Here is a 71535-nt window from a genome sequence, read left to right on the forward strand (position 1 = left end):
AAACTCCGGTCACAACATGAATTCAAAGACACAGACTGTTTCTGGTCCCTTGATATAAATGCTTCAGTAGTCTGGTGTCTGACTTTTATTGGATCACCAGTCACTGTGTCCCTGTGGTTATGTGAAACCAGCTCCTGCTCCCAATTACCAAATCCTGCTCCAGAGGCGTGTGCGGCCCATTATTTTCTTGTGGGTGTAGTAACAAAAAGCTGGGTATGCCAGAGAAGACTGATTTTTTTAAAAATCAGAAATTGTCCAATTATGCCAATTAGATCGTAAAAAACACAGACGCTAACCATCTCACCATTGTTGAGTGTCTGCAAGCACGCTGAAAACAGGGAATTAAAAATTTGAGGCTTTTAAAAAAAACGACTTAGAAAGGGTATAATCATTATGTCCTAGACATATTAAGTATTTTATTGCTAATGTTCAAATCCTTATTTACAACAACATATTTATTTTTAATGAAAACAAGGAAGCTAATCGAGGCTGAGACAAAATTACTTTAAACTGCTTTTCCCATTCCACAGACAGCAATCCACATCCCACCAAGCAAAATGCACAAGTTCAAATCTGAAAAAGGAAAACCCTCCCTTATCCGCCACTTTATTGGGTACACTTTGCTAGTACTGGTTTGGACCCATCTTTACCTTCAGAGCTTAATTATTCATTCGCCTCTGTCAGCCTCTGTCAGTGCGCCCAGGGTGGCTGTGGCTACAATGTAGCTTGCCATCACCAGTGTGTGAATGTGTGTGTGAATGGGTGGATGAAGCGCTTTGGGGTACCAAGAAAATAAGGAAAACAATATACAAATACAGGCCATTTACCGTTTTTACCATTCAGCGAGGAACTGGAAACATTTGCGGCGTCACACAGTTGTTGCAGATTTAAATCTTCAGTTCTAACACAACCCAAAGGTGCTCTATTGGATTGAGATCTGCTGACTCTGAGGACATTTGAGTCCAGTGGACTTATTTTCATGTTCAAGAAACCCCTTTGAGATTATCTAGGCTACAAAGGCATGGTGCATTATCCAAATGGAATGGATGTAGTATAAAGATTGTGGGTATGGACATGGTCAGCAGCGATACTCTGGTAGACTGCAGCATTTAAAGATGTTCAGTTGGTACTATAAGAGCAAAAAGTGTGCCAAGAAAATATTCCCCATATCATTACTCTACCACCAGCAGCCCAAACTGCTAATACAAGGCTGATTGTATTGCTGATTCATGTCCATGTACGCAAAATTAATGCTTCACACTCTTAAAAGGCAAAAAAAAAGGCAACATTTTGAGGTTGGATGGATTGTTGGTGCTGCTCACACCAGAGACCCAAGTCAGCACATGAAAGATCTTCACACATAGTTCTTTTATTTTCAAATACATTATTGATTACTGCTTTGGTTGGGTTTAAGCATTAAAAGCAATTTGGTTGGGATTAGAAAAAGATGATGGTTTGGGTTCAATTCAAACTATAGGAAACATGCTTCCTATTGAGATACTTTGCCTGATGACTGGGTCATGACCACGGAGGAATACATGGCTTTTCACTGACTACTTATCATTTTCTCAGGGGACTGGGCTGGAGATACAGCACAAGATGATTTCCAATCTTCTGATGAGTTTCCTAATCTTCATTTGATACTTTTCGTTTGAAAGGGGAACCCTCCGCCATGATTCAGATCTAAACTTTTTCAAATACTAGCAGCAGCATGGAGGCAAATATTAGTTGAAACAGCAAAAACCTGTTTCCTTGGAGTCTTTTTTCATCTGTCATCAGTCACACTTGTAACCATGGCTGTAAAGGCCCTGTGTGCTCAGGAAAACACCAAAACACCTGGGTCTGCTTATCAACGAGTGCATACATGCATGCGTGTGATGCCACGGAAGAACACACACGCAGACATTCAGAGGGAATCAAAAGCTGATTCAAAAGTCTGATTGTGTTGCCTTGTGGGAAAGCTTGTGCCCACCTTCACTTTGAAGACAGTGAAAACAAATGTGTAACTCTCAGTTGTGAACGTAATCCGCAGCCTTTGCTGAATAAGCCCGTGTTTACACTACACGGTTCGCAGGTCCAGATGTTTTTCTGTTATTTTAAAGTAGGAAGAAGGCGATTACTGCGAGCTAAGCTTCTGAACTCTACAGTCATCAGGTTTGATTGTTTTGATTAAATCTTATCTTACATGGAACTTTTTCAGTTTGACCCTGGTTACCATGGGAGTTTTCAACGTATGTGAGGCTCTTTTACACTGACTTTGTCTTGCCAGTTAGGGAAAACATGAGATCAATTTTGTTACACTAAGCGCAGCAAAAAATAACAAATTATCAAGTTCCACAAAGGCAACAAGTGTTACACAACATAGAGGAACAAAACCCCGACTACAGCTGCAGCTTTTAGTGAGAGACTGAGACATCCTGGACCGATCTGCTGCCAAACACGCCTCACAAGTAACACACAGCCTTGAAATTCCACCACTTTTGAAACACAGAAGTTAAGAGTGTTGATCGATGCTACAAAATCAGGATTCCTGACATATTTTCAGTCAGCCAATATGTGCTTAATCTAGAGGCTTTCAAATGTGTCTGATGATTTACTGATTACTTATTTTCAAAAGTAATTAATTACTTAGTTACTTAGTTACTTTTTAAAAACACGATTTACAACCTGAATAGGTGATAAAGCGATAGATCTTTCAGCCCAATTCTACTTTTTCTACATAATCCATCATACAAAATGTAATCAAATGGAAAAGTCTCTTTTTAAAACTTGTTTTATTAGTTTTAATCTTTTAACTTTATGCATCAAGCAAAAATTTAATTATATGCAACATTCTCTGACTGGAAGAAATTTGTTTAACATTTAAACCTATTTTCTGCACATTCCAGCACATAAAATAAAATATTTTTTTGTGTTTACACTCAGTCTTTCAAATAGATGCAAGTAAAACACAGCAGAAAATAAATAAAGTCAAAGACTAGCGGTCCTGTTGCTCTATTTTCACCTGTAAAGCAGGAGTGGGGTAGGCGGAGGTTTACCCTGGTGCAGGTGTGCCGCAGCGGTCAGTGGAAGAATCCGCGAGTTTCTCTGTGAATTTCCCATTACGTCGTAGCGCACTCGGTGCTTGCTTGGAAGTTTAGGGGTTTTTTTGCTGTAAAAAGAAGTTTTCTTCCCACGCACAACGGACACTAATGTTTTTGTCACTTTTTATGGAATCAAACTCAAAGTAAGGTCAGTACTTCCACGCTTTAAACGCTGCACGCTCATACTCTCTCCCGCACTCGATATATGATCCACTGTTGATCTGCACACAGCTGTTGTCACAAACGTCGCACTCGCTTACGTCACTGTCATGAGACATTCTCGCAAAAAATCACGGTTTTAGTAACGCAGTAACGCAGCGTTCCTACAGGAAAGTAACGGTAATCTAATTACCGTTTTTGCAATAGTAATCCCTTACTTTACTCGTTACCTGAAAAAAGTAATCAGATTACAAGTAACGCGTTACTGCCCATCTCTGGGCATAGGCATTCAAAAGGGTTTGTGGTTACGACCTACCTGTGGTGTACATTTTAATCCTAGAAAATTTAAGTACACATTACTGTCGACGAAGGCCCACACTCTTATAAATGCTAGCAACAGCATTGGTGACTTGCATAAGCTCTGTTGTAGGATCTACATTGACTCACTGGACACGTATAATTTGAGCATGAAGGCCCAGTCATGCAGACATAGAGACCAATGAGTGAAGCCCTGGTAACCACTAAAATGAATCACTAGGAGGAGTACAACGCTGCGCTGAAAGTCTGCTTGTGATTGATTTGATCGTTAGCAGGTTGCTTTGATCACCTGCTGTTTGTATGCAAGACGCCGACTTATCAGCTTGCTAGCCGTAGCAAAACAGCAAAGAATACAATGCAAACAGTTGGGGCTTTTTAAGCAAAAGTTGCCCCTTTTAAAATATTATTATATTTAAGCAGCAAGACACAAATTTTACTTTGGAGATGAAAGTTATCCAGTTCTGGTTTTTACTCCATGTTTGCAGACAAGTCAGCATCTTCCATGCAAACTACAGGCAAACATGGTAATCTGTTACTAACCAATCGAGTCATGAGGTGGTTTTTGGTGCAACCACTTTCATTTTGCAACACCCAGAACTGCTGTCCAACCACTCACCAACCAGTCAGGAAATACAAATTTTTCCCCAACAACTGGAAGTTGCCACAGGGTCACTGTTCGGTCTCTAGCCCTGAGTGACTGAAGCTCTAAAGGTTTTTCTTTCAGTGTGGTTTGTAGAGGTCCACAGATCAATGGCAATAAAACTAATCATAATGTCAAAAAATTAACCAAGCATTGACACAATCGAGACAAATTCAGCTTTCTTATCTTTACTTTAGTGTCTGCATAAACTGCAAATTAACAACACACTATTTTACCCCAAATCTCAACTATGAGCTGAAAATCCCAACTCAGCCTGCTGCACATGCTGGAGAGTGTAACCATGCCGGATAACCACCAAAATGTGGACCCTTAATGATGCTGACCTTTATCTATTTGCATCATTTCTAAGCCACAATAAATAAATAAAAACAATTAAAACAGCAGTTAGCATTATGTGGAGTCATTTTTGATTGTGTTTCAGACTAACATTAAACTGGAATATAAGATTAGGAGTAGCAAAAGTATTTGGTTGCTGTCTTATCTTGTCCCCCTTTACAGAAGCCAAATTAAACATGTTGACACGCAGGGGTGTGTCGAGTGTCTTGGGACATTTGATAACATAACCAACTATACTTCCATTTTAACGGCTCATGTTGAAGGTCATGAAGATATGCAAAATATGCCAAGTAAAATAGCAGAGCAGAGATATTTGACTTTTTAAATATCAGAGAAGATAACGGTATTATCTGTGGTGCATTTCCATACATCAGATTGTCACACTGTAAAAGGTAAACACAGGACTCCAAGTAGACAAAGCAGACAAAACAGACACACGTGCGAGTCTTTTATTGGACTGAGAACAAAATCCAAGAACAAGACCTGACACAAGAAACACAAACAAACAAGCAAAACAAAAAACAGGATTATATATGTAAACATAGGGCTGACTGAAGGATGAAAACCAGGATAAGAATGAGACAAAGGTTAAAGTAATTAACACAGGAAAGAAGACTGAGACAGGAAACAAAAAGTAATGCAGAAAAAAGCTGACCTTCAAAGTAAAACAGGAACTAGCCAAAATGTAAATATTAAACACAGAGAGAAGACTCACATTAGACGTGGTTAAAAAACAAAAACATCTTTAAGGATTAAATACTGAAACTCATTAAAAGGGCAAAGTAAAGACAGGATTCAAAGAATCGATAATGTTATAACAAAAAAATAGTAAACCTAAGTAGACAAAAAAAGGATTTCTAAAAACAAGTCTAAGTTTTTAACTTTTCTTAGAATGCTATAAACTTTCTGTTGTGTTTGACAGGGGAAGCGCCAGTTTCACACAAAAGGTGTTAAGGTGCCTCTGTCGATACCTTTCTCAGTACTTTCCCACTCTGACAGATTCCTTGCCAGATTAAATAAGTGTGTGTGTGTGTGTGTGTGTGTGTGTGTGTGTGTGTGTGTGTGTGTGTGTGTGTGTGTGGTGTGTGTGTGTGTGTGTTGATACAACTTGAAACAACTTCTAGGGTTTCACAGCTAAATGTACCGTTACTGTGCATGATGACTGTGATTCTGTGTGTTTTACTAATATGTAAATACAGAATAATAATGTTCACTGCAAATAAAAAGGAAGTCACTTATTAAAGGCAAAAATGGGTGAAGCTTTTGCATGTTCGTGTGGTGGTTGATGCTGGGAAAAGTATTTGGTACGAGACCTTCTGTGCTATCTGCTCCTGTGAAATGCTTATCAGGCTTTGAATGAGTCACACCCGTCTGGCTGACGGTGCCAGGGCTTTTTATTTAGTTCACTATATTATAAGACACTGCGCACTCACCAGTCATTTTATTGGGGAGGTTTGTTAACGCAAATATCTGATCAACCACATGGCAGCAATTCTGTGGCAGAAACACAAAGCATGTAGACATGGTCAAGACAACCTGCTAAAGTTCAAGCCAAGAATCAGAATGGAGAGGAAAGGTGATTTAAGTGTCTTTGTATGGTGCCAGATGGGCTGGTCTGAGTATTTCACAAAGTGCTGATCCGCTGAGATTTTTCCTCACAACCATCTCTCACAAAATATCAGGAAGTGTCACGTCTCCAAGCAAAAAGAGCTATTGTACTTAATGGTTATACTGCTTCAAGGTGATAGCAGGGCAACAGTAATTCAAATAACCATTTGTTACAGCCACGGTATGCAAAAGAGCACTTCTGATCTCTGAAGACCACACCAGGTGCCACTCCTGTCAGGTAAGAACAGGAAACTGAGGCTGGAATTTACACAGACTTGCTAAAACAGGACAACAGAAGATTATCTGGTCAGATGAATCTCAATTTCTGCTGCAAAATTCAGATCAGATCAGAATTTGGTGTAAATGAAATGAAAGCATGGATACATCCTGCCTCGCATGAGCAGTTGAGGGCTGTTGGTGGTGATCTAACAGTGCTGAGGAATATTCAACCTCCAAAACTAAGCATTGTTTAAACACCACAGCCAACCTGAGTGTTGTCGCTAGCAGTGTCGATCCATTTATGACCACAGTGTACACAACTGTGGTCAAATGTGCTATGTCACGAAGCTCAAGCTAGTTTCTTGAATATCACAATGAGTTCACTGTATTCAAATGGCCTCCACAGTCAACAGATATCAGTTGAACATACTTTTATATTAAAGTGCTTAAAAGCCACATGAAGATGAACTGCCTTGAGTGTTGTTGCTTGAGTCAGCGTTGGCCTGATGAGCAGACCTATCACTGCTCATTTTAGCTGTAAGCTAGCATCTCAAGGCTTCACTAGCTCTGACTGAGTTGCACTGTGGGTAAAGCTCGATTTTTAAGAAGAAAATGTGAAATAAAGATATTTCTACTTTTAATTAGCATTAACCTACACATGCTGGATCTGACCTGGGGATGCTGAGCAGGGCTGAAAGACAATTCAAGTTTTTTTCTGTCGACATCAGATTGTAGTAGCTCTTTCCTTTTCACCACACTAATCCAGTGGAAAAAGAACCTTATATCTTTATTATTATTTGCTTTAGTTGTGCTTCTTTTTTATGTACTTCAGCCATGCTGGATCCATAGTGTAGTCATTATATGTTGTGTCTTGAGTTACGTTAAGAACAAAAATATTATTTTCAAGTTGTGCTGGTGATATTAGCTGTTAGCTTTTTAAACGCAGACTGCTGTGAATAAAGCAAACACACTCAGCTGCAGGTGTCCTGGGAGTCACCGACCTCAGGTGTCGAGTCACTCCCAGGGGGTCAAGGCCTGCATTAGCAGTTGCAGCAGATGGCAAACCGCAGACAATGAGTGGATGAGACAGACAAGCCAGGTACAGAAGAGGGAGGAGGTTGGATGGGTTAATCTTCAACTGCTCATCTGTCAGAGGAGTGACTTGAAACCTACTCATACCTGTGTCTGTGAATGAACGGGAAGGACTCCTGTGTTTGTCATACAGGGGCTGGATTTACACATACACAATCCTTTTGTTCAAGTTCAAGATTTAATGGATGGGGATCAGAATAAAGCTTCCCAAACCTCTCCAGCATTGACCTGCAGTAAACCCTCCTCTTACGTACTTTCATTGACACAGCAGAGCTTAGCAATTTACCTAAATAGGCTTACTTATCAAACTCTTCTTCCTTCCAAGCTCCACCCTTACTCGTGCTCTTTCTCACCTTTTTGCAAACACTTACCGGTAGGTTGCTTTGATTTGCTGTCATTCAGCTGGGTCATGCTTGCTGGGCTGTGAGACATCTAAATCACTATGCAAAAATCCTTAACAGAGAGCCGTTCCTGTTTACTTTGCATTGTGCTTCAATCACTAACACAACAGACAGTTGACAGACCGTCAAAAATGAAGATAACTTAAGCATATTAGCTAATTAACTCCCCGGGATAAGCATCATTCAAGTCAGGGAACGATGCTTATCCTGCAGACTGACCAACAATGTGATTGTCACTGGATCCATTTCTCTTTCTTTCTTCCTGACAGACATTCACCTTGTAATAACGTATCTATAATATGTATGTAAATAATGATATGTATATAAACAGTAACTGTGTCTGCATGTATTTTATTTCTGTGTCAAAATTTACGTTAAATACATTAAATAAATTATTTTAGGGGTCTAAAACCTATGGCTCCTGAGACATATTTGGCTCTTTTGGTGATCTCAAGCAGCTCTCTGTGACTTTGACATAAAACTAGATGAATAAAAAGAATTAGTTATAGGGGGGGGGGGAAAGTTTTGATATGTGACAGACATAGGTGCATACACATAATGATTTGTCCCGAGTTCTCCAGGCTGGATAAGGATGAAGATAAAACTTGATAATTTCATAAATGGAACAAAAACATGGGTATTCATCTACTTAACATGGCTGTTTTGTTACTGTGGGCTTAGAGTAGTTATTACCTGTGGGTTACTGGGAATTTCTCTACCATTCAGGACAAGTGTGGCTCTTTAAGCAAGGAAGAAGAAAACAAGCATGACACCATCATTTTGGTGATTTTATGTAAATATAACCAGTGCAACTGAAAATTTACTATATGTTTTAAATAATAACTTTCCTGGAACAGCTGTGGCACTCCAACCACCGCAGTATTTATCCTACTGCTTTGTGTCCTTAGCTCAAACAGCACTCACATTTATCATTGTTATTATTATTATTAATCTCAATGAAAGGGTATATTCTAACATAAAACAAACTGGCCTTTTCTTGACTTATTCTTGTTTAATAAGTCAACAGTGTTGCTAATCAGGCACTTATGTATCATCTAACGTGCCAGACATAATACTACACATTTACAGTGTCATGGTCGGCACGTTTGCCATGCTATTTAATGAGAAATGTGTCATGATTACACAAAGGTTCTGTTTTTATCTACTGGCACTCACCAGGCCAGGCATGACATGACAAGTAGAACAGCATTTCTTAGCATTCTTATTAGCATAGTAAGAATTAGATTTTAGCCTCCAGGTTTTGCAGAAACTTCGAATGCATGAAAGATTTCTGCACAGCTCCACACAAAGACTCAGACTTTCTGTTGCAGATGAAGGTGAGATGGGAAAAGATTCCAGCTTTACGCCGACTTTGTTGCTAAACTTAGACACATGTGAGATGCTACATAATTTATTTCGGCTTATGCTGCAAGCTCAAGAAAACTTCCAAACTTAACTGTGTATGTAACATTTACATGTTTTTCTGCACTTATATTATCAAAGGTTTAAGTCCTTATTATATTCCCTAGCTGTTTTTTGTTTTGTTTTTTTAATCCTGCACTATTCATGTTTTCATTAGTTGTGACAGTGCAATATGTCATTAAAACTTTAAAAACGTCCCTCTTCTTTCGGCCTTGTTTTGGTCTCTGAGTTCGTTAGTTGCTGATGGTGGTGTGTTCTTTAAAGAATGACACCGGAGGTCCATTGTGAAACCTGTTAGAATGACAAACCAACCTCTAATGGCCATGTAAATAAGGGCATGTAAGATGTGTGTTGGTGTCACCTTTAGATGTGAAGAGATCCACGCACATATTAGGAAATCTCATCTTTCTTCATGCTTAATGTGTTTTTGTTTTTTATGTAAACCATAATCGTTTTCCAATCTCCCAAACAAGTAAATTCGCAGCCTCAGCTTTCACTTTGACTGCATATTTGGTGAAAAAGCGAAAGACCAAGTGAAAGTAAGTGGATTGCAGTTGTTTAGTAGAAAAGTGGGTGTGTTTCTACCACCACTCTCCCCCAAACTACTCCAACCCCACTCCCTATGACTCCCTGATGCAGACTTTCTGTTGTTTGAAAGTGGAAACACTCCTGCAGAATAGGGACAAATGACCTTTAATGCTGTTCCAGTTGGATGACTTGTGTTTCATCACAAGGATGTGTTCATGTCACACAGTGATGCTCCAGGAATGTGTTTCCATGTGGGGATTCAGCCAAAGCAGGCCCTTACTGGTCGACGCTGCATTGCACTGATGACCCTCTGTGGCTCCTGTGTTGCTCCTTCAACTGGCATCCCTGCTGTGATGACAGTGGCTCCATTCAAATAAATGGGATGTCTGCCTTTTTTCTGTAGGGCTGGAAAAGGTGTGAAAAATTCTCAACTTTCTTTTATTGGAGCAGGTCTATTTGTTTCTAGATAAAGTATTTACACTAAAAATGTCTTCCTGCTGCTGCTGTTGAGATAATAGTAAAGTTGTCTCACTTAAAACCAGAATAATAAGCAATCTGCACCCAACTTCATTAACTTAAAAAAACTACCATTCAATTTTTAATCAGTCACTAACAACAGAAAAAGTATTCAAGCTGAATTTCACTAAAATAAAAATAAGCATTATAGAGTCATTAAACTCTTGTTTTTTCCTTTCCATTTAGATAAATCATATTTAATTCAGCTTCCCTTACTGATTTGCTCGGCTCCTCATAGTTTAAAGATCAAAGCTCTATAAGCAAGATGTCCAGTTCTGCCACCATCTTGAAAGGACTGCAGCACTTTTTTGGAGGTTTTCTGAGGCATGAACTAATTTAACTTTGATTTCAGTGGTTACTGAAACATGAAACATACATTTATAAAGACTGTAGTTGACAAAAACACTGGAAAGGTTGGGTCACTTTTTCCATAAATACGATTTTTAAAAGTGTAAACGTTTAACCACCGTCTTTACTTTTGTGAGATTCCTCTTAGAGCTCATTCAGGATAACTGCCACGTTCCTCTCTCATAATGTCTTAGACAGGGTGACCAGGTCTCCCGCTTTATATTGGACTGCACAGTATTTTTATCCCTACCCTCCCCCCCCCGTCCCACATATTGAGACAATGTCCCACATTTTTACTGGCTGAAGTTTAGCAAAGTCAACACTGCGAGTCTCACGGGAAACGTGTGGCTCAAAAGGAGATATATTGAAGATGCATCCTCACTGAAACCCAGTGATGATTACCAGACAGAGTAGCAGCTGAAATAACAGTTTTAGCAGTTACTGTGATAGAAAAAGGGAACGCAAGTGTGCAAAGACCAGAAAAACAAGGCAGTTTCCATTTGTGTTTAAACGAAGTCACAAAATACATTTTTCCTTTTGTATGACTGATGCCAAACTTCCATCTTGCATAGCTAATGTGTCCCACAGAACCATACTCACATTTATGTTGTGGACTCAGATTTGACCCACAGTTCATTCTAAAGCATTAGTGCTTCTAACAAAAACTTTTCAGTTCTGCTGCTTTAAAGACAGATATGTAGTGACCACCTGTCATTCCACAATCCGTGGATTTATTTGTTAGATTTTTGTATTATATTGAGAATTTTATTCAGCTGTGGTGATGAGCAGTATGGATGAAGTTAGGTAGGAATATCCATGGATTATGACGTTCATAGACAACGCTATGATCCACAGTGGGAGGGAGGGATCGAGGACATGTGGAGGTAAGCTCTGGAGAGAAGAGGAATGGAAATCAGCAGATACCAGAATGCATGAGAATGAGAGGACGACAGGTGTAACAGTGAAGATGCAAGGAGCTGAGGTAGTGAACCTGAGGTCCACATTTCAAAGCAAGACAGTGCACAAGGGGTGAAGAAGAGAGCAGGAAGCAAGCAAGAAGAGGAAGGGTGGAGTGGGTGGAAATAAGTGTCAGGAGTTATTTGTGACGGAAGGATAGCAGAAAAACTGAAAGGGAAGAATTGAAAGATGGTAGTGAGACCTGCTATGTGTGGATTGGAGACACTGACAAAAAGACAGGAGGCCGAGCTGGAGGTGACTCGATTGAAGATGTTAGAGAGTTTTCACTGGGGATGACCAGGATGGACAAGATTAGAAATGAGTGCATTAGAGGTACAGCTCAGGCTGAATGCGTTGGAGACTAAGTTAGACAGCGTTTGCAGAGGAGTGTTGGTGGATATATTGGACAATGAATTTTGAGGCCGTCCAGAGGGTTGAAGCGAGAGATGAGGATGCTGGGGATAGGGTGAGAAGGAGGCAGATGATCTCCTGCTCCTAAAGAAAGCAGCCAAAAGAAGCTCTCCAGCTCTGTTATTTATTTTTATTTCACTTCTTTTGTTACATTTCAGATAATTGAGTTACTTTGTCTTGTTATTTTTGTTACTATTTTATTTAATCGATCTGTCTTAAATACATCTTATCTCAGAACGCTTTAAAAATGGCATTGATAGTTTTACGAACCAGAATAAAACAACAAAAAAGTCTGACAACACTGCTTACATGTATGCATTTTTTCCTTCATATGTAAAATGGGTAATTATGGTTTTCCCCTTAGCTTTTATTTAATTATTAAGCGTTTAGTTTTGCACATTCAGCCTGTGTATCGCCACCGCTCGGAGCCATCAGTTCACGGCGCTATTGTCACCGAGCGAGGCCCCGCCCTCGGCGTGACGCGGCGGGGAGAGCGCTGAGCCGAGAGAGGAAAGCAGCTTTAATTGCACAGCAGCGAGAAAAGCCAGCGATGGCTTCTCTCAGGCAGGAGCACCAGTACGGGCTCTCCTGTGGAAAAAACAACAAAAACAGCCCCAACAGGACGCTGTACCATGTCAAGCTCACGGACACGGCTATCAGAGCGCTGGAGGCGTACCAGAACCTCAAGGTACCTTTGTGGTTTGTTTGTTTTCTTTTTGTGTGTTTGGATGTGAATTCATGCGTCAAAGTTTCTCTTTTATCTTCTTTCTAAAAATTTCCACTACCTAATTATTGTTAAATTGTTTTTCTGCGTTTATTTAGCTCACGCTTTTAATTTAGTGTGTGTTGAGGTTGTGGCTCCGGCCAGTACAGTTACTTCTGACTGAATCAGTTGGCTTCGTGGCTGGGTAACATACCAGAACTAAACCCAGTGATTGTCAGGAAAGACGAGCCCCTCAGCTGTTTGCTGGGAAACCTTCCTGGTGCTGCTTCAAAGTAAAGCAGAGAGGCAGCACTCTGCATAGTTATCTAATTGACAAGTAGCCTAGTTTGTGTCATAATTGGCTCCAGTGGAGATCATTAACAGCACACAGGCTTTATTGATTGTGTAACTTGTGCTTTAATCTGTTTAAATGTAAGATAAATTATATTTACTGCACTAATTCAGATTGCATAATTCTCCAAAGACGACTACAATAGCCTCATTTTCTTTTTTCTCATTAGGGGTCTTTATCAAGTGAGCCATCAATATGTTTCAAAGGGAGCCAAGGGGTAAGTGTGATCATATTTATTTGTTTGTTTTCACATGTGCACATAACTGTATTTTTATGCTTCTGGGATTTCAACCCCATTTATTTGTTAACTAAATTGAAAAAGCCTGCATTGTTGTTCTTTAAATGAATAAAATAGCAACATTTCTAAAAACAGGAGCAAATTGCTCCTTAAATTCTGCTGCCGAGCTGTTGTCTCCTTCTGACTCACACTCTCCACCATGCTGCCACCCTCGGAGCGCTCAGATGGGAGCTTATAGCTGGTCTCCTCCAGCAGATAGGAGGCATGCAGGTTACTGGGTCAGGCTGTGGAGAGGCTTTGTTGGGTCAGTGCTGGGGGAAGAAGGAGGGGAGGGAGAAGTGCGCACTACACTGACAGAGCCAGAGTCAACAGTGGGGAAAGGAGTTATTATGAGTCAAATGAGGAGCTTTAATAGATACAAATTAGCCTTGTGCACCTTGTTTCTACTTTGTAAAAATGCAAGTTAATGTTGCATGTGTGTCGCTGCGCAGAAACATCAGGACAGCAGTGCATTAGCAGCTTTCTTTGGCTCGTGAAATTCAGCCATAATCTGCAGTAAGCAGCCTGAAGTATGCATGTTTTGACTCAAGTCGGGAGCAGCTGTGTCCTTGGGGAATAGTTTCTTTTCAGGCAATGCTAATTGCACAGGCTGGTTGGAAAGAGTTGGGACCCCCCCCCCTTTCCTGTCATGACAAGATGAGCTGAGTGGTCCTGAGCTTTATGAGGGAGTGGGGGGGGGAAGGTATGGATAACCTGTAAAACCTGTAAATGTGAATAGTGGTGGAACGTTTGCTGCTTCTAATTTGTGTATGTGTGTGGGGGGTTTTTTGGTTTTTTTTTTTTAAGTTTAAGAGTAGTGAAAACAATCTTTTACTTTTCTGACAGTAAGGTGTGGTGCCTGTCGTTTTTGTAACTAGTCCAGGATTTTTCTAACCTGCGTCTGACCTGACTCGAGCTGTCACAGAGGATTGATTCACATGTCGGTACCTCTTTGCAAGAGTTGGAGGTAAAGAAGCGGTCAGTCGGTTCCTGTTTTTGTTTGTGTTGTGCTCTGTACTGACTGCAACTCCCATTAGACAAGGCAATGATACTAGTACGTATGGCAGTAATTTAGAAAACGAATGCTGCAAATCCCAAGCTGATGGCGTGCTGAGAAATGCCTGCAGTTAGAATACAACCAAAGATGATAGTTGGATTCCCTGTTTTATTTATTTTTATTATTTATTTTTTTTAATAGAGAAGCTGTTGTGCGTGAAAAGTGAGTTTCATTAATTTGGGTTTGTCCTGTGCTCCATGGGGGAAATGGCAACTGACTTTATATGGAAGTTTTGCTCAACAAGGTGGCGTGTTGGTAGTGATAGAGTACTGTGCAAAAGGCTTAAGCCACCCATAACTTCTGTTTATTTTGTGAGGAAAATTGGAAATAGGTGCTTTCATCTATTTAAACATGTGGAAACATACATGGAAATATAAACGCAAAATACAGAGTTTGAGAGTCAGTATTTGGTATGACCACCTTTATTCTACAACGCAGTCTTTTCTCGCTACTTGTGCAGTTACCTCAGATTTTTCAAGGACACACTGCACATCATGACGAGAGATGCCAAGGTTTCTACTAACTCTTAACAATGGCTATTAACACTGCCTAAAGATAAAGTTTAGGATTGGTTCTTAAGTTGTCTGTTGTGTGCAGACACTTTTCATCCCTTAAGTGCATAAGTTATGTGATTCACAGGGCAGTGTTAAGTGGATTACCAAACCAAAAATAATACAATGAAAAATATTCTTCTGAAAAGATACAAGGACTGGACTTAAAATGAGTGAAAAATCTGACAGTTTCACAAAGAAAAGCTGGAGAACTATTGCTCAAGAGCAAAAAATTGTGAGAAAGTCTGGCTCCTTAGAAGCAAAATATACAGAATTGAGGGGTGGCTCAAGACTTTTACACACTGGTGATTACTATTAGTAATACTACTTGTAGTCTTCGCTATTGTCATTAATATTAATATTGTTGTTATTGTACTGTTATTATTTTTAATATACATTTATAGCAGCTTAAGAACATACTTTACAAAGTGCTTAGACAAGCAAATTCACATGTGTTACTCATTAAAAAAAAGTCCAAATCACAAATATCCATAACTTTGCTAATTATCCTGCATCCAGCACTGGTAGCTTTGTTTTGTTCAAATCAGCTTTGCTCTGATTATACTAATGCTTGGGTATGCACTGGTCTCTGGTCGCTGCATTAGTTACAACAAAGCAGTTTAGGAGAGACTTATGTGTGTCTCATTGCTGTTGACATAAACTCAGACATGATGTGCAACAAAATGCTGACTATAGTTGACTTAACAGCCATGACTGTCATTAACAGTGATTTTCTGAAAGTTAAACTGACCTCCTTTTAATGTAAGGAATGTGTTGAATACTCTGTCATATCGGGAGATCTGAGTGAGACATTATTTTTTTCCCCTGACAGTTCATCTGCGCCTCGGTCACTGTGATGGCTCAGGGATCGGAGAGAATCTGGCACTCCTCCCAAATATACGGCACAGATTTATAAGCGAAACGAATGTTTAGAGGTAATTACAGGAGCTGTAACGCTCTTGATTACAGCGTGAGGCATCATGACTTCAGTATGCATTAGCTCTCCCTGTCTGCCTGGCTCAGACGTTGATAAATGTGGGGATATACGCGTATGTGTCAGTGGCACACTTTTGCTGAAGTAATAGCTAGGTTAATGACATGAACTCTGACCTGCTAATTTTCCCGTCCCATTACAAGTTGGGAGTCCTACTTTTTCTGTGTGTGCCAGTAATTGAGCAGAGAGATCACACCTTCTGTGTTAAAGCGTGTTTTAGTGATGCAGTGAATGGCACATGTATGCACGCGTTAGTATGTGTGATATAATTTCTTCTGCTTGCTTTGGCCTGGGTGTTGGCAGGATGTTTTTTATTTGGGTTGGTGTGATTGTTTATCCCTTGTGTGGTCTACAGACATGATTTATTCATATCTGACCTCCTCTTTCCTGTCCTGCCCCCCTGTGCCCGGTGTGCTGCAGTCGTTAGCCTGGCAGGACCAGCGTCAATCCCTTAAGGTCCATCTGCATGTGTGCCATGTGTTTGTTTGTTTCTTATGCCGGAGTGAATGAAAGGAGAGGATTTTGGCACTTATTTTTCCACAAGTGTGTGTCTGTGCGTGTGTTTAGCCTGCCTATGCTGAGTTCCCGAGAGTCCCCTCTGATTGTGTGCCGTCTCCTCTGATTTGAATAACAATGAGCGGGGGAATGCAGGCGGTGTGTTGTCACCCTGCCTGGATCACCCAAAATGAATCAGGTTTTTCAGACTAATGTGTTACAGTCGGTCCAGATGTGTTGTGGCCTGCCCCGAGGGTTTGTTTGTGCCCAGCGTGATAAAAACTTCCCTGCAGTGGATCTAATGGAGTGGGGAGTAACACAGCAAACAGCTTTCATCTTAACCGTTTAGTTATTTAACCATGACCAAAATATAAAAAACATTGATGGTACTTCTGTCACATCATTACTGTGTACTGTATGTGGATTATCTAAACAGTTGCCACAAAGGCACTGAAAAGTATGTGTTCTGCCCAAAAAAGTCATCTTGAGATATGATGAAGTTGCAAACCACTGCAACTAAGCTGGGAAAATCTGTCAGGCATTTTATAAATTATGCATATAAATTTATACATTATACAATACTCTATTGTATGTGGCACTGATTATATATTTTTTCCCTACAGTAGAAACAAGCATCATATTTATTGATATGCCTTTATTTAAACAGGAAATGTGGTTGAGGGGTATTTTACAAGGGAGATTAGAGGGGTTGTACTACAAAACAAAATTAATGTGTTAGCGAGCTTCGATTTATGAAGGTGTCTTTCTTTTTACGTGGGTCAATATCTGTGTTAACTTGTGCTGAACACACAACGTGGTCTGGAGCAGAGTTTTGGTCTAAAATCTAACATCGGAACTAGAGCAGGGCGATATGGCCAAAAATATTTATCTCGATATATATTTGAAAATTTGCGATAACGATATAACTGACTATATAATTGATGCGAGACAAAATACAACTCCACAACTTTACTAATGCAAAAAACCCATCTATTTATTTTCACTTAAACAAGCAGCTGTTTTTTATGTGCATTAAAGCTATATAAAAATTTAACAGTGCAAATGCAAATTCCTTGCTGAAACTTTAACCAAAAGACATTTCCAGTTGAAATGGGCTGACATATCCTGAGCATAACCATGTATAATATCCACTAAAGTTAAAAAGAGGTGCCTTGCAACATTAAACTGCAGTGTGCCAAATAAAAAAAAAAAAAGTCAAATACGTATTTTTCGGACCATAAGGTGCACAGGATTATAAGGCACATTAAGCGAAACAAAGCAGTCAGATAAATCAAACTTTATTCAACTCTTGCTTCTTCCACTTCTGTACCATTGATTCATTAATGCTGTATTCTATCACAGAGCTCTATTCCCATGTTGTTGCAGTATATTAATGACTAACCTCATATTGTGGATGGATTATCTCAGTTGTTCTCCTGACTGAAGTTTGGTCCGTTTACAGCATCCTGCCATGCTATTGCATTTGTCCCTAACCATCAGGAACCTTCACGTTAACTTTTATCGAGTGGAAAAAAGTTAGCATTCATCCTCCAGCTTCACTGTTTATGTTATGCTAACATAGCTGTGTCGCTAGCGATCACGTAGCACATCATTATATACCACCTAGTCCAACTTCAGTAACCCTACAAATGTCACTGCTATTTAGTTTTCAGTCTTCATTGATGTTGGAAGTGATAGCATAGCTGTACGTTTGAATTATTTCAGAAATCTCTCAGTCAGAACATGCTATATCATGTTTAGGTAACTAGCGAAACTAGCGAAACTAGCGAGCTAACTTCCGCTAACTTCCCGCTAACTTCTAACTCCGTTAAATGTAAGAAATTTTGTTTTCATGGATGCCTGGATGTTAAACTTAATCGTTACACCTGGTAAAGCAGCAATGCTGATCAATTTATTAAAGATGAAAGAATTTAGACAGTTTTTAACTATTAGTGATGCTGCAGTGTTCGTTTGACTTTGGGACCTGAAGTGGACAGAGTTTTGGACCCAGATTACTCCCAGATTTACGAGCACCTTAGTCCGTCAAATACAGTAATAACGACGGCCCGCTAGCATGCTCTAGCAACAATAGTGCTTTGTTGTGTATCTGACAGACAAAAGCTAAACCAGTTCCACACCACTGAAGTTGCACCATTTTTACAAACCAATTCTGGTTCATCTGTTTCACTCAACAATCCGCTTTGCCTCTTCTCATTCTCCGTTGCTGCCATGCTTTTCGGTCATGTGCGCATGAAAACAAAAGCACTGCGCATGCGCATTTTACCCATATTCTATTGCGATATTTTATTTTCTTATCGTTGCCCAACATTCTACCATACCGTGAGCGGTATAATATCGTCCAGCCCTAATCTGAACTTTTCATAATTATTTTATTTACAGTGTGTTTAAAGTTCTGTGTTCTCTGGGGAAGGAAAAATGTTCATAGCATGAAGCTTTTAAGCTGCAAGCCTCAGTCACACATGTCTGTAGACTAATCGGTAATGACCTCTAGCAACTACAGGTTTCTATTGAAACGGGAGTATTCCTCAACCATTCGGTGAGCGGCTGCTGGAGGTTTTGGAGGAGTTGGTAGGTGAAATTGGCTACAAAGTCTGTGGATAACTTATTTAGCACGTCACAAATCCATAATAGTTGCAGTAAAGATGAAAAATTTTGCAGTTTTACTACAGTTTACATTCATTGGCACCATCTTGGGTTGTTCCAGATACAATTCCAGATCCAAATTCCATCTGGGAGCTTAGAACTTCCAACTTATTCAGCAAAACACACTGAGGCAACCTGCTGGCGACTAAAGCAACTGAAAGTACATGTTAGCAGTTTCACCTAGCGACACCAAGCAACAGCTCACCAACCAGTCCAGGAATAGACATTTTCCCTAGCAACCAGAGGTTGCCAGGGGGTCACCAGCCTGTCTCTTGGCCTGTATGACTTACGACTTGCTAAAGCCACTGAAGGAAGCCCAGCTATAAAGTTTCTGCAGCACATACTGCATTGTCAGTGGAATTTACATACTTTCAGTTGGTGATACAGAACATTTGTAGTGTTTTCAATGCTTGACTTTAATCTCCAACTCCAAGAACAGCAGCTAACAGAGGTTAGGTTAGAAAATTGATCAGTTACGTTTATGGCTATTTATCACCAGTGATACCTATTTAAGCAATAAAATTTCCCTTTGCTCTGACGACATATTAAAGTGGTTTGAATATCTAATTTATTAGGATGATCACCCTGAGTAACCTGACTGACTATATTAATGTTTAAATCCAAAGGTCGATGTGTAGCTGTTGTCTTGGGTGGGGAATCAAATAATGTGCCAGGCGCACCTTTTAATGTGAGCATGTCCAGATCCTGAAGCAGAAAGTCTGAGTTAACAGAGAAAGTCGATTACCACCGTTGTGATACCAGTTATCTGACTGAGCTTTTAAGTTTAGTTAAGGGAGCTGAGATGAATGAAGTCTGGCTGCCTTGAGCTTGCTTTGTAGTACATCGTCTGTCCAAGCTAGCACCCATGCCAACTTAAAGCATATTTTTTTAAATGCAACAAATACAACATAAAATACAAGATATACAAAATGCATATGAAATCTAAACACCCACAACAACAAAATACCAGGCCTCTCAAGAAAAATGACTGCACACCTCCTTCAGCATGTTTAGAAAATGCTGTCTTCTGAGAGGGGAAAAAATCAGTGCTCTTTCTTGTGAATATTCTTATGTGCTGACCAGATTATTTATGTGTTGGTGAGGTTTTTTTGTTTTGATTTATTTTAATAAAAAATGCGGGCGTTCCTCTGAGATTCATTAGCTCTGGAAAAGCGTCCTCTGTCCAATCAAGCAGCTCGGAGATCCAGAGCACATTTTGGTTCGCTTATCCCGTTTCCTGTCTAATTCCCTTATGTGAAAACTTCACACACAAGTTAATGAGGTGTAAAGGGCCACTTGTCTCCCCCCACCCCTGCACACGTGCATCATGGTACGTTGGGTAACATACCCTTCAGGGGAGGATCCTGCTTAGTTTGGAGGGTGGAAGGAGTGACATTTTGTCAGGAACAGTGACCCACAATTTGTTGAAGTTGGCAGTCTGGCCCTCGGGCACCTGCCAGAGATGTATCGTTCTTGGCATTAGAGGGGGGAGAAACCTCGAGGGATTCTTGTGGCGCAGCACCACTTCCTCCCTTTCCTTCATATCGGCCTCTTCCGCCCCAGTGCTGGAGCTTGCAGGTCTGGCAGCAGCTCTGCCCCTCTGTGAAACTGCAAATGAAAAGGAATGGAGGGTGATTACAGGCTGGGGCTTGATTACATGCACTGTCTCCCACTCATGGCAGCCACATTAATCACGCAGTGTCGGCATGTGGAACTCAGCAAGAGAGAAGACACAGTATAGCTCCAAGCATTGACTGATTGACTGTGGAATCATAAACGCACGCCTGCATAAAAACACTCAAAATCACTGGTTTCTCTCTTTGTATGTTTCTCCTCTTCGGCTCTGCCACCCCCTGCCCCCTCTCCTCCAAGCAGCCTGAAACACAGACACACATTGTGTTTTGTATCTCTGTCCTCCATTGTGGAGGGGACTTGTCTTAAATGGCATGTGTCAACTTGTGGCCCTGGGAACGATTCGGCCCTTTTGTTTGCGATGAGATGATGAGAAGTAGTGTTTACTGAAGTGTGGTGAGGATGAGGGTGGTGGTTGGCTGGCTGTCTAAGCGTGTGTGTGTGTCTGTCTTTAAACCAGTGGTGGAGATGTTTGGCTGATAGCTACACTTTGGCCTTTCTCCCCCTTCACTCTTATGAGTGGCAGTAATGCTGATTACGCCCCGGTGAGACGAGCTGGAGCTGAGCCTCTTTGCTCATGCTGGATTAGCACAAACACACATGCACAGTTTACATTAGCAGCCAGTTCAGAGTGACTTGCCTCCTGCTGATAACAGACAGTGGTGGTGGCGACAGGTTTCACTCCCTCCTCCACCTTCTCCTCCTCCTATCAACCAGAAAGGGAAGCAGTGCCATGGCATCTCACTCTGGAGCCGGGGAGGCCAGGACAAAAGACGGCCTGTTTTCAGAAGGCCATTACTCAGGCTGCAGAGGATGTGGAAACAATAGCCTGCATGAGATCTACACCCAGACCCCACATTCAACCAAAAGCTAGCAGGAAACATAAGCCCTGTGCACCGACAGCAGTCTCTCACAGTTTTTGTTCAATCGACTTTATAGTTTGATAAAACCAGGAAAATGAGCCTTTCCCGTCCTGCACCTTCAACGTGTGGAGACATTTATGACAGTAGAGAGTGAACTGTGGCTCATTAAGATACAGTCACCACAGAGGCTGACAGACTCAACTTTTACTGTGTCAAAAACCCAGCAGCTGATTCTTTTCCTTCAGGAACAGCTGTGGGTTGCATGGGGAACTATTTTTCAGGTAGAAATTAAAAATCTTGTGTGTGCAAGTGAGTGGCTTTGTCTGGGATGAAAGTTGTTCAGTTTTGAAACTCTGTCTAATTAAAATGGAGGTTTTGCAAGATTGTGCAAGCTTTACAAACTAAGATTCAATGTTTAGATATGCTGGAAAGAAGCTGTCCAATGTCTGCAAACATTGTCAGTGTCCCTGGCGCATCAGCTTGTTTTTGAGGTTTGAAATCTTGCAAATGCGGACTTGTGAGGATGTACATTTGCACTCATTCTGCTCTCGGAGCAGTATGTAAAGACAGCCACTTTTCAAAGATCTGCCCACACACTTCTGAGCTTCCAAGTCATGCAATTTATGGCAGCGTTATCTCTCAGCTGTGGTCTAAAACTCAGAAACAGACGGTGTGGGGAAAAATAAAAAGCTGGCATTGTGGAGGCAGGGGTACTTACTCATAAACTATTGTTTGCCTTCAGCTGAAGTACAGTGTATTTACTGCGTTAGGTGGGATCAACCTCGAAGGATAACTCATTTTGAAGAAAATTAGGGTGTAGCTCGTTGTATACCTAACTATGGTGGGTAAGAGTTATTGCTAGGGTTTTTTTTTTGTTTTTTTTTTTAAGAATTAAACAAAAAAAGATTGCATGGATGCTTTAGTGATCAAGCAAGTCTGAATCTGTAAACTGGACCGAGCCAGACAGCGCACGGAGCCATAAATCCCGCTCACGTGCCCGTCATTGGTGAAACAGTCTGTCAGTTGCACCTAACCCAGTCATTATGATGTGCTTAGACTATAGTTACACATGCACTGAAGCCGTGAACTTCTCTAGACATTACTCATCATCTGTATGCAACAATGCAAAAGTCTGATTAGATGAATAAATAGACCTTAACCTGCCAGTTCCCTCCCACCCTTTAATGTCCAGTGAAAAACGTGTAAGGATAGCACAAGTGACTGCAGCCATCCTACTATGAATACTTCCTGAGGTAAAGGGTTCTTGGAGTATGTAGGGTTGGGTTGACAACATTTGATTTAAAATAAATCAGAACTGCGTCACAACACCACCGTAGTTCACCTGCTGTGTCAGCTTGCTGCTATGTGGCAGGTCTGGCTTCAAAAGTGAGTCGAACCCCACAGACTGAAAAAGCCCGACTGTACAGCGTTAAAAGGCACATTTACATCCCAGTTTAAGGAACAGCTTTAGCCTCTATAGATTACTCTATAGGGGGTTTAATGGATTTTATGACTAATGACTTGTTTTATAGTAGAGACCAGGCAAAAGCTTTGTGCTTCAGTTTTGGTGAATTAAATTGTAGTGGGGGGGTTATTTTCAGTCTTGTTTTCCGCAGTAATTAGCAGATATCTATCTGTATGTTACACCCAGCTGTTGGACTGTTGTGCTCACTGGATTGTGCTGCAGTTTGCGAATGCGGTTTTTTAACCAAGCCTGCCAATGTTGGTGTTTGCACTCCACGCTTCGTTTAAAATAACGGAGACTTGAAAATCTGTAGTACAAAACCAGTGAGTGCCATCACGGTGGCCACGTACATCTTTTATACTGCCTGTGGCCTAAACCACGCGAAGCATGTAGCTTGAATGCTTTTGAAGTGGATTATTTCCTGCTGTGTGCTACGTGCAAGACGTCTCTCTTTATTCTCCTTGTTTGTTTCCCGTCACATGAACCTGAAAATACAACTGCTGTCTCATTATCTGACAGTATTTTGTCCTAAAACTCATTAAACAAATTTAATTCTTGCCAGGATTTGACCATCTGTACATGAAGTTGCATTGTAGATTATAATGGGATAGTGAGTAGCACAATACTCTTCAGCAACAAGTTGCAGCTTGTATGGAGGTGTACAAATGCAAAATTTTGTGTAAACATAAAATATGTACTTCTATTTATTTATTTTTTTCGTTTGTTTGCACAGATGTGGCATTCAGCTCAACATTCAAGAAACCAAGAGAAATCCAAGTATAGATTTCCCAAGCCTTAAACTGCTGCTGCGTTCCCTTACACAGTCCAAGGGGGTGAAAGTTTAAATGTCTGCTCATTTATTCGGCCTAATATGTAACATGGTAAATATGGAAAGATCATGATTAAAACTGTTGGAGGCCTGAGGGAATGGATTTGTGTGTGCAATAAAGGGAGTGACCTACTCTTGGTGCAGAAACTGAGATCCGGAAAATTACATTAAAGTGAACACTGCAGTTAAACTCGGTGCTCATTTATCACTGCGTGGCAGTGTTGGGTTTCTTATTTGATGGGCTGGTGTGATCACACAGTTGTCTTTATTTAATTAGGCAGATTTAGATTTGATTGACTGATGTCTCTTTCCTATGAGCTTGCACATTTTAGTTGGGAAAATGGCACCTTTTACGACCATTTTAACCTGATTTCAAATCGTTAACAGTTGAAGAACACAGATGAAACGGAAAAGCTCAAAGGAAACGAATGGTGAAACCTATGACAATGATGAGACACAGACTGACATTTGGACTTTGTACCACAGACCCGATTTAGGAGAGGCAAAATATTTGATGGTGGGGGAATTAGTGAAAAGGCAGAAACTGGAACAAGGCTGCCCAACTGTCTAACTTACAATAAAAAAGAATGATGAGTTCTGTTATCTCTCGATTTGGGATAACAGAAACATTTGTCAGATTCAGGCTCTGCTTGCTTTGCCTCTTTGCCTTGTGGCCTCTGGGGTCACCGAGCATTACTGAGGTCAGAAGTCTCTTTCAAAGCAATTTTTATTACAAAAATTTCTTAAGAGGAGACCTTTGTTAATATTTGTAGAATACCTAACCGTCCTGATTACTTGCGCCCTGTTTGGTTAATCTGGTTTTCTTTTTGCCTCATTTAAAAAGCACAAAGATCAGAAGCAACCCCACAGATTCTTTGAATATTTCACTTCAGAGGAAGACAATAAATATTTCATTATTCACGGTCAGTTGAACTCTTAAAGTGCCCAGTCCTTTTGTTCGAGCGCCTCTCTGGGTTTGATTTGCAGTGTTTGTCTCTCAAGAGAATACGCTTGGCTTTGGCATGGGCCCCAGTGGCTGGGAACAAGAGTGATTGTTGTAGTTTGGACGGTGGGGATCTAGATGTCTGCCTGTGGAGCGGCCAGCTACTGCTCCTACGTGCACTGCGTGACGGGGCATCTGTGACAGCTGTAGTCTTGTGATGGCACGCAGCACAACAGTCCATAAATTATTGAAAGTTACTGTGAAAACATCCTGTAATGAACTCCTGACTGAAGAAGCGGCAGCATCCAAAAGTGGATGCTCTTGGCAACTACAGACTTCTAATTTTCACCTAGAAGTGCCTTACATTTGCAAAGTTTGATGTGTGAACTCAGCTGTAAGCTGACAAAAACATATGCTGCTAAAAAAAGAAAAGTTAATGTGCAGATTTTTAGTTTTTTTTTTTTTTTTTTAAAAATACCACCAGTATAATTTCTTCTGTCCTGTGAAGTGTGGTGCTTAGTCACCTTCCTGCTGTCACATATCACCCATGAATGCTTATCAGGCTTCACGTGAAAGTCAGATTACATTGGAAGTCATATTCAAATCAAGCAGCACGACTCATCACCGTCTAACTCACATGAACACCATGTTTCTGTGTTTATTTTGAGTTTTTATTATGCAATAAGACAGAAAATGTTTTCTGTTGATAAAACATATTGAAATGGCAAAACTACAAATTTAGTTCCGGGTGGTTAGGACTGTCACCTCGCAGCGAGAGGGCCCTGGGCTTGAATCCACTTTGGGGCTTTCTGTGTGCAGTTTGCATGTTCTCTCCAGGTGCTCCAACTTCCTCCCAAAGTCCAAAGACATGCATATTAGGTGATTCTAAGGTGGTTGAGTTTCAGGTTGAATATGCAGATCGCAGTGGGTTGGAGAATGTTCTCCACAGGTCAAGAAAGTAGCTTAAATCGGTCGTTCAGGGGTTTTGTGTGCTAATTAGCGAGGAGGTGATCTGGTCTCCCCTCCTGCAGTGAGGGCTGTCTATGTATTCACAGAGTGGTACTTTAACTTTATGACTTTAAATACTTCATTATTTCATTATGTCATTTGCATATATGGGCTTTTAAGAGTCAGGTGATTAAATTACGATCAAACAAAATGTATCATGAACTAACACAATTAGCAGAACGATGTTTGCGTCTTGTTTTCTTGGTGAATCCAAGGTTACATTGGTCTCTAAGCTGACAGAGATCTGCTGTGTGATGCCCTGTCTGAAGGACTGTTGATCAGAGGTTTCCTTGAGTTGGGGGCTTTGACTCTACAACTGTAGGATCTATGACATAATGGTTTGCTGTTAAGCTGAAGCTCGTGGGTGGGGCCAATGTTTAGAGATGTAAACGTGTCTCATGATAACACAGAGTCAGAAGACTTTATTTATCCCCAAGGGGCAAATAAGAGACTGACCTTGCCGACCGTACATACAATACACAAACATCACATTGGGGAGACCGGTCAGGCTAGGTAGGTGGCCGGTCAGCCGCACGAGCAGCAACCCGGAACTGAACAACAATGGAAAATGCACAACATGAGAAAAGACGAGGAGAAAAAAAGAACTCCCCCCAGACTGAGCTTCAACAGGGAGATCCATTTTTTCCCCAGTCAGTAGCCCATTGGAGGCAGACTTTAAACCCTTTCCTCTTTGTGGGATGTTGATTTCTTTTTTTCCTTATTGATTCTTCCTTGTCTTCTTCAGTCAACACTAGCAGCTCAGTAAGGTACGGGCTTATGACTGACTTAGATTTATGCGCTGAATCGTTGTAGAGGCTTCAACCTAACTTTCATGAATGGCCAACGCTATTACCAGCTTTGATGCTTTTACGTGGTGTTTTATATGTTAATTATCTTCTGGCAATGTCCCGATGTTTCATATGTGGTGCCACCCACATACAATTAAAATGTGGGGACTTTTTCCATCTTTGAATGCTTCTCTTTGTTGTGGTTAGCATTTTAAATTTTCAAAGAATATTCAGGCAATCATTTGTCCCTCTGGGTTTTCGACTCCTTCGTACATTATCTCACATCCATTCTGAAAGTTTTTGCATCTCCCTCTAGAAATTTGCTGACAGCAGTGAGTTATTATATTGAAGCTATGATGATTATTTTGTCACTGATTAAATCCAAAACCTGCAGTGAAAAAGTAGCTGCACAGGAGTATTAGACAGTACTGAACAGGCCAATCAAAACAGCTATGAGCTGCATTAACCCTATGTGTAGTTACATTTCCAGGGAGGTGCACATCAGGTTACGGCATAAGTTATGTTGTAGTGTTTCTGGGGTGTTTTTGGTTACAAATTACCAAAGTCATACATTTAACACAAGTATAAATTTCCTGTTACGTGTGCTAATATTTAGCATAGTATTTTCTGTGTTCTTAAGTTTAGTTAAGCTTGTTAGCACGCTAACAGAGTACCTCTGAAGGTTTAATTTAAGACTTTAATACCAATAATGCAATTTTACTTTTTCATGTTAAGAGTGACAAAGAAGTACAGATATCAGATTTACAGTATCAGGATTACTAATGTTTGTATTTGTTTGACTAATGTTTAGCTATCGTGTGTAATAGATAGAATAGATGCTATCCACATCCAGATGTTATCCAGAAGTCTCTAACTAGAGTTGCAGGAGGTGATGCAGAGAATCAGAATCGCATTTATTGGTCAAATATATGTGCAAACACATAGTAGGATTTTGGTTCTGGTCGACGGTGTCTCTCAAGCACAACAATGTAAAACACACAATATATGAGCGACAAAAGAAGAAATAAACAATATACATGAGTGGATCATGATGAGACAGGTCATGGTCCCCAACACACTATAATACACTATAATAATCTGGTGTGCTCTGAGTCTTACTCTGAGTCTTACTGGGCAGCACAGTTTGTTTGTTTGTTCAGTTACTTTTTTTGTAATTGTGCTTTTACTTTTAGATGTAAATATAATAATTATATTTCTCAAAACAGTTTATGAGTGCTTTTCTGTTTGATCAACTAATAGATTTTTTTCCCTTGCTTGTCTCAGACTGTTTCTCTGCTTTTTCAGATGAAACATGAGCTCTTATTTAATGGCTGCTTCTCTGGTTTTGCAGCTTAAGTGGTTGTTGCGTGAAATAAGCTGTAGGTGTAAAATGATTTGGACTGACAGAGATGCACTAAGCGTTAGTGATTGCAGTGACATCTGTATGTAAATCAGCATTTTTATTTGTGTGCCTAATGTGGTTGTTTAACTTGCAAGACTTTAAACTTTATTGCTGTTCTGTTCTGTTTTGTTTTTTTTGCTTTGAAGAAAATGCAGGCATCGCCTTATGAATCATTAACAGAAATGTCTTATGGTGGGGGGGGGGGGAATGCTTTTGGTCTTCTCCCCTGTGTAATCAACATGTTTTTGTATTCCATTTTCTTATAAACAATGAGACATCCAGTGTTAACTTGCAGGACTATCTCAGAATAACATTACACAGTTCAGCAAAGGCTGAATTAAAAACACAACTTTTTCAGGAACTGAGATCCACCTGTGTAGCTACATGTAAACTGCTCTGTCCCATCCGAGTTAAGCTAAATATAGGTTGTATAAATTCCTGTGATGAAAGCCTGCAAGTAGAGACATGTGCAGCAGGCTGATAAGAAAAGAGACCCAACGTCTGTTCTTTGTTGCACACTTGCAAAACATCTGAGGTGACTTAAAGGCAAATACACAGAGGTAATGGGCCACACAGCTGAATGAGAGTAGATCAGAATTCCCTATAACAGTATTAGTTTTGTTCAGTTTAATAGCCTATGAGGCTCTTGTTGTTTCTTTAAAGTGGCACACACGTAAAACATAGCATATATCTTCATTCTAGATCTGTAGAGACTTTTAATTTTTAAAAACTGATATATAAACAATATATCATCATCAATTCCTCACCTTCAGCTCTTCACACGAGACCATATTATACTTGCTAATTTTTCCAAAATGCACTCAACATTTGTATCTGTATATAGAGGAGGCAAGCAATAGAAACTATTTTCCACCCAAGTGAAACATAAAGGAGTTGATCTTTTGTTGAGCTAATCGAAGCTTTAAATTAAAAACATGAGCAGTTAATATCAAATAGTGGTGGGGGAAAGCAAGAAACAAGAAAAATGGTTTAAAAATGTCAGAATTGCCAAAAATAAGTTACTGCTTTTACAAAGTGTGGCAGTCTGACACTTCGGTGACGTTCAAAACAATTTGATCATCCATTAATTGGGATAAATAAATGGTTCTTAATATTTTGAACTTTGAGCTTAAAGGCATTGAGATGCTGCCATGTGATTGGCTGCTTGGATATTTGCATTAATGCGCATTTGAACATGTGCAAAGTGCAAAAGTGTCAATAAAGGCAGAGATGTGAGAATGTGATTTTAATGGAAAACTGAGGGATCTTAAACCAGCGTGATCATTTTTGGCTCCTAAAGTTGTGTAATTGCTGCCATTTAAATGTAAATATATACCTAATGAAAACAAAGTAATTTCTAACAGGGCATGCATACCAATCATAAGTTCTATTTTAGAGTCTGATTCTTTATTTAGATTATATTCAGCTTAAGTAACTTAGAAACTACATTCTGTGGTATGTGTTTGTACCGTTCAGTGCTAATGCCCAAGCCCGAGCATCTGTGTCACGTCCACACTTGGAGCTGGAAAAATCTGAGCAGGGACTGCACATTGTGTTCTGAATGAAACCAGAGTCATGTAGTGAGGAGACAGAAAAGGAGAAAGCAGAGGAAATCCCCCGTGATATCTGCACTTTAAGCTGCTTCCCAACCCAAAAGGACGCCACAGCTGCCAGCAGCATGAAGAATGGGCCGATATGAAACTGCTGATCCCCCCCCCGGCCACTGTTAGGAGACTGCGATGACAATGTGGATGTCTTCTGAACTCTGAGACAACTCAGTCACTGTATTTCCTGTAGCTGATGAAGTGGCCTTTACTCACTCATATGCCCCCTCAAAAAAACTAAAAAACAAACGCTTCTACAAATTTCCCATAAATGAAAGTAAATATTTCAGGATTTTGCTCACAGACCTACAATTACATCTTTTTCTGTGGTCAAATCAACGTTGATCCTAACTTTTTTTTCTCATGCTCCCTTTTCCAAATCTGTTAGTGTGTGTGTGTGTGTGTGTGTGCACTCACATGCATTGGTCTGCCCTGGAGGTTGCAGCCTTGGCTCTGCTGCGCTCCACTGAGTCTGCCAGGAGATCTCATGGACGCCTCAGTGGAGCGGACTCTTAAAAACACTGCTTACCCAAGGAGATTTATTTAAAGTTACAGAGCAGTACAAAGTGTCTAAAACCTCTGAGAGAAACTGTGTGTGTGTGTGATTCATTGTACATGCGAGACTGTGTTGAAATGCTACGAAAACAAAACAAAAAAATGAAGCCAGTGATGTTTGTGTTCTTTCTAAAAGGTGTGTAAACCTTGTCATTTTAATGCAGTATTTCTCCACAGCTCATTTGTCATAGTCCAAGCGTTTGTTCTCAAGCAACTGTAGTGTTTTTGTTTTTTTGTTTTTATTCATCTCCCACATTTTACCCCAGAGATAATCATCACATTGCGTTGGCAGATTTCTTCTCTAACAGACTTTGACATGTCGCCTGGTTTCAGTATGCGTTTTCCAACCTGTGTGCGGTAGGACACTACTGTGCACACATGAGTGTGATTTTTAGGGGGGAACAAACAGTATGAAGGTGCTAATGAAATTGCTCTGTTTGCTGTTTATAAAAATGAATTGCATTTTTGAAGAGCTACACATCCTTGAGGAAAGAAATCTGTAAATAGAACCATAGCACCGCCTACAAAATTAAATAAAATAAAATTCAGTAAAGTTCAGTAAAAAAACTTGCATTCCAGATCCAACAGGAAGCCCACCATGTTGATTTTGCTGAATTTTGCACCATTTTTGCCAATTTAATATGGGGTGCTCAAAGGAGCGAGAGCTGTTACTTCCAGTTTGAATTTTAATTGTTTTAATGACTTATCATTGTGCGTAACGTAATGTAGAAACTAAGCACTTTGAATCACCTTGCTGTTGAATTGTGCTATATAAATAAACTTGCCTTGCCTTACTTTGAGCCGCTCCATTATTTGCATAAGGGGTCGCCACAGCAGGTAGCAACAAATATTGTTATTTTAATTTATTTTTTTAATGTCAGGTCCTCTTCCTGACCCAACCCCAAAGGGATTTGGCGTACTGTCATGTTTCCAATTTCAGTCACTGAATGTTTGAGTTTAATGTAAGCTCTACAGTGAATAAATGAAATTCTAATTTGTGTTGTGGTGGTGGAACAAGATAAAGGAACCTTTTCCTCACGATCACCATGTGGCAGTACGTTGGTTGTCCGTAGGTTCAACACAGAACCACATCCTATCATGTGGCTGAGTACTGCTAAAAAGGAGCCAGTTGAGGTGGTTCTGTGATCTGGTTAGGATGTCTCCTGGGCACCTCCCTTTGGAGGTTTTAGCTTAGCCCCTGTCGCACAGGAGATAGAAGTCAAAATACACAAAGCACCAATTTTCTGTGTGCTACTTTTAATGTTTTTATTTATCCTCCTCCCATCCTCCTCACCCTCACGGTAAACTTCACCGTTGTTCCCTTTCCTGTAGAAACCATGCTATCTGCATGTGTCTGCTCTGCTGTGCTGGGCAGCCAGTGCACAATATAGGTTTTTTTTTTGTTTGTTTTGTTTTGTTTTTTGGGGTGGGGGGGGGTTCACTTTTGCACACAAACCAAAGTCTCAGTCTGCTTTTTGTCCATTTAACATCCTGTTGGGTAAAATTGTTGATGAAATAAAGTAAATTCCCTTTGGTGGTATTATGCATTATTGTGCATGTTACTTAGTCTTATTTCTGTGGCATTGTGTTGTGAAAATAAAAACTTCACTGATTTATGGTGATTGCAGAAACCTTGACTTTGGATGGTCCTGTGTTCTTGGCTTAAATGCATCTGGCATCAGCTTGCCTAAAATTGTGCTGAGTAGATAATTGCTTTTCCCTGCAATGAGTTGACAGTTTGAAATATGATCAAAAACGCTTAATCTCTTAGGAAAATGATAAGTTAAAGCAACTAGCTGGCAGTCAAATGAAACAATAAAACCATTCTTTTACTTTGCGTGGTAATGCGCTCACACAATATTTACATAAGCTGTTTTAAGGACAAAATCAGCTGGCAGGAAAACCTGGAATACATTTATTATCGTTTTGTGGGTGCGTTTAACACACTTATGCAACTTGGTCATTCATTCGACTTTGTTATTATTTGCATCTGCTAAAATAAAAATCTTTTCCTCTGTTTTCTCCACAGTACATCAAGATCCCAGCTCCCACTTCAGAGTCTCCTTCTGCCCTCCGTGTCTTTTCCTTTTACTTGTCCAGCGACAGCAAAGACCAGCCACAGGCCAGCTTTGACTGCATCCATCAGTATGTGTCGAGGTATGAATCCGAAACTTGTTTTCACAAGTCAAGTACTATTATTGCCACTGAATCAAGATCCAACTTTGAGCACCATGGAAGACTAATCAAAAATCCCTTTTTCCCCGTTACATTAATCAGCAAAGAATTTTGGCAAATATTTTCAATAAAAAAAAAAAGAACTCTTTGTTAAAGCTTCAAACTTGGCTATTCTTCTCTGGATAAGCGCAGCCAAAAGTTCTCGCTCAATATGCCTGACCGAATTTGCCAGAACACACACACACACACACACACACACAACCCCAGTGAACCACCTGCAGACTTAAAATATGCTGCTAACATTTATGTTGGTTATTATCACTTATTAAGACCAAATAGATGTACACACAAACTTCATACCCACATACCAGCCAATCACATGGCCACAGCTCAGTACATTTAGGCATGTAAACTGAAGTTCAAACAGACCACCAGAATGGGGAAGAAAGCTGATTTAAGCGCAACTATCTTTAGGATTTACAGAGACTGGTCAGAAAAATAAAATATGCAGAGATCGACAATTCTCTGGATGAAAATGCTTGTTGATGCCAGAGGTCAGAGGAGAATGATCAGACTGCTTTGGGTTGATTATGAAGGCAACAACTCAAATAATCACTTATTACAACAAAAGTATGCAAAAGAGCTTCTCTGTAAGGACAACTTATCCAACCTTTAACCCTCTTATCAGCTAAGAACAAGAAACTAAAAGAAAAATAAAGGATTGCAAAAATGTTTAAACCAAGATCCATCTTGCATTGCATCAACAATTTAGGCTGGTTGGGTGAAGGCCAGCCTCAGATTCAGTCTGGAAGATTTATAATACTGTTTTTTGTTGAATCCACATTTTCAGCCCCCTTCAGTCTGGTAACTGGTTGCCTGCATACATGGCTACTGGCATCCACGTATTGTCTGAAGGTTGCGGCCCAAAAATGTTCCAAATGTAGAAGAAAATGCAAACAAAGTACACCACTACCCACTTCCAGTGGGTCATAAATGGTTATGAAGAAGGATTGCGTATTGCTTGTGCATCATTTGTGGAGAATTTTGCAAAGTACACTTTTGAGCTTCCAGATGTGTAAGTGGTCTGATCCTCTTGTAGTGGCTCATAACCTCAGAAGACACTGTCTCCCTATGCTTGCAAATCAGAAGAGACTGTTTGCTTGCATCTTACCGTACAGACCATGGGGCACTTGTAATTTCCTGTAAATTTCTGGGCCGAACCTCTCATTACTGAGACCCGCGTTGCTTTATTTATGGAGTGGATATGCTTGGAAACTAAAGGTTATGCTCTGTTGCGGCTTCTTGGTGCCAGATGGCTAATTGTGGCCTGAACTCTAACTAGCTTTCATTTCAGCCAGTTACTGCAGCCAAGAGAAACAGCACATCAGCATGACAGCAATATCTTGCTCCCGTTGCCCCCTGCATTTGTTTTGATATTTGGAGGACAGAGTGAAAGAGTGGCCATTGGTCACTTATGTTATTGTATAGTGAAAATGTCTCAAATTAGCAGGAATTGCTACTTTTTTTAAATTTTGTTCTGTTTTTGTTTGTTTTTTGGATTTTGGCAGCTCTGTAAATCTCTGATTTATTTGCTCCATTAATGGAGCTCAGGTTCTTATTTTAACTTTTTACTTTTGGCCAAGATGATTCTTGTTTTGCAAGCATGCCGACAGGAGCCAAGTTAATCCTGGCGGTTTTTCTACATGGTCTGTCCTGCTCTGAACCAAGATATATAGCCTTTCTCACATGTCACAGGCTGCAGAGCTAAATCTAGACAGTGACATAACATACAGCAACCACAGGTTTAGCCAGATTCCGCCACAAAGCCACTTTCTGCTGCAAAGGTTCTGCGCTGGCATCTTGCTTTGAGATAACTTAAAGGATGTTTTTAAAAAGCAGCAGAATGCCGTGAAGTTCAACAGCTGGCTGTTTTTTATTTTGTAGTGACGGCCGCGAACAGCTGGAAGGTCAGGGCAGCATCCAGGACAAGATCACTGTGTGTGCCACCGATGATTCCTACCAGATGACCCGCGAGAGGATGTCGCAGGTGGAGAAGGACAGTTGGAGCCGCTCTGCCATTGAGATCAAACCTGGAGCAACACATCCAAGTAAGATTAAGCAGAAGGCTTCTGTGGCAGGAAAACCGAAATCGAAGATGATACATCTGCAGATTTTCATGTGGAAGGGCCAAATGGCTTTTTAGTTGGAGAGGGATCAGCAATTTGGATGTGGATACAAAAGAGGCTGTATAAAAACCCAAATAGAAATATAATAGCACCAATAAAAGTAAAAGGAATATTTGCCTTGAAAAATATTCCTTTATTTATTGCTTGAAGCTAAAAACCAGATACTTTCCTGTTTTTGATGTGCGATGAAACCACATGCGTAGGCTGTATTTTTGGTTATACCAAGACAAAAGCTAAGCCTTTTCTCCGATATTTAATGTTTGTCATTGTTCAAAGTCAGAAACTGTCTTTAAACTTTAATTTCAGGGAGTTTCGATTCACTGCCAAGCCCTTACCATTAATACAACTGAAAAGTATAGTTAATGGAGCCATGTCTCTAAAACAAAGATTATTGCAGAATGAGAGCTGTATGGGACGTGCAGGTTTTACTAACTATGACCTGAAGGCTACCTTCTGTGTTTTTTCCCTGTTCGCTAAACTTTGCTGCGGTTATGCAAAACTTTTTCTTGGCTCTGTCCTGGACCCCCATGTCAGTGCTGAAGCTCCAGGGAAGCTGCAACTGTAGTTGGTTTAAACCAGATTACTGCATGGATTGTGTAACATCAGATCTTAAGGTGAACATGAGAAAGCAGTATAAATTGTAACTCTCACAGAATTTATTAGAAAGAAAGCCAAACCCTATCAAGCACGTATCTGGCACACCATAAATCCCCATGACATTATAACATAATTCTCCTTATTTTCATCATGATAAATGACTAACAGAAGTACACATGCATGAAGTTATCTGTTGGACTTACTTTTTCTTTTCCTGTCACTGACCTGCAAAGCGCAGATTAACCCGTAATGGGATTAGCACAGAGAGACGTAGCTTTCACTGCTCTAACATGCCCCATCTGTCTTCACTGGAGATACAAGCGATAATCAATGGCATCTTTACATCTAAGGACAAGTAGCTGCAAGTCTGATCTATAAATAGCAGGTTTCAGATGATATCTCGAGTAAAGTGTTCATCACTTTTTTTTAAAAATCTGTTTATTTTATCTCAGATCTCACTGCCTTAAGATTCTTTTCTCCTTGTACCTTCCTGAGCCTTGTTCTGCTGGAGATTCCTTCCTGTAAAAAGGGAGCTCTTTCTTCCCACAGTCGCCAGCTTGCATAGGAGATTGTCTGATTGCTGGGGTTCTCTCTCTCTAACCTCAGGAATCCACCAGGCGTGGCTGTGTTACATTCTGACCGCAGTAAGACGGTGCTTGTAATTCCACAGGATGACCCACAAAGTATTTCAGAATTGTCCCAGAAGTGTATCCCTGCTTAAAATTGCACGGTTGTATTTTCTTGTCTTTTTCCCCTTGTTTCCTTTTTTTTCTTTTCTTTTCTTTTTTCTTTTAATAAAATATGAATTAAGCTACATAGAGCAGGTAAGGAGTAAAGACAGGAAATCAGACAAAGAATGATGATAGATAATCTGGCCAATTTTAAAAAATAAAAGACCCCTGGCAGACTAAATTGTGATTCAAAGCCATGCAAAGAACAGAACAAAACTGCACTGCAATCCGATCTCAAAGGCATGCACCTGGTGTTTTCCTTGTGCTATATTGTATGTAGACTGAATTCAATTACTGCATCAACTGGAGAAAACTGTTGTTCTCAGAACTACATTTTTAGCTCCTAACACAGAAAAGGTTATCAGGTTATAGGTTTACCAGCATAAGAGGAGCTTTTGAGAGATCTAGGTGTACTGTGATTGGTATAGTAGCAATACAAATAGTATTAACCTTGGTAAAACATGAGTCAAGTAACCAATAACTCTTAACTATAGCCATAAAAATAAACATGCAAACACCAACACTAAAATCCATTCTGTCTATAACTGGACTGCAAAATATAAAACAATTTCAAGTAAACACTTGTGAAGCTGATTAGCGCAATCCACAAGAAGGCAAAACATATTGAGAAAACTCAAGAGGCTAAAGGCTAAAACAGCAATACAAGAAAAACAAAGTTAATGTTGCATTCCTGGCCACTGGCTGGTTAATACAGTGATTCAGCTTTTCTATAAGCAATATGAATGCAAACAGATGGAAAGAAAGGAGAGTATGAAGTTCAACGAGGAGCTCTTCAGGTAGTTCTCAAAACTGCTTGATGCAAAACAGGCTTCTGTTTTGCCACCTGCAATAAAATGTGAAATATCCTGCTTTTTTATAAGCCCGCTCCTTGAGGCATAAAGTATTTATAATTAGATGTTGATTTGATTCATTAACATAATGTGTGTATCTTTTGAGGTAATGTCATCTAAGTTAATCCATCCTAAATCACAGGCGGACTGATGCATCATCGTAGATCTTGTTCTTTTACTTTGTGTTCAGGTAAATGTGTCAAGTACCAAAAGAGGCCAGGCCCACTCCCTGCCTCAGATAGCAGCTTCTCCAAGTACTCTGTCAATAACCGGAGGAATGGCAGTATGGCGACCTCAATGCAGAAGCCCCTGAAGGATCGCATCGTCCACCTGCTGGCTCTCAAACCCTACAGAAAACCAGAGCTGCTGCTGTGGCTGGAAAGAGAAAGAGCAAGCCCCAAAGATAAGGCCGAGCTGGGTGCCATACTGGAGGAGGTACTTAGAAACACTGTTTGTAGACAAAATGTACAAAAGCTGAAGCAATTGCATCCATGCAGAGGCCACAGAGTGTAAAAAAAGATGGATTTAGCCACTGCAGTGTCATCATGTTGGTTTTCTGGATCCAAAAGGGGATTTCTGGGTAAGAAAGCTGCACCCATTAACTCTGTGGATGCACTGTTCAGACAAAGATATAATTTGTAGTACAATACTAGTATAACACAAGTTGACTCACCATAACTGAAGTATAAACGTGGATAATGTGTACCACACATACTGTTTGTTCATTAAAATACTCTAAAAAGCTCCAACAGCAGGGTTTAGAGTTCCCTCTGACCACCACCAGGCGGCAACGGGTGAAGTGTCTTGCCCAAGGACACAACAACCGAGACTGTCCAAGCCGGGGCTCGAACCGGCAACCTTCCAATTACAAGGCGAACTCCCAGCTCTTGAGCCACGATCGCCCCGGACAGCTGGTGGTTTCAATAACCAGTAAACAATGATGCGGTGGTTACTTCCATCTTTTATATACAGTGTATGGTTCTTACTTAAAGCCATCATGACCTTGAAAATGCATAACTCCAACAGATTGTCCCAAAGGGGGAAAATGAGTGTAGAAACAAACATTTCTTTCCCTTAATCATCATGTAAACATGTTTGCACCGGTTGCTGCTTGGCACACACGCATGCCTAGCGCAGCATCTCATGCATATATTTTTTTTTCAAATGTAGACTTTGTACATTATACTCCCTGAACATCCTTAAACACCCCTAATTGTCATTATATAAAACTTTAAAAAACACGCTATGGTTTTGCACATTATACCAAGACAACAGTGATTTACATTTCCAGCCAAGCAAATGTGCTTGTGTTGGCTCTGTTTTTGCACATTATATATGGCCATTGCCTGACATTCAACTAATATCACATTGTGAAAATCAAGTGTGTTTCCCTACTATATTTAACATAAAAAAAAAAAAAAAAACAATACATTTTGACACTGTCAGAGTGTCTGAAAGGCACTTAAAAGCTCTGAACAACACAGATCTGTGGTAATGTGTGTGCTGACAGAGACCAGCACCGTTTGTGCTTTAATCAAAGCCGGGATCTAATTTTAAGAAGTTTCTTTTGCTTTCCTGTAAATATTTTTGAGTTATTCCTAAGTGATGTTTGTTTGTGTGTTTTGCAGGCCTTCTGCTAGTTGATGTCTGTACACACATGTGGTTCTTGTCTCACTGCATAGGAGTAATTAGGTTGCTGCTGTAATTGTGTCTTCAGAGATTGTTTGCTATTGGGCAGACTCCTCTGTCTGGAGGCTTCAGAAAGATAGACGTCTTTAGAAAATGTGAGGGGAAAAAATCTGGGACGCTCGGATGGAAACGGAAACGCTGAGAAGGTGTTGTTGCTTTTCAGGAATGTGGATGTTTCGGGTTTAGCACATAATGGATTCAGGTGGTGGCAGCTTTTGTGTTTTTAAGTTTCTGAGTAGTCTTTTTATTTATTTTTCTACCATTTCATATTTTATTATCCCAATCGAAACAAGTTTGCAAGAAGCCCAACTTACTGACAAATTAGTAGGCGGAATATAAGACACGTTGATATCGATTGCTATTACATATGTGAGGACATGTTAAAAATAAAAAAAGAGGTTTGGTATATTTTAAGGATTAAAAAAATACCACAAAGATAATTTTTAACCCTTTTTGATGTTTTTGTTGTAATCTGTGGACTTGATTTGTATGAATCCAGTCGGCATTCATTGCTAATGGCTTCTCAATCACAAGTCAATACCAGTTGGCCACATCCTGGATTATACTCCTTTTTTTTTTTCTTTTTCTTTTTTTTGACAGCTAGAATGACTAAAATATGTAGAATGGACTTAATGTTTCATCCGATATGATTCAAAATGAGTGATTGAACCCATAAATCCACGAGGAAAGCATTTAGAGGTCAGCACTGAGATTCTGTATGACTAAAAGTGTTTTTGCAACCACAGCTATCATGAATCCAAAGTTAAGGCACTTATGACTTGGCTACTCTTGTGACCAAGAAAAAACCCTCATCTTTTATTCCAATCATCTGCATGGTGCTTTCTGTCACTGCAGTGGGCGTGTTTGAATGGCAGAATCCTGTCGCCACAACAGATTGAAGGCAGCAGCTTTGTATTCTCTGCAAAAGGCTTAAAAGAAATAAAGGTGTTGGCTACTTTTCCTGAGAAAGGATGTTCCTCACTTTTACATGACTGATCAGATGAAAGAAGTGTGTCTGAGAGATTTGTTACATGAGGACATTAAATGAGGCATATCCCTGGTCAGAAAGAGCTCCAACCTTCCTAACAGTAACAGCCAGAGTCTGTATGACTGAGATTTTTAGCCAAAATACAATGACTTAAATTCTGTCTTAATTAAGAAGTAGAAATGTGTGCGTCATCCAGGAAAAAATAACCTCTTATTCCCTACTTTCTAACCACTTTCTGGCAAACAAATTTGATGACTAACTGTTGAACATATGGCAATATTTAACTGCTATTGAAGCAGATGCTTTCCTCTGGGGCCGGTGGAGACTAAAAACGGAGCTAAAAAAAAAACGGTGAATGTCACATTAAAATTCACCATTTGGCATGGAGTAACTAATAAATAACATTTTTTCTAACTTTAATAGGAATTTGAATTAACATTGTGTGTTGTGTGATATTTCTTTAGGTGGCCAAATTGAACCCCAAAGACAGCAGCTACTCACTGAGAGATGACTTCTACAGGCATGTGCAGAGAGACTGGCCAGGCTACAACGAGGAGGAGAAGCAGCTTGTCAGCCGGCTGCTGGCCAGGTGGGCTAGAGGCAGGGGGTCCCAGATGGATGCAAGTTATGCGCTCTCATTAAACAGCTTGTTTTTGTGTAACGTGCTGTACGTAAACGTGCCCTTTCACTTTTATGCCTGATATATCTTATGTATTAATTCCCCGGTGGTACAGGTGTTAGCTCATAAATAACAAGATGATGACTGAATCATTGAAACTTCATTTTGCACTTGTTATTCGCCGCATTAGAAAAGTAAGGTCTCCTGCACATCTTCTTTCACTCCCACGTGTTTCTGTATAGGTGCTAGTCAGCCCTCAGAGGCAGACCTTGTGTGTCCTTGCTATACAGAGAATCTTTTCCACCTTTAAGCTCGGCCATATTCGGGCTTCTGTAAACCAGCAAGACTAGGTGTTTATGAAATTCCCAAAGGTGCTTTGGTTGTGTCTGATTGCTTTTTTTTCTCTCTTTCTGTTTGATAGGAAGTTGCAGCCACATATTGGCAACCAGTCGCGAAATCCTCAACCAAACCCATCAGTACTGAGGACGTCAGAGGATCAAAGCATAGCAAAAAATCTTGCAGTGGTAAATGGCTGTATTGTTCTCCATTTACCTTTCAGTATGTGTGAAAGTGGTTGATGTGGTTTTGAACGGATGTTGCTTCTTTACGTCAGTGTAAATGTGTGCCCTTTGCCCTCTAGTCTTTACCTTTGTCTGCTGGAATTAAAGTTTATTCATGAAGTTTGTATGAAAATGTTTCAGAGATGTATTTCTTGTTTTTCCCTGTCTGTTTCCCTAGAAACGCCCTGTGCCTTTTGACTCACAGGAAAGACTAGCAGCTAAGAGACAAAAACTCACAGACCAGAGGTTACAACGGCAGCCAGCTGTAAACGGACTCTTAAACAATAAAGGAGGACACAATGATGCAACTCCTTCCCTTAACCCAAGTTTCCACACAAAGACTGAGTTTCAAAGGACAGATAACCATACTGATAACCAAAATGGTTTACCAGGGAGCCATAATTCCTTTCCTCTAATGCACAAACTATCTAGCACTTCTGACACGCCTGTTTCAGAGACCAGGGAGCAAGAACCCAAAGTAAGCAGCCTCCAGCCAACCCAGCGTGACTCCAACTGCGCTCAGCCACAGCTCGCCAACAGCCAGCACAGAAAGAAGAAATCGAAAAAGCACAAGGACAAGGAGCGCGAGAAATTTAAAGACGACCATCGGACTGACTGGTTAAAGACGAATAATGAGCTCGAGAAGAATCCAGACAAACTTGACAGTAAGGCCTTCTTTCCCCTGTGTATTTAAAAAAAAAAAAAACAAACTAAAAAACATCTTGTAATGTTTTCCAGATCATTAAGTCAGTGATTGTAGTTTTGCTTTTTCATCCAACATTCCCCCAAATTCCTGTCAGCTGGATTTAAATGCCCCTTCTTCATTGCTGCCTCTCGTGTTAAATTAAACTACTTTGTTTATTTTGGCACTGGCGCTGTTTCGTCCATTTAAATCCAACTGGATAATCGTATTAGCAAAAAGTTAAACAGATGTACCTAATAAATGGGCAGGTGAGTGCATGTGAAGTCCCCCCCTTGCAACCCAGTGCTGTATCAGCACAGTATTATCTCATGACTGTATGTGCTTCCTGAAGCTCCCCCTCTTGAGTCTTCAGTGTGTTATGTGGCTGACTGACTCAACAACAGCTTGGGTCTCTAAGCCTAGAGGTCTCCTGACACCCACAGGCTCTTAGCTAGTCTGAACAGAGGCAGAGATGAACACACACACACACAGACACACTGTGGCTTTTAGCAAAACAAAAAACACATTGCTTAATATTCAGACAATGGCAAAGATCCACATGGATGACTGTACTGATTCGACTGCAGCTAATGATATTTTCTTTTTCTTACGTTCTTGCTCCAGATCCTGACATAACAAATACTGTGGTTTCTGAGGAGAAGCCAGATTATGTGCTGTAAGTCTGAACATGTTTTCAAGTTATTTTTTGATGACCTGCTAGAATCTTTTGCTTTTGTTTAAATGAAGTAGATGACAAGGATTCAAGAAGAAACTGTGTAGGATGACATTGTAGGCTTGTGCTACCATCTCGTGGCAGAAAGAGGTACTACACAAGAAGTAAACGAAATTAGGGAAATGGGCAGTTTAGAAATTTGCACAAAAAATATTGTGATTGTATCTCTAGGAAAGAATTCATATGGAAGAGAGTCTCTTGAAGGCTCAATGTTGCATAAGATTATTTCTATCTTCTGTGGTGGTCTTTACATTATCACACACTATGTTTCTGTGTCTACTTATAGAAAATACAGCCCCATAACAAGTTTAGAGCAACGTGAGCAGTACCAGGAGGATTTCTGCGCCGAGTATGATGAGTACAAAGACCTCCATTCCCGGATTGCCACCATAACTCACATGTTCATTCAGCTGGGCTCTAAAATCAAGAGCCTGTCCCCTGGTACTCAAGAATATAAGGTACATGATATATGCAGATATGCAAGTGCTCAGTTTGGACTGTTATTCTCTATATGGAAACTAATATTAACAACTTTGTGTTTTGTACCATTTAGACAATGGAAGACCAAATACTAGAAAAGTACAACAAGTATCGCAAGGTAAGTCAGACACATTGAAGTCGTTTTTCTTGTAGTTCACATATTTGAGATTTATTTCAGATTTATCACCTATTGCTCATCTTTTTTTGTGCTCTTATAGTCTTAAATGTACATTTCAATGCTTAAATAGCTTGATTTTTTTAAGCAATTAAATTCTGTGAAAGCTGCTTTTATTAAACAGCGAGTAGTTAACCTAAACTAAACAAAGACAATCTTTAAGATTGATCCTCAATATTTTAGTGGTTAAAAAACAAATTGTTTTATTTATTGTTAATTGTTTATTTTTTATTTATTTGAGAGAATGTGGATTGTATGGTGTAGGCTGGCACTAGTTTAAGAAGGTTTTTTGCAGTTGCTCTATTTAGGATTTCCACCTGTCTACTATGTAAGTTTTGTAGGCGTGAACATAGAGGAAAACCATGTAAAACTCTTTTAATAATACACTTTTTTTTTTTTTGTCTCCACAGAAGTTCCCCGGTTACCGGGAAGAAAAGAAACGCTGCGAGTATCTCCACGAAAAACTTTCATATATCAAGCAGCTCATCATGGACTATGACGTCTCTAAAGCTTCCTCGTAGCAGATTTTCATATATGCATACACAAACAGAGTGTCAAACAAAGAGTTTTTATATGGTGAAAAGGTTTTATATGAAAAAGGCAGACACTATTGCAGACCACAAATGATGCCGTGAGCATTGATGATATTAAATCTATAGCAGATTTCTATTGTGGTCTTTTAGTTGTGTAGTTATGACTTCTTAAAAGATATCCCATGGATTTAAGAAGTCAGAGGGAGAGGCAAAGAGAGAGTCTTGGCACTAATGAGGACTGTGAACCTCACTTTGCCGAGACAGATACATTTCCTAAAACCTTCTGTCAGCCAGACTCGGTGTCAGACATTTGAATTGAAATATATCAAAGGTAGAAGTGACTTTAACTTATTCCCTTTGTTTTTGAGACTTGCTCAGTCAAACATTGCCTCAGGCGGTTTTTCACTCTCTCTTTTTTTTTTTAACATTTAAAGATTTAAATAAGCAGCATAAAAGAGACACTACAGTTCAGGTTCTTATCAAAGCACCCTAATTTGCGATTAATGACAGAAGCTGTGCACTGCAAAGAAAAAGATTTATCAAATTTATCCTTCATTTATCCTTCATGTCTTATTATGCAAAGTGGGTAAGATTTTTTTCCCCTCTCTTTTTCCACCTGCAGTGCTTCAGGCATTTATCTTGGAGGAAGGGATGTTTTAGAGTTCTGCATTACGTTTGTTCTGTACTGGAAATAAGTAGAATAATTGTCACCCTGTGGCAAAACAAAAAGTCATGTAAGATAATGACATTTTGCGATGCAGCCTGTAAGAGGTTCCTGCTGTTTAGCTGGAGTCAGCTGGTTTCTTACTTTTATGAAGTATGCGATCTTCACATTTCACACACTAAATTGATTCCGGCTCATTTTGAAAGCTGCTGAATCCAATTAGCAAAAATTTGTTCTCAATTACCTAGTTGAACATGTTAAGAGCTTCAGGTTCACATGAAACTTACTGCAATAAGTCGATATGTGCCGTATTTATTAAGTATTTATTAAGTACACTCCCTTTCTTTTGCTAAACTGACCAAAATGCTCAGACGTCATTAATAAGCAAGCAGCAAGTCTAGTTTAAAGTATTTAAACCTACTGGAAAGAAGTGTCTTTGTCTCTTTTTACATAGAACTACTGATGTATTTATTTTGAAATGATTTTGCTCATTCCTGTGTCGCTAGTCTCCACGGATCGTGGTAGCCGGTCTTGGTAGATCTAAGTGTTTGTATCCAAGCAAGAGGGGGAGAGGTTGTAGATGAAAGTATCATAACTTACTGTGTGTTTTGTCTCTGCAGCCCCAAAGGACTCTAAATATTAAAAGATTAATATAGCTACAGAAGGCCTCGGTAGCAGTGAATAGACACGTCACCTAACTCTCCAGCTATGTTTGAAACCATTCACTTGTACACTATAAAAATAGATTAAAAAAGAATGAGGCACATAGCAAACCTGTTACTTTAAACTTCAGTGCTGCTGTGAACATTTTTTATATCACAATGGCAAAAACTACTTTATTTTTTTCATGAATTGGCACATTGATGTGGCAAGGATATTGGAAAGTTGTGGGGTCAGTTATGATCCTGGAAATCTGTGCAAGGTTTCCAACATCGTGGGGTTTGATTTATTGTAATTTTCCACTTCTAAGTACTACATCGTGGTGTTTCGTAGTGAGCCATGGCTCATAGAGACAAAGCAACAAGGTTTACTGCAGCAGAAGCCTTGATGCAATAAAAGCAGCTCAGTTAGATGAAAACAGTTAAATGAACAGAACAGTTTGCATTCATTTTAGTAGGCACACTTGTTCAACTCATTTTTAAAGACCAAATCAGCCAATCACATGGCAGCAACTCAATGCATTTAGGCATGTAGACAAGACGACCTGCTGAAGTTCAAACCAAGCATCAGAATGGGGAAGAAAGGTGATTAAGTGCCTTTGAAGTTGGCGCGGTTGTTTGTGCTAGAATCCCAGCTGGTCTGTGCATTTCAGAAACTGCTGACCTGCTGGGATTTTTCCCACACCACCAACTCCATGGTTTACAGACAATGGTCCAAAAAAAGAGACAATATCCACTGAGCTGCTGTTCTCTGGGCGAAAATGCTTTGTTGATGTCACAGGAGAATAACCAGACTGATTCAGGCTGACAGGAAGGCAACAGTAACCACTTCTTAAAACTGAGGTATGCAGTTTGAACATTGCAGCAGAATGCCACACTAGTTGGCACTCCTGTCAACTAAGAACAGGCTACAGTTTCGGCACACTCACCAAAATTGGGGAAAAAAGACTGAAGAAATGTTACTCAGTCTGAGGAGTGTTCATTTCAGCTGTTACACTCAGATGGTGGGGACAGAATTTGGCATTTTCTCGGCACACTTTGGCCCCTTACCACACGAGCATCATTTAAATAATGATAAACGACCATTAGGATAAGGTGACCTGTCACGACGTTCAAATCATCTCAAACTGGTTTTTCAACCCGACAATGAGTTCACTATACTCAAATGAGCTCCACAGCCACTACATTACAATTGAATAGAGCACCTTTGAGATACAGTGGATTAAGAAATCCACATCGTGGATGTGCAGGTGACAAATCTGCAGCAGCTGTGTGAAGCTATCATGTCAATATGGACCAAAATCTCTGAGGAATGTTTTCAGCACCTTGTTGAATATGTGCTGTTCCGAAGGCAAACAGGGGTCCAGCCCATGCTAGCCAGATATACCTAATGAAGTGTCCGCGTAGGTACAATGAACATAAATGCCGTCATTAAAGAAGTATTCCTGTGTAAATTGGATAATTAACCCCACAGTCATTTTACTTATGAGAAAAGTTCACCTTTATGAGGGTTGATGTTCATATTGTGTTGCTTTTTTTGGCTTATTAGAAAATAAAAGTAGTTAACTGAGGATGTTTTATAGTGTACAGTGACTGGTTTCAAGAAGCTGCCACTATATTGGTAAAATGTGTGCATTTGCTAACTTACTATATGTTGTAGTATTTAGGTATTTTAAGCTTGGAGAGCTGATTCTCAACTTTTAATCAGTGCCTATTCAGAGTGTATTTGTCCATTGTGGCTGCAGCTTTTGTATTGAATGTCATTACACAGTCATTGACATAGAAGCCTTAAGGATACTTGTATAGTCTTCAAACTGCCAATATCAAGATGCTCATTATCCATACACACACTCATCTGTTATCTGCCTTATTACTACTGTTTGCTGTTTAAAACTGTTTAAATGATTGCCAACAGTGGCTTTCTGTATTCTTAATGTAATTTAACGTTCTCTGTTTCCTGTGATGACATTGCTTACTCATTTGTTGCATTTGTAATCCTTCTGGTACATTTTTGCTTTATTCATCACTGAGGTAAATGTGCAGGCATTCGCCATTAAGAATAACACTTATATATTTCTAATGCTGCCGATATTCCTGTTGACACCCTGTTTTACTTTCTGAGCACACAGAGTAGTTTGATTTGAAAATTTGCCTTTTAGTGATTTCGGACATATTTCAAGCACAAAAAGCCCAATCTTAAAAGTAACAATTGACAAACAAGTGATAATTATGAAAAGATTTATAGAAAGAAAGGAATAGATGTGTCAGATTATTGATGGAAAACCATAATTATTTTTGGATTGTTGTGATTAAGAGGGTATGATTATATTTGGGCGATTGAGCAGGATAAAAGTATCACCAACAATGAAGACCCGGAGAGGAGCGTATGCATTATGAACTGCATTTTACAGTTGTGTACTTTCTCTTCTTCTATTGTGCAAATTTCAAACAAATAAAACCATCAAAGACATCTATAACCACAGACATTTTTCTTTGTAGATCGCTCTTATTTTTTTGTGCACACAGCAATCATGTTTTCTTTATGCACGCAGGCACCCTCATACACAGGTATAAGTAGAAGCCAAGAAATTATTGTATAAGACATTTTATATTTTTCTGTTTTATAAAGGGCTAACAACAATGTTGTCAGCAGCAAGAGAGTTTTCCTTTGTCAAAAGTGTAAGAACTGCAAACTTTAAAACTTAAAGTGTCAAATGTAAAGGATGGGCTAAATCAAGATCTTTAAAATTCAAGCTTTTAGATCCTGAATAATAATATGTTTTGTTTCCTTAATTGTTAAAGCGAAGGTCAGCTGGCTATAAAATCCTGTCAGTTAACACAGTGCAATACCATATCATTATAATGCTTCACATGCATGAAACAGTCCTATTAATTTTGCATTTTGGTATACTTGGAGGGTAACTGTAAACTGTAAAATAAAGATGGTCATAGCATGCATTTTGAAAGCCACATTCATTTTATTATAATTGCTTCATTTTTGCCTGTTTAGCTGGAAGTTACCATATTTGAGAATGTAGGTTAAGTCATCAGCTAACACTAGTAACTGTGGTTAGCAAGCTGCATTGATAAACTGTACAGATGCAGTGCCTGAATACACACATCTGCTACTTACTGCAAAGATACAGACTAACTCTGGTATCCAGATGGATGAGATCTGAAAACACTCAGAGTTGCAAGGCGGCACTTGAGGCACAAAACACTATTTTATATACTGTTAACTACCATGTTATAAAAGGAGAACAAGAGAAGACCATCAGCTTGTCCCTATGTTGACCTCATCCCAGTATCATTCTCCAACTTGCAATGAAAAACACAGACCAGTTCAGTTAAGTTTTGGCTGCTTATTCATGTGTGCTGAGTTCAGCAGGTTTAGTAGCTGCAAGGCTGACATGCTTGAAGAGTTCTATTAAAATGATAGCACAAAAGAAATACTGTTTATGACTGCTGCTGTGATTTTGTGTTATATAAATAAAATTGGGAGCGACCACCAGAGAAACTGCACTCGTTGGTATTATAATTGGTTTGAATTTTTAGCTGCAGAGGTTGCTGCTTAGTGCAAAAAAGTGTCTTTAATGTGTGTAAAATTTTTCTATACATCATACAGATGTTGGCACTTGCAGTAGGCAAAGATTGGTCCACTCATCTAACAGGAGAGTGGGAACAGATAAATATGCATATGCTATAAGTAAAGTATGATTTTGAGAAACAGAAACCCTTAAACCACATGGAATAACATTCAAAGATAAATGAGAAAGAGAGAGTCCTCCTCAGTATGTCCTTTATAAATACAGGTATGTCTCTCCATCCGTTACTGTTACATCATGTAGAGCTATCACAGTAACAATCGTAATCATAGTCATAATAAAATATATATTTATAAATGGCATACTAAAGCGGGGCAATGTCTATAAATGATAAATTAAGTACTCTATAATACCTTACCAATACTTTAATAATGCTTAATAGTGTGAAATTATTAAAAAGTGCTACCAAATATAAAAAAATATACCTTCTGCTTTACAGAAAGTGCACATAAGAATAATATTTTATCAGTCATTTATCACAAGAGTAGAACATGCACTTTCTTCAGACATAGATTAGATCGCAGGGCTGCAGATCTCACTGTGACCGTTCTTCTGTAGCATCCACGCCGGTGTGTAGCTCCTCCTGACACAAAGCAGCTTTAAACCGCGGTCGGGGTGGAGCCAGTCGGTTGTCATAGCGACCGTGAAACATCAAGCCCGTTCAGAGTTCACAGAGCTGAGGTAAGACCAACATATCCATTTTCAGTGCTTTTCCACTCTGGTCTAAAATTACACTTACACTAAAATACTTTTGTTTGTGATCTAATAGTTGTTTTACAAGCTCCCCTTTTTTGTCCTGAGTTAAACAGCTTTATATGACGATTTTTTATCTGTGGTCTCAGCTCATTGTTAGCCTCCAGGCTAACCAGCAGTGATGGGAGTGTAGTGTTGTGGATAGTTTTGTGTTGTGTGTCAGAACAATGAGGTGACTGCTGTCTCCAGATAGAAAAAGGAGTGATACACCTGCTGCTGTCAGACCTACAGGTTTTAGGCTGTGATGTTCTCCTTTATAGTGGACAGAAATTATTTTTGTGTGGCATCTTATTGAATAATGAACAGCTGATTGTTCTGTAAATAGTTTGAAATGGTTATTTAGAAAATCAAGGTAAAAGGTAAATAGATGCAAATAACTTTATTGTTTGCAAAACTTGTGCATAGGATTTTAAAATTGACCATTTATATTTGCATTTAAAGTTATGAAATATGATTCATTAAACATGTTTGTGGTTGTTACAGTAAAAAATATAACTTTTTCTACTCTGATTTTATGTTTTTTGTGTGATTTTAGATCATTGTGTTAATACAGTATGTCAAAATGAAAACATAACTGTAAATTCAGACACGTGAGGTTGTGCTGAAAAGGAAGATACCAAACAAGGAAAAGTAAATAGTTTTTAAAGGTAAAATTTAGAGAAAACATCAAAAGTAGTTAAAAATGGCCAGTTACAACCTGGACCCCAGAGGGTTAAACGTTTTTTTGTTTTTGTTTTTTAAAGTAACGCAATAGTTACTTTTCAAGTAATTAATTACTTTTAGAAAATTGTAACTCAGTTACTAACTCAGTTACTTTTTTGAAGAAGTAACTAGTAACTATAATTAATTACTTTTCAAAGTAACTTGCCCAACACTGCTAACCAGTGACCTCACTGAACTCTTTTTCAGCCACATCTAGGCCGTATGAATCAGTCTGTGTGTAAAGTTGTAAACTCTATACTCTAAAGTATTTAGTGAACGACATCAAGTGTTACGAAAAGGGCTAATCTGATTCATTTTGTTATTTTATTTATTTCCAATAAATACTTTCAGCGGCATATAAATAGTATCAGCTTTTTCCACTGTGACATTTAAGGCTGTTTCAGTTCCTGCATAGTAACGACCATATTCTACATGTTTTTGGAATACTTTATACTGAATTAACTTCAGGGCTTTTTCTAGCTAATAAAGGGGCAGATGAGTAAAATCTATATATAGTTAAAGCAGTGAGTCTGTGTTGTCTTATTTCACAGACATCTATTTCTTTCTAAAAAAAAAAAAAAAAATTCTGTTGTGGAGGTAAACAAAGACGACATGAGAGCTCTCGATTCTCTCTCCAGGTTTATTCTTCATCACAAGAAAAGAAATGGAATCAGCCCATAACGCAAAGACATCCAGGGATGAGACACCTACTTTGGAACTTACTGGTATGATGCAGGTACAAAGATCTTGACATGTAAAGTTTTAAGTTTAACTATCTCATGCATTAATTATGAGGGCCTCAGTCACGATTTTGTCCTTAGATTTTTATTCCTCTTTAAGCACAAAAAGAAAAACAACCCAAAAATGCAATTGAAATTTTGTTCATGAACCCATTTTTCAGGGAGTTACAAACATGTCCACTCATTTGGACACCATGCATTTGATTCCTAAACCAAAGAAATATGTATTTAACAAACCAATAATAGAACATGATTTACTTTGTGAAAACTGTCAATAAGACATTTTGAAAGCTCATAATCTGATGTTTTCTCACATTTTTATATCCATGTAGCATCATGGCATCTGTTGGCACTTGGCCAAAGTGAGAACTTGATTTTTGTGTAGACCAGTATGAAATATATCCAGTCAACTCTGAACCAGCAAACAGAGCTATTCCATTTTTTACAATGAAGAAAACAAAGGTTGTCAAATAAAAATAACAGTTTCGTTAAACAAAATGTAGATGTTTTCATACTCATTCTAATTTAGAAATGTGTTATTTGAAGAATTATGAATTGAAACTAGGGGTGCAACAATACACAAAATTCACGGTTCGGTTCAGTTCGATACTTTGATGTCACGGTTCGATATTTTTTCGATACAAAAAATGTTCATGCCTTTTTAATTTGTCATTTATTAAAATTATAAATATATATTTTAACTCAAAAGTACAGTTTTTAAATTTAATGTTGCTGAAACAACAAAGTAATAAAAAAATAAATCTATCTGATCGAGAAATCACTCATCTTTGGAAAAGAGAGTTTATTACAGAGAAATGGCTCTTTCCAAAATAAAAGCTATACTATACGCTTCTTCTGGGCTATATTCTCAGCAGCATATTGTAGCGGGTCAGGGCTGTTCGGGGTTCTGTTTGTACAGTTATGTTTTGTTTATGTTGCCATAGTGACGGGTGACGCCCTCTCGCTGCGACGGTGTGTCCTTCCGGGGTCAGAGGGCGCCCTGTGTGTTGTTGTTGTTGTGCGGTTGCCGCGCTGAGCAGTTAGCTAGCGGCAGTGTTCTTCTGCAGATGTCAATAAACGGCTGTGCTCCCTGGCTAGCTCACGGGAAGCAAGACCAAACGACACCTCCGTCTCCTCCTTGTCTGAGCTCGCCACATTGGTGTCAGAAGTGGGATGATGGTGGCACCCCATGTTCTGACCCGAGTGACTTTTCCCCCGCCGGTCGTGACCGGCCGGTGCGCCAAAAGAAGGCACCTGGACATTTGCAGGACTTTGTGTGGGGTAATGGGGTCGTCGGGGACGACTGACCCCTTAGGTGGGGGCTATGTAGCGGGTCAGGGCTGTTCGGGGTTCTGTTTGTACAGTTATGTTTTGTTTATGTTGCCATAGTGACGGGTGACGCCCTCTCGCTGCGACGGTGTGTCCTTCCGGGGTCAGAGGGCGCCCTGTGTGTTGTTGTTGTTGTGCTGTGCGGTTGCCGCGCTGAGCAGTTAGCTAGCGGCAGTGTTCTTCTGCAGATGTCAATAAACGGCTGTGCTCCCTGGCTAGCTCACGGGAAGCAAGACCAAACGACACCTCCGTCTCCTCCTTGTCTGAGCTCGCCACATTGGTGTCAGAAGTGGGATGATGGTGGCACCCCATGTTCTGACCCGAGTGACTTTTCCCCCGCCGGTCGTGACCGGCCGGTGCGCCAAAAGAAGGCACCTGGACATTTGCAGGACTTTGTGTGGGGTAATGGGGTCGTCGGGGACGACTGACCCCTTAGTTGGGGCTATGTAGCGGGTCAGGGCTGTTCGGGGTTCTGTTTGTACAGTTATGTTTTGTTTATGTTGCCATAGTGACGGGTGACGACGCCCTCTCGCTGCGACGGTGGTGTTGTTGTTGTTGTTGCTGTGCGGTTGCCGCGCTGAGCAGTTAGCTAGCGGCAGTGTTCTTCTGCAGATGTCAATAAACGGCTGTGCTCCCTGGCTAGCTCACGGGAAGCAAGACCAAACGACACCTCCGTCTCCTCCTTGTCTGAGCTCGCCACAATATTAAACATATCAGGTCCCCATAAGGAGAATCATGTGCTAACGGCTGTCTAAATGACTCGGGTAAAGTTTGTAGCATGCATGCTTGTTGTTTTTGTCTTCTTCCACTTGTCTTTGCACTAGGATGATGTCGGTGTAAATGTGCAGTCATATTCGTTGTGTTCCCACTAGTGCTGTCAGCGTTAATCTCGTTGAAATGACGTTAACGCCACAACACTGGCAAATCTCCTTGTGTGGGGCTAGACGGCCAACACGTTAACGAGCTAACTGCGCTAACACACTAGTGCGTGGCACATCCAAGATACTGTTTTACTTTAGTCCATGACGCGCTTACCTTCAGGGTCATACGTCACATGAAAACCAAAATAATTCCAAACGCCAGATCTGAATGAGGGTGGGGGGTTCATTCATGTTGCAAGGAGAGCTTAACTTCTGTCTCGCTAGCTTGCCCTGCGCTCGTCTGCCTTCGACGATGCCTAGGCTGCACTGTCGAGCGCAGATCCACTGAGCGCTCAACACAGACAGCATCGTCAGAAGGAAAGTTGATAAAATAAATTAAAAATTTTGTATTGTTCGATACATATGCGTACTGAACCGAAAGCACTGTATCGAACGGTTCAATATCGATACGAGTATCGTTGCACCCCTATTCAAATTGAAACCTGTGGGAAGATTGTAGAAATACAACTTACAGGTGTGAGTAAGTATTTTTGAGCATTTGTTATGAGATTTCATTTCACTGGTGATTCTATACGTGCAATTTCACATACTTGTGATTAATGAAATTCATGAAGTTATTGTTTCAAAATAGCGGCCGATATAAGGTGTTTAGTGGTGAGACTTGCTTCTATAAAGACTTATTTCCTTCATTTGTCAGCTCCCAGGAAACACCAACTGCTTGACTTGCTCAGACGACGGCAGGTATCTCTGTCTGGGCCACTCCGGGGGCTTGTCTGTGTGGTGTGCGTCATCTCTGAATCGTGTTGCAGGGTGGCTGCAGGACAGGCTGGAAATGACATCTATCCAGATGACCAGTATGTCTAAGACCATGTATCTGCTTGGCACTGTTGATGATATGGGTGAGTTATGGTCCACCAGGCTTTCCTTGGGTTGCTTCTGCTGTTTATAACAATTATCTGCCATAAAAATATATCAGACAGCTGGAAGTTTATAGATTAGCAAACACACACTGACATTTGGCCGTGCAATGCCCTGGCAAGCTGTCCAAGATGCACCCCGCCCTCTCACCCAATGACAGATAGGACAGGCTCCTGTCACTATTCTTTTTATTGGCCGCTTTCACACACAATCAGACTTTGCTGCTGCCTCTGGTTAGGAATCTGTGCAGTAGGCACATTTTCTCTAATAAGGGATATTTGGTTTCCAAGAGCCTTGTTGGGTTACTTGGCACAATCTTAGCATAACTTAACTCCACCCAAAAAACTGTTCATTTTTAAGTCATAAAAAATATTATTCTTGCAGTCAGTCTGAGCCACTGTTAGGTTAATCAGGGCATCTGATGTAATTAATGTAGTAAATGTTATTTAATTCATGCCTTTTTGTACATTTAATGCTCCATTTTAATTGTACATTTTGTGAACCACTGCCTTAGACAGTAATGCTTTTTGAAGTGTGTAAACAGGTTCTATATTATTAAATGTTATTCATCATACTGACATCATTGCTATCATCTACAGGTGTTGCGAGAGTCTTTGGTCATCATTCAGACTCGATATACCTCCTCTGCGTTACTAACATTATGGTGTGTATTGTCACATTTTACTAAATGACTTATATAACTGGGACAGGGTGTGGTTTTCACTTAGAATTTTTCTGTTTTTAATTATTCAAAAAAAAAAAGGAAACAAATCAATTATTTGAATAACAGGAAGATATCAACAAAAGGAGCATTTGTTTGTCATTTGAACTGTTTGAAGGGGGAAATTATGGAGCTGCATCACTCAGTTGTAAGTATGAACTTCTATTTTAGTTTTTATGATGGGATTTAGTTACAGAGTTTGCAATCAAATGCAAAATTTTATTCATTTTACGTATCCTATCAGGCGGCGGAGCTGTTTGGCTCGAGGTCTACCAGTTTCCTTCAGCAGCATGGCTGAAAGAGTTGGAGAATGCACAGGTAATGAGTCACAGTTTAAACTGAAATAAGAATGTGTTTTGGGTACCGAACTCTGGGAAGGAGTGCTAAGACCAAAGATTTTGAAGTCCTGGTTACATCCCGGTCTCTCTTTGTACTTTATGCCATTTGTTTTCATATTAGACTTATGTTACCATCATTTTTTTTCAGGTTTTCCCATCCTTTTGGTTGTTTTTCTAGATTTTACCTCTAAACCTGAAATGCTTGGGGTATTGTCATCATCCAGCTGGGCAAGTAGCATTAACACCCAGCTAGGATTTTCATATTTAATACCTTAGGCATATCTACTAAAAATCTTAGACAAGTTCAAATATCCATGACGTTGACCTCAAGGCCAAGGTCAGAAGTCAAATTTTCTGAAAATTTTGTGAACATGACAATTCAAGAAAGATGATACAAGGACTGTCAAATTAATATGATAAGTGTATGTATTAAAAATCTCAGTTTGAATCTCAGTCACCTCGACCTCAATGTGAGGGTCAGAGGTCAGGTTTTCTGAAAACCTTCTGAATGCAGAAGGTTGCAATAAGGAAGTTACCTAGGATTTTCAAATGTATGCAATGGATGACAATGAATCCACATTTTTTTCACAGATTTGGCCTTTTAAAGGCATATGGTCCTAAACTTTTGATCAGTTGTAAAACAGCCTGTTTCAGTTTAAGTATTGTTTTCAATCAATTGCATGCTCAAAAAAGATGTTTTGTCTCTCTCTCATTTCTTCTTGTTGCATGTTGAAGCTCTATTTGGAACCTTGTTAAGATCCAACCATGCAAAATATGATTTTTTGCCATTTTGCAAGTAGTCTTTTGATCGAGACTATATATTGCATGTGACTGAATCACACATTAAATAAACAGTTTTTTTTGGTTTTTTTAATCCTCAGAACCCAAACTCATCTGAATGGTCACCAGTTACCGTAATGATTCAAATCAGGCCACCAAAAATCCCAACAGGTATAACTTTTCTGTTAGAGCAGAAGCATTACATTTACACTGTGCTACAATTTAACCAAACATGCAGAGATGTATGTGGGTCTATCAGTTTTTATGTATTGTATCTCTTGTTTTTATGATTGAAATAAAAATGCAGCCAAGCAACTGACCTTCATGTTTCTGCTTTTTGGCAGAGAAGGCACTCAGTAGTCCACCTGAGAAGTCGCAGCCAACAGACTTTCTGATGCACTGTTTGGCTCTGGACATAATCAGGAGCAGCAGCCATCGTTTGGAGAAGCCGCCCTTCAGTACAGATGAAGGAAAAAGAAAGGAAATGAATGAAAGCCCAAGGTGTGATAAAGTTCATGCCAATACAATCAGCATTCCAAAGCTAAGCTGCTTTCATTGGATGCTCTGTTTTGTTTTGGTCAGTCTGTCTGTCTAAAATAAATCCTACGGGGCATCTCTAAAATATCACCATGGCTGAATTCTCCAGAGCTTTTCTTGATTGGGAGTTCACAGATATTCTGCAGATTGTCTGTCTGTATTAGATAATAATTATAGGGTTATTTTGTTTATATTTGTAAATGTCATCCTACTCGCTCACCTCAAAATTAAAAAATCTGCCCACTTTGCATCACCAGCAGATATTTTGCTCGTAGTCGTTTGAAGTCGTCGAATGTTGTTGACTTTTAGTGGTCTGTAGTTGCCACATTGGTGCTCCTCACTTCCTGTGTGGTTGCCCTCTAAGACCTCATGTGGTTAACTAAAGAAAACTAGAATGACACTAACAGACTCATTCAAAAATGCAAAGAATCACTAATCAAACCAGTCACTACATTATCAGCAAATCCAGTATTAAAGACATAAGATGAGTTAGTTCTACATCTTAATATAACGAGTAAATAAAACTCACCTTTGGGTACTCCAGCATTTGTAATCTGTCTGTCTGCAAACAATTATCTCTCTTTTGTTACATATTAGTTACTGAATCTTTTCCAGACATTGCACGTGGCACTTTCTTCTGCCCTGTGGTCCTGGTGACAGCAAAGCAGAGTTTCAGCCAGGTTTGTAGCATTAAGTGTTATTGCTTAATTGCTTAACAGTAATTTAAATATGTCAAACCCATTTGGAAGTTTCCACAATAATGATCCTTCTGTCTTTCTGACCTTATATGTATGATTGATGAACTGATTGAAAGTCACAAGGGTATCCTCCTGCTTTGGATTGTATTCGTTATGCATTCAACAGTCAGATCCATTAAAGACATATTCAAGTCTGTATGCAGACCATGCTCCTGTTAATGTCATTTTCACTGTCTGACCTTTTCTTAGGATTACTTGTCGCTGTTGCTGTGTGGTGGAGTGGCAGCTGTAATCTTCTTCAGTATTTCCTAAAAAAAACACCAAAGAGCAGCCCAAGTATGATATTTTATTAATTAAGAGATAAGTCTAGATACTAAGAACAAAAGCTTTAAAAAGTGCTGATATTACAGCATACTTTTCTTTACACCAGTGAGATTATTTTAACGTTTTGGAATGGCCTTCTGTTTGATGCAGATGTGGACCCGATGCCAGATGTATTGTGGCCAAACGCAATGGAAATCCTCTGCTCAGCTGTTAGTAAATGCAACCGTTACATCGCTCTTGGGCTCAGTGATGCCTTGGTGTGTGTCTGGGACAGGCGATCCGGTAAGTAAATCCTACGGGGCAGCTCTAAAATGTCACCATGGTTGAATTCTCCAGAGCTTTCTTTGATTGGGAGTTTAGTGAGTTTCTGCAGACATCCTTGTTTTCCGTTAAAATGAAATCTGGAAAATAGAACATGTGAACATCAGTTCACATTCTATTTTGCTTCTCCATTTCAATTGTCAGAATGTTTAGAATGTTTAGAATAGGAAATCACTTTGACCCCCCAGAAGGAATGAATGCTAAAGGTGAGCCCTGTATCAAAACTTCTCATATGAGTTCCTTTGACAAGCAACTCATCCCAAGTGGTGATATGACCGCTGAAAGTTTACTCAAATGCAATTTTGGAAGATTTCTCCAGTAAATTATCAGGGTACCAATTCTTTTTCCTGTTTCTCTACCTCAATATTAAATTGCTGCCGTTGTTGAAACTATGGTATATCCCATGATCTTGATGTTTAAAGTAAAATGAATGAGAATATGAGTAATATGCTGAAGAAAAAAAAGATTTTGTCTCTAGCTCATGACACTCAGGAATGAGTTTAAAATCGTCTTGTACTTTAGTTAGATATGAGGACTCAAAACTACTAAAAAAATATATATAAATCAAAAGCCACCAAAGTTTTACCCACGCATGTTTATTTAAAGGGGCCTGTAAATTGGCAGGGCTTTTTTTTTAATATATTCTAAAGTTCTTATACAAAAAAATCAGATGTTCTCAGGAAGTTAGATGAAAAGCAATGATTGGTTTCCTCACAGAATATCCATTTTCTTCTATTCTGTGTCTCTGCAAACACATGGACAGAAAAGGCAGACATCCTTTTGTCTCCCTTACTGACACTTAAAAATACTGACACAACAGTGTCAGTATTATTAAGTGCTTCCACAGTTAAACACGCATCCAGCTGTGCACATGACAACACAGTTCAGCTAATAATCACGTTCTCAGTAAGCTGACAGATATATTTATTCTCCAACAAAAACATGACTGAAAACAGTAATTAGCAGGAGTCAGATAGCAGACAAATACACAGTCTCTGATGTAATATCTATGAGGCTAAAAGTCTTAAAGCTTTTTATATATTTCTATTCTAAACTAATTTTAGCATGTTTATTCCTCTTTGTTTTTATTTCCAGGGGCTCCATTGTCTCTCGTTTTAATGCCAGAAGCAAACAGCGCCTTATTCAGGGTACAGTTTGTGGATTGCTGCCCTGTGACTGATGATGACTTCCAGATTTTTACTGCTGAAAAAGTCCATCTTTTGATATTGTGTAAAAGTGGAGCAATTCAAACCGTCACAACTGGACGGGGGACAAAACCCAGCACAAAGCAGCTCTCTGAAAGGTTGTCTGAGTTTTACATGCGTGGTAGCGTGGCATTGTATTAGATTAAATGTTTACACATCACTTTATGTGTCTGTTCAGGCCAAAGGACAGCAAGGACCTCCCAACTGTCACTGCGTCAGCACAGTTCCTGCAGGGATTGGTAGGAATACTCAAGCTGTTGATAAAAATATACAATGGATTGCCATAATACTTATAATGAGGTCAGTGTATGGGCAAATAACCCTTGTGAGACAAAAGCTCAGGCTTGAGACTGCACTAAATGCATGGGCATAATTTTGTGCTGAACATTGGGGGGTGTCAAGATCTCTGTCTAAATAAATAAATAAATCTGGGTAAATTCCCAGATGATTAAACATGCAACTATTTTGCTGGTAATAACTGAAATGAGTAAAGAAAATCAACAGCCTATTTATGCAAGATAATTCATAATTTTATTGGGGGGGTTATATTGGCTGGGTCTGATTATTAGGGGGGTCATAACCCCCCTGGAAATTACGCCCCTGACTAAATGCACCATTGGACCTTTATGATGTAAAGGTTCAGTGGACCTAGTATAAGATAAATGGGTTATTTTGAACTGCAAGTCATGCAGAGCTACTGGAGTAGGGTTCAAAAATAGAAGTAAGCACTAGGAAATCAACACAATAGGTTCCCTTTAATGACTTTAAGTTCTTATCTTACTGTCTCATTTCTCCTGCCTCTGTGAGTCACTTGTAATGCAAAGGAGTGGAAAAATGTCCATCCAAGATGTCATCAACAACACCACTGTGTGCTTCCTGACTCCTCCCACAACTCATCTCATTACGACTCCCCACAGTCCAATTTATGCGCTGAACTCCAAACAGCAGAGTCTGTTCATACGAGGTAAACCCAAACACCATTTTATGATAACAGCATGTTCCTGGATTAATGTTAGAACAATACTGTAAATAAATTTTTTTTTAATTTCTCATCCAGGTGACCAGGACACCAGCTGCAGTGTTACATCTGAAGAAAGGAGCCAGAGCCAGCTTTTCGTCTTCCGTTTTGCAGAGTCTGACATCTTTAAGCAGCACGTTGTTTCATATCCTGAGTCCACACAACAGCAGCAAACTCTGAGCTACGACACCTTAAAGGAAACCTGCAATCTCTACCTTCAGAAAAGGTTAGCATTGTTTTTGTACTGTATGCAGACTGTTCTTGAACTCCACAAATGACTTGTATGAGTAAAGTAAGTGTATGAGAATGATAAAGCAGCATTGTGTTTTTCCTGCATTTTCATGTGAAGAGCACAGTCTGTGGAGGAAAGGAACAAAACTCTGACACAGACATGGGAGCAGCTGCAGGAAAATCCAATGAAGAATTGCAGCAAATGATAAAGATACTAATAAAGTGATTCCCACCATCTGTAAAGCACTACTCACCCAGACACAAAGTGGAGGATCCTATTAAATATTATTTCTTTAATTGATAAAATTAGCAAATATAAATATAGAACTGCTGAAATTGTCTTAAGATATTGTCCTTGTTTTCTGTTATTTAAATGTTTTTGATGCATTTGAATTGTAAACTGAAATTGTTTTATTAAAACATCAATAATTTTGAGAATCTGTTTCCTGGTGTATGGGCACACACAAAGACTGCATGTAAAAGATGAGTAGCTTCCAGATTTGAAATGTGAAGCCAAAGGGGAACTCATTTAAACCTGTATTTTTCTAATTGCCAGCAGGGGGCGACTCCTTTAGTTGCTTTTGTAAGTACCTGCAGGAAACTGAACTTTTGTTCTTTTGGTCTATGACCAATGTTCCCTCTAATTTTTCACGTGTCTGAGCGAACACACAAACTCCCTGAGCGATCCCTTGGACCACTGTGAGCGACATCAGACGTGTGCACTGTGGTCACGCCGGCATCTAATCCATCCAAGTTACATGGTTTATTAAAATAATCAAATTACAGCATTTACATTTATGTTAGACTACTTTTAATTAACTGCTTTAGCCCACTTACAATGAAAATGTAAAAAAAAATCTTGTCATTGACCTGTGTAGTATGTTAACACTATTGGAAGTAAAAATAACTTGAACTCCAATTTTGAAAGCACAACTTTCTTTCTTTTTTAAAAAGCGCTGACTTGTATTATGAGTCTGTGGTCTGGGAGAGAGTTCTGTAACTCTCTGTCTGCAAAATATAGTATATAATGTATAATGGGCAATTAATTATATAGTTAATTCTTTAAAAAAAAAAAATTTGCAGCTATTTTTTGAATGCAGCCAAGGCGGTTTTTTAAATAAACATTTCAAACTATTTTTAGAACAATCAGCTGTTCTGCATCAAATCTGATGCCACACAAATTATTTGTGCCACTCCAAAAAATAATTTCTGTCCACTGTGAGATAAAGGAGAACATCACAAGCCTGATACCTGCAAGCCTGACAACAGGAGATGTATCACTCCTGTAACTTCTGTAACATTCAGCAGTCGCCTCATTGTTCTGAAACACACAACAAAAACTACACTACACACTAACTACACAAGATTTGTGCTAAACGTTTCAAATCTCTCACATCTCAAAGCACCGCTGTCACTCCTAAAACTTCCCCCCGTTTCTTAACAACTAGATGCCACGTTGCCATATCATTTTTTGATTGGTTGACATAGTACTTTTTTGGACGAATAGGAAAGGGAGAGGGGGGTGGAGTTTTTGCTCACATGCGGAGAGTGCTTTCGAGCCTTTTTTCTTATAAAACGCCGTTTTTACCGTTTATTCCTGCAGTAAATATAAACAACGACAGTATTCAGGAAGAAAATCAAGTCCATACTTTTTCCGTCAATTGTTCCGTCTGTCCTGCTCACAGCTTGTACACGTTGTCATTAACGTGGCTTCACTCCACATCAGCCACGCAGCTTTCCTAGCTAAAACACCGGTGTCGGCACATAAGGACGCTTTCATAGCCTGTCAACCACGCTGATTAGCTGCGTATATACGAATGTAAATCGCATCATTGACTGGACTATGGGATTAAGGTGGCATCGTTCTAATCCCATATGGGAGCAGCCAGTCACTGACTAACACTGCAAAACAGAATTGTTAAAGTATTAATTTTAATTTCAATTCAGGTTAGATTTTTTTTTGTGCGCAACACAGATTTTCTGTGCGCAGAGAGCGTGCCAGCAGTGCTCAATTGCGCACGTGCGCAGCTTAGAGGGAACATTGTCTATGACCTCATTACATTTTATCCTGATAGGTTTATGAACATCATGCTCATTTTGGAGACTAACAACTAATGTGTAGTCTCCAAAATGAGCATGATGTTCATAGAGGGAAATAAGGTTTCATGCCTGTGTTATTTGCAGTAAATGTTCATGATTTCGGATACAAAGTTGCTGAAACATGGTCCTCGTCCTCTCACAGCAAAACTTAACCTGGGAGAACTCATAGATCCAAAAGTGACTCAAACCATGAATCTCAGGTTTTTATTTTATTTCAAGTAAGATCAGATTTCAGGTATTAAATGTGACTTGTAGAAAAATGGTCCTTGCTTTTATATCTGCTGAGCTCGAGGGACATTTATTTAAAGGATGAGTGTATGCAAGCTGAGCTGAGCTCAGTCACAGCATGTTGACATTTTGTTGCCTTTTGGGGCCTTGAATGTGTCATAAGTCATGTTTTCAAAAGACAGGAAAAAAATGTTATGCAACAAAATTAACAAAAACAATTACACAGTGTAGCTTAAGAGTACGGAGCCCCACAGGGGACATGGGAGAAAGAAAATTAAGACGGACTTTTGCGAGATCTCGCAACACTAACTCGGGATCTCACAAAACTTTTGCGAGATCTCGCAAAACAAACTCGGGATCTCGCAAAAGTTGAATTCCAACAATGGCGGCAGCTACTTAGTTGTAATATTACTCTTTCTGGGTCACAAAATACACTTTTAAGATATTTTGAGGCGTGAATGTAGTTGTGCAAACGTCAGATACCTGCTCAGTTTACAAGACATCACATATTTGCAAAAGTGCTCCGACGTTTTCGGAGATCTGACACCCACCATCTCGAAGCTAACGGGAGGTTGAGACCTACTACAGCCGGGAGGAACACCGCTTTCCCGGCACATCGTGCCTCGACCTCCCGGTCGGCTTCGAGCTGGCGGCCTCCGAAGAATGCGGCTAAAACTTTTGCGAGATCCCAAGTTTGTTTTGCGAGATCTCGCAAAAGTCCATCTTAACTGTTTTTTTCTCCCATGTCCCCTGCGGGGCTCCGTATAAGAGTATTTATTGTCTATACTCAGCTATGTTTTTTGGCAAACAAAAACATTTTTCTAGAGGGGAACATGATCAGGTGATGTCTGAACTTTTATTAACTGTTATTGATATTTATATTTAAAAGTGCAATACTGTAATTTTCTGCTGCTCATTCCTGTGCAATATCCCATCTGTCCTCCCGTCATATTTCTTTTCAAGATTTTCTTATTTAATCCCTGTACATATATTTATATTTATAGATACATATATATTTAGTCATCTTTTCTCTTTTACCATGTCTCTCTAATATTTTGCTCCTTACTATTTTTCTATTTTTTTATTATATTTTATTATATTTTCTCCTACTGTACAACGCTGCTGAGTGACTGCTGCTCGCCAAATACATTTCATTGCAATGTTGACCCTGTGCTAACTTGCATATGACAAATAAAACTGAAAACTGAATTTAATGAGCACTGAGGTAAAAAAAAAAATTAGATGACAGGTAAGATCTGAGATGATATTAGGAACAGCTGAATCATTGAATTATAATGTGGGGTCCTGTTTATATACTTGACCATAATTCATGAAAGCCATATTTTTGACAGGTTTACACTCATTAAAAAAAAAAAAAATTGCAGTGAGTACAATGAGAAAGCATGCCTTTGTGGGAAAATGTTTTTGTATCCAGTCATGTTACTATTTAAGCTAATGAAATGTGAGATTTACCAGCAGGTTTTTTCTCTTCTTTTCCACTCGGTTGTTGCCTTTTTTCAACATCTTACTGGCATCAAACTGAAAATGAGCATGGACAGTAACATTTAACTGGGGGGGGGGGGGTCTTTAAAAGACTTCCCATTCATTCAATTCTTTTTTTTTTTTTTTGAAACAGGGTTGTACACAGTTGTGTAATTCTCTTTCATTTCCTTTCATCTTATGAAAGCACACTGCCACATCTCTCCATAAAAGTGAACAAGATACTGATACCGTTTTTAATATCTGACTGAAAGCCTCATTTGAATTTCTAATTTGAATTTCTAAGAGGCTTTAAAAAGACTTGAGACCAGAAGCCCTCATGTCATGACTCAGAAGGCAACAATAGCTCAGGTGTTCCATTCAGAGAGCTTGGCAGGTTTTCGTGTCAGTATTAGATGTGCACCAAGAAAAGAATCTGTTTGTGAATAAAAGCTTCTGACATGAAATAAAGCTCCTGCTATGAAGCAAAGACTTCAAAGGGTTGCTTTTTTTGGTCTGTTATTTTTGATGATTTGAGTTTTCCCCACTCAGATTAACTGATGTCTTTTACCTTTATTCTTCCTTGGGATTAACTGAAAGTGCTAACACACAAACAAAACAGCCAGTGATAGTTTTCCCTTGTTGGTTTATTTTCTGCCCTTAAAGCCAAATGAAACCTGAATTAAAAGTTGTTAAATTAATTTAAAAACAAAGGATTCGTAACAGTTCTGTTTTTACTCATGTACTCTGAGCACTTTCAGGAGAATCAGATCCATCCAAAGTTGCCCTTTTATCACACGTAGCACAGATGGTCTTCTTCGGATTTGTTCTCACTTGCGGGCTTCGGCTTCTTGAACATGTCAAAAAAAAGTTTAGATTGTGTTGGAGGCAAAACACAGGATGACCGCTCTGGACCAGTCTGAATTCACAGCACCATTACCTGAGTGTGTCTTGTAATGGAGAGCTGGGAGGTTAAGGAGCCTTTTATATCTCAGCATTAAATGGCTTGTATTATGACGCTTGTAAAAACCTACAATGTGTAATTTTCCTCCATCAACATGTTGCTTTTTTTTTCCAAAGTCATGCAAAAACCTTTTCAAATTTCAAATTTGAAAATTGTCTGTTTATTTTTATCATGATTGTTCTGACAAGTTTTTGATTTCTAATCTTCTTGCTAATATTTTACATATAAATATTTACTAATTGGTTGATTAATAAAATAACTGACTGCTTAATATATGATGGTATTAATCACAAGCTGAGGCCAACAACAAATTCCAGTATTTTGACTAACGTTACAATTCAGTTCCAGATTTTCCTGATCCAGTTGGCACACACCAGCAGATGAATGCTGCAGGCATCATTTAGAAAGAAGATTCAATTTCTTATCTCAGTTTGAAATTAAATGCAACCTCCAAAGTCTTTCATGTTCATATATAGTCCTCATAAAATGCTGGTATGTAGCTACTATTTTGTAAGAGATGAATTTCTGCATTTTTTTTTTGTATCATTTACATTTTGTTTGTAAATAATAGATGCTGCTTTTTAAGAAATGTTTTCATAATCGCTCCCAAATGAGCGTCCAACAGTCATCTCCAGATGCACGAACCTGCACTTCTCAGTTTCTTTGCTCCGAACTTGAGCTCTCTTTTAATGAGAGCCAAAGAGGATTTTAATTTTGTCACATTTCCAGGGCACAAATGGCCTTTTCCATCTGCGGTTATGATTCATCGCTGATTATAGGCAGCTCTCCCCTCTGGGGACAGAGACAGACATGGGTTTGCATGACATCTGCACACAAATCCCATATAATTGCTGTCCAACACAAATTCTTTTACTTAAGACATTTCCAGCAGCAAAAGTCACTCCACCAGCTGAATACATTTAATGTCAGATGGTCACAAATTGTAAATACAAACAGTCCTTTATTTCCACGACCTTAACAGTTCTCAGGACTCCTGCAGGATGTGCAAATGCAAAAATATTATTGTTGAAATGAGATTTGCAGATGATGTGTTTAAAGACTGGTAGAAAGATAGTTTTTGAGAAATATATAAAGTTGTTAGTTTTTTTAAATGCATTTTTAAAAGTTCTATTTTGTGTTTAAAACACCAGGTACCATAATAGTTGTAACTTATCTCAAAAAAAAAAATCTTAAAAAATACAAAATATTATGGTGGCTAATATTTGGCAATGCACTGGCACAAACTCTGGACCATAAATACTGAACTGCAATGATCAAAGTGATTTTTTTAAAATTGCTTATATTGTAGGACCAAATTTCAGACAGAGTCACTTTACTCTTATTTGGGCATCAAATACTGTCTGCAAGGGCTATTGGACTGTTTAATAGTTGCATACCCAACTAAAAGTCTGGCTTGTTTTAAAAAAAAAAAATCAAAACAAACTTCACTCTGACACAGCTGGATTTTATTCATTGAGATCTTACAAAGCATTGATTTTAATCCTGTAATATGATCACTGTTTATTTTCTGAAGATTTTCCCAATATCATACAAAATTATCAATATTCCAGCATTTTTGGCCTTTGTATTTTATACATACTCTCATTGGCCACTTTATGTATTCCGATTGGTACCTGACTAGTACTGGATTGTACCCTCACTTCCTTTCAAAGTTGCCACAGATACGAGAAGGTGCTGGAAACATTCCTCAGAGATTTTGGTCCATACCATCACACAGTTGCTGCACATTTGTCAGCTACACATCTATGATGAGATTCAAAGCCAACTGTTTCTTAAACACTCTAACTAGCACCAGCAACCGTGCCATGCTCAAATTCAAAGTTCAAAGTCACCTGTCGTCTTCATTGTGATGGTCAGTTGAAAAACTTTAGCTGTTCGCCTTGATCATGTCTACGTCCATAAATGCTGCAATGTGATTGGCTGATTAAATATTTGTGTTTTTGAGCAGTTAAACGGGTGTATCTAATTAAGAGTGTAAGAGAATGAGAGTACCCTACATATGAGAGCATTACACTGAATAAATATGAGGAAATAAAACAGTAAAACCAATACTATATTCTTCTCATAAGATGCTCTCAGCACTGGACTGGTGAGTTTTTCTGTCTGTGTCGTTGTCAGCTGTTAGAAAGCTGCTCCTCGGTGGGGTCCACTCTGCTTTGCACAGCAGGAGCCTCTCAGGGCTGGCAGGGCTCACCTCCCGTTTCAGTGACAAAGAGTTGGCAGCACAACTAAAAGACCCAGTTATGACCGTGTTGTTTTCCAGATCAGCCGATGTGGTGGTGCCGGTATAAAACCTTCGGAGCCCCTTTCTGAAGTGGATGGTGAATAGGCCGTAGATGAGCGGGTCCAGGCAGGCGTTGACAAGCCCAAAGATGAACAGGATGTGAGTTAAGGAGTGGGAAACCTTCCCCTCCAGGTCGTCAGGGAAGAACCAGTACCACAGGCCCAGCAGGTAGTATGGAGTCCAGCAGATGATGAAAGACAGAACAATCACAATACTCATTTTCAGAGTTCTCATCCGGGCTCTCGGGATGTTATTCTTTGAACACCGCAGGTGCATTTCACTGGAAGGTACTGGAACCAGAACAGAGGACAGAAACAAAATATAGTGCACATTGAAAATGCTATGAACACAAACCTTTATTGTTTTTTAAGTTATTATTTTTGATTAATTATTGGCTCGAGGTAAGCAGATGTTCACTTTGAGAGTACTGTGATACTGAAGGGATAGTCAAAGGCCTTTACCAACTTTACTCATGAATGATTTAGTCATTGAATTCTTGTTTTTTCATTCAGCTTTAGCTTCTACAGCGATCTTGTTATTTGTTTAGTTCTCTTACTCTTTCCCTGTCTGCTCCTCCCCCTTTCTAGTCTTTCTATGGGCCTCCTGTATTGTTTCGTTCTTTTGGGAGTTCAGCTGGTAGTTCTCAAATATGTAGGGGGATCACCAGTATGAGGATTCTTCACCTGGAGACACTTATGGCATTTATGGCTGGTCAGACTGCCGCTCATTTAATATTTAATAGATTATTTCTTCTTTACATCTAAACTAAACTGAAACTTACAGTTGTCCTTTTTCAGTCGTCTGGAGATCTCACAGAAGATCCTGGTGTAACAGGTAATCATGATGACCAGCGGCAGCAGGAACAGGCAGCAAAACGTGAACATGTTGTAGGCTGTTTCATGCCAGTGGGTGACAAAGCTCCCCCGTGTTGTGCACTGAGTAAAGTCCTCGGGATGGATGATGGTCACATTGTGAAAAAGGAACATCTGAGGAGGGAAAATGTGACATTTAGAAAATGATTTTTAGTCATATGAAGTAACACACGAGCAACTTTCACAGGTTTACTGATATCTTTGTTCACAGCTGCTTTTACACATCAAACAGCTGGGAATGGATGTTTCAGGAAGAAACTTCAAGGGTCAGATTACCCCGGTTCAAAATCAGCCTTGTGTGGCTTTAAGTCCTGCTGATAGTTCATCATTTTGTATTGTTTCTGTAGCAGAAATTAGTGAAAATTATACTGGCAACATACCACTGGAAATAGGTGAGAATAAATTAACCCTGCTGAGCTAATGTCACATTGACTTTTAAAAATTGTTTACAGTTATTTGCAAAGAGAAAACTACTACTAAGTTGGATTTTGATCATATGAGGATAATACATTTTACCAAGCTACTGTCTCTCAGAGCGCTAAATAACATCTTTTACTGCTTGTGCCTGACAAAGTTTTATCTCCATCCTGTTTTCAGGGAGCTCATGAACCTTTAGAAGGTGTTACAAAAGTTGGAATAAGCCATGCAAACCTGTGAAATGAAGCTATAGTTAACTGGTTTTAACCCTGCTGTCCTTAACTAGGAATAATTCTATAGTGCATATGCAAGTGCTGACTCTGAGTGTGAACTGGACGGAGTATAACAAAGGTTTATTATTTATTTTAAAAAGCAGTTTTGTATAATTACACCTCTTAGACCTTTAATTTATTTGAGCCTAATCCAAAAAACTTCTTCTTCTCTTAGAGAAGGGTGATCTATTTAAATCTCTTATCCTTAGGCTTCATCACCAGTTAATTTAACATGCCTGTCTTTGAACTGTGGATGGAAACTGAAGGAACCCCATGCAGGCACGGGGAGAACAACACAGAAAATACTCAGCTGGCAGTGCTAACCAGTGTGTCCTCCTTCTATGAACACGAACAGTTTAATTTGATTTAGTTTCAAATTACGCAGCGCACACCTGCAGGTTCAAACACCGCACACCTACTCGATGATTTTAACAGGTGCTAAGAAACACTGACAAAAAGGACAGATTGCAATCAATACCTTCTTTTTTTTTAAAGTCAGTTTGTGACTCATGAACAGAATGAAATGAAAAAATATAACAGGCTCATTCAGCTGATGTTCTCACAAACACAAAGAAAAATGCTACCTGCACTCCAAATGCAACAGTATCCCTCTGTTATGTGTTCTTGGACAACAAGAACACAGCAGCTTCATGCTGGGTCTGTGATACAATACCCGTAACCAGGATAGATTGTGGGATTTGTTCATTTTCTTAAAAATAAATAAAGCTACATTATCCTTTGAGTAAATGACCCCTTACTGTTGACTTTGGTGCTTCTTTCAGCAGTTTTCCACACTGGGATGAATGTGTCACAGGGAGCTCTTTATTCAGGACTGCCTCTATACTTTTTCTTCTGAAAATTATTATTTATGAAAGATTGTACTAAAGCAGGGAGTGGAGTTAAACCTCCTTTAGAGAGGATGAGAAGCAGTTTAATGGCCTGATTGAATTCAAATTAGTCCTGATCATTGCCTCTGCTATCAGCGGGAATGCCTGTCCTTACCTGAGGGACAGACAGCACAACACTCATAACCCAAGCCACCATGAGCATGATTCTGTTCCTCTTTCTGGCCTTATTGATGGCCAGAGGGTTGAGGATGGCTGACTGCCTATCCAGACTGATTACAACTGTGACAAAGGCGCAGGAGTACATCGCCTGCAGCTTAAGAAACATCAGCAGCCTGCAGGCAAAGTCTCCGGCAAGCCACTGAACTGTGATGTTCCACACCGCATCTACGGGCATCACGATGAAGGTCACGAGCAGATCCGCCATCGTCAGGTTGACAATCAGCACCCTCACGTGGGATTTTCGTTTCCCATCTATGCGAGCCGCCCACAGCACTGCCAGGTTACAAAAGGCAGATATGCCACAGAGGATGAAGGTGATGATCACTCTCGCTTTCGCCGCTGTACTGAATGTGGGCAGCTGAGGGGCCATGCCCCTCGCGGTCCAGTTTGAAAGGGCAGAGGAGCAGTTGCAGCTGGTATCAAGTTGGTGGTCTGCCACCAGTTGATACATAACCGCTGCAGGGTCACACAGAGAGGCGTTCATTTTCTGAAGCTCAGGGGAAGGAACATTGTGCTCATCCACCATGAAGGTCAACACTGGAAATAGGAGAAAAGCAATAAAAAGGAATCACCAAGGAACCAGAATAAGTGTGTTACAAGACAAACACAAACAGCCCATAAATAATGGCAGCACATCAAGAGGAAGTAATATGCATGTATGGACACCCAATGTGCACTGAGCTGGAAAGATGGAGCTAACAGACTGTGAGGACCAAAGTCAGCTAATACAATAGCTGAAACTTTTCTACAAATGTGCTTTCATGTTTTCCCAGAGTGCACACAAGAAGTCTAATATTCACCAAAAGCTTACCGAGAATTTCTTTAAAAACCGAAGACAGATTTGAAAAAAACAAAGCAAAAATGAAGATCACTGTATATTATTAAATATTAAATCAGGAGCATTTAAAAAGAAAAAGAAAAACATGATGGTGACCATATCATTAAATGGTGTTTTGTGAGCCCCATTACCAAATATGAAACATTACAATGATGCTACCTGCATAACACCATGAAACGTTTAAATCTAAGAGTTCAGCCAAGACCATAAAATATAAGGAAACTTCACAACAGCGTGAAGGCCTCACCAGCATCATGTCTGCTTTGCATCAGTAGCAAAATAAGCAATATGTTATATTCTAATGTGCATGTGTTTTATAGCTGTAATAAAACAGGAAATAATACACGCACAACTGCATTGTGAGTTATTACCACTATATAAAAACAGTTTCAGTATAATCCTATTTGTAGTTAGTAAATCGACGAATCCGGCGTCCTTATTTCCAAATAGACCTAAAAATCTTTACTGCGCACATCTTATCAGAGTTCTCTGTTTTTAAAATAAGAGGTACTGATTAGAAGACACCGTGCACTGTTTATCCGGAGGATCTGGAGCCCCAAAACGAGATTAACACCACATCCACTGGACATTTTGCAGCTGTACAGGGCTGTGCTTTGTATTAAACTGGTAACCTTCACTGGAGGCATGTTATTTTACAGACTTGTTTAAAAAAAAAAATTTTTTTTTAATTAAAAAAAACGCAAAGCAATGCGTAAAAATCATCATTTTAAAATCGTTCTTAATAAATTCATTCAATAAACAAAACAGACAGCGTGCTATTAAAAATGAAAAAAAGACAAACTTACATGGAGTGATGCCGTGTTTCTCCGAGGGTTTAAAAATCACCGCGGGACTAAAAGAGCTTCGTGTGTTAGTGCGTTAATGTGCGTTTGTCTTCCACAGGTATGCTGCTGCAAGTTTACAAAGTCCGCAGGTTCAGCCGTCCGGCTCTTCTGCTCCAGATGCTCCGCCCTTATCCATACACACCAATCAGAGACGTGTGAGAGGGGGGGGGGGGGTTATCTCATGAGCCAACAGCCCACTCAAGTGGTTAGGACGCATAACTGTGATGAATGATGACAAGGCAGACAAAAAACTATAGTTTGGATGAGAGTTGTGGTGTGATACCCTCCAGTCAGCCCCATCTCATAAAAATGGTTCATGAGATCATCGGGGAAAGACAGCTGGGGCTTAGAAACATTATGCGTGACAAACATCTGAAGATTTTGAGATGCGCTGTTCACAGAAAAATTATTTTGTCTGTTTTTTCTTTTTTTATTTGACCGGTGGTTGTATGAGTGCAGATTATATGCCCCAGTGACCATTAAA

At 39.5% G+C, this 71535-nt stretch overlaps 3 protein-coding genes across 7 annotated transcripts; 2 read left to right on the top strand and 1 right to left on the bottom strand.

The window, feature by feature from the left end:
- The first annotated feature begins 12563 nt into the window (after positions 1–12563).
- Positions 12564–45118, top strand: LOC102298519 (RNA polymerase II elongation factor ELL). 2 transcript variants are annotated; one of them, XR_006053127.1, is made up of 13 exons: positions 12564–12747; positions 13284–13331; positions 32271–32398; positions 34361–34524; positions 36972–37216; positions 39923–40047; positions 40499–40601; positions 40816–41302; positions 41944–41995; positions 42339–42510; positions 42606–42650; positions 43118–44769; positions 44827–45118. XR_006053127.1 is itself a non-coding variant. In XM_005949196.2 (12 exons), exons 1-12 carry the CDS (start codon positions 12610–12612, stop codon positions 43226–43228), a joined length of 1818 nt encoding a protein of 605 aa, XP_005949258.1. In that variant the 5' UTR covers positions 12564–12609; the 3' UTR covers positions 43229–45118. The 2 variants fall into 2 exon arrangements, 1 of the variants encoding a protein (XP_005949258.1); XM_005949196.2 differs by having other exon boundaries at positions 43118–45118.
- Positions 45119–47156: 2038 nt separating this feature from the next.
- wdr93 (WD repeat domain 93) lies at positions 47157–60327 on the top strand. Of its 3 annotated transcripts, none has more exons than XM_042215011.1 (16): positions 47157–48849; positions 50262–50359; positions 53271–53472; positions 54091–54155; positions 54282–54360; positions 54457–54530; positions 55432–55501; positions 55675–55831; positions 56483–56547; positions 56815–56901; positions 57040–57171; positions 58306–58513; positions 58594–58654; positions 59223–59379; positions 59473–59659; positions 59783–60327. In XM_042215011.1, exons 2-16 carry the CDS (start codon positions 50288–50290, stop codon positions 59868–59870), a joined length of 1704 nt encoding a protein of 567 aa, XP_042070945.1. In that variant the 5' UTR covers positions 47157–48849; positions 50262–50287; the 3' UTR covers positions 59871–60327. The 3 variants fall into 3 exon arrangements, with proteins under 3 accessions (XP_042070945.1, XP_005949259.1, XP_042070946.1); XM_005949197.3 differs by having other exon boundaries at positions 50262–50348; positions 59783–60326; XM_042215012.1 differs by lacking the exons at positions 47157–48849; positions 50262–50359 and adding an exon at positions 52964–53093 and having other exon boundaries at positions 59783–60326.
- A 4902-nt stretch (positions 60328–65229) lies between these two features.
- LOC102299156 (gonadotropin-releasing hormone II receptor-like) lies at positions 65230–71141 on the bottom strand. 2 transcript variants are annotated; one of them, NM_001286288.1, is given in 6 exon segments: positions 66448–67030; positions 67522–67726; positions 69304–69620; positions 69623–69627; positions 69629–69905; positions 71013–71105. In NM_001286288.1, coding segments are annotated over 5 exon segments (1263 nt in total). In that variant the 5' UTR covers positions 69853–69905; positions 71013–71105; the 3' UTR covers positions 66448–66518.
- Positions 71142–71535: the final 394 nt, after the last annotated feature.

Source organism: Haplochromis burtoni, unplaced genomic scaffold, assembly GCF_018398535.1.
Source record: "Haplochromis burtoni strain Fernald_Lab_line unplaced genomic scaffold, NCSU_Asbu1 Contig_641, whole genome shotgun sequence".
Lineage (NCBI taxonomy): Eukaryota > Metazoa > Chordata > Actinopteri > Cichliformes > Cichlidae > Haplochromis > Haplochromis burtoni.

Coding starts and splice junctions, on each gene's coding strand:
- LOC102298519 (XM_005949196.2), top strand. CDS start 12,610: ATGGCTTCTCTCAGGCAGGAGCACCAGTACGGGCTCTCCTGTGGAAAA. Junction 41,303..41,943: donor GAATCCAGACAAACTTGACA/GTAAGGCCTTCT, acceptor TTCTTGCTCCAG/ATCCTGACATAACAAATACT. Junction 41,996..42,338: donor GAGAAGCCAGATTATGTGCT/GTAAGTCTGAAC, acceptor GTCTACTTATAG/AAAATACAGCCCCATAACAA.
- wdr93 (XM_042215011.1), top strand. CDS start 50,288: ATGGAATCAGCCCATAACGCAAAGACATCCAGGGATGAGACACCTACT. Junction 56,548..56,814: donor CAAAGCAGAGTTTCAGCCAG/GTTTGTAGCATT, acceptor ACCTTTTCTTAG/GATTACTTGTCGCTGTTGCT. Junction 57,172..58,305: donor TGTCTGGGACAGGCGATCCG/GTAAGTAAATCC, acceptor TTTTATTTCCAG/GGGCTCCATTGTCTCTCGTT.
- LOC102299156 (XM_014329909.2), bottom strand. CDS start 69,894: ATGGTGGATGAGCACAATGTTCCTTCCCCTGAGCTTCAGAAAATGAAC. Junction 67,727..69,528: donor TCGTGATGCCCGTAGATGCG/GTGTGGAACATC, acceptor TTCCCTCCTCAG/ATGTTCCTTTTTCACAATGT. Junction 67,031..67,521: donor ACGACTGAAAAAGGACAACT/GTAAGTTTCAGT, acceptor TTCTGGTTCCAG/TACCTTCCAGTGAAATGCAC.